The 71,731-nt window shown below is 52.6% G+C and overlaps 1 protein-coding gene and 2 pseudogenes across 1 annotated transcript; 2 read left to right on the top strand and 1 right to left on the bottom strand.

The window, feature by feature from the left end:
- Nucleotides 1-19,744: 19,744 nt before the first annotated feature.
- Nucleotides 19,745-20,415, top strand: LOC146180702 (thymidine kinase 1 pseudogene; annotated as a pseudogene).
- Nucleotides 20,416-26,559: 6,144 nt separating this feature from the next.
- LOC146180700 (uncharacterized) lies at nt 26,560-66,443 on the bottom strand. The gene is made up of 4 exons (XM_084575631.1): nt 66,078-66,443; nt 28,366-28,698; nt 27,013-28,298; nt 26,560-26,950 (listed from the first exon to the last, which is right to left on the bottom strand). Exons 2-4 carry the CDS (start codon nt 28,429-28,431, stop codon nt 26,560-26,562), a joined length of 1,743 nt encoding a protein of 580 aa, XP_084431757.1. The 5' UTR covers nt 28,432-28,698; nt 66,078-66,443.
- Nucleotides 33,390-35,977, top strand: LOC146180701 (uncharacterized; annotated as a pseudogene).
- Nucleotides 66,444-71,731: the final 5,288 nt, after the last annotated feature.

The following is a 71,731-nucleotide window of genomic DNA, read 5'->3' as shown; positions in this document are numbered from 1 at the left end:
AGCTGCCGCGATACACCGACAGCGACTGCGTCAATCGTAACGGCGTCAAAACAATGACGGCACGCAATTGTACTAGCGTGGTCGTACAGCACGCAGTTGTCGGCGGAGACGGTAAAGTGTTGGCGCGAACTACAGCCTTGTTACCCGAGTTCGACGGCAACCCCTATTTTCAGCAAGCATTAGATAATGTGTTGAAGAATCAAGCGCTACCACAAGCAGTGACTTTGGGGCCCTATTCGATCCATGCGATGGCTACTCACACGAAAGTGATACCCGTGTACGTTGTGACCAAGAATGCGGCAAATCCTCATGGGTTACGAGCAGTGGTCCTGCAATTGGCAATCATGTGTTTGCGCCCGTCCCAACACAACATAGCCAAGCACATTTTCCGAGCTGTGATGTCGATTGCACCGCTAGCGTTCTGCAAATCCAAGATATTTGAAAGGCGTTCGTTCGTCATTGGCGACTACAGAGACGGGGACAGCGGAAACGTGGTCACCACTTGCAATCTCTTCGAGGTAGCGAAATCTCAATAAATGTCGACGTGTGCCATGCGTTGTCTCTTCCTTTCAAAACTACCCCATGTATTATAGTCCCGCGTACAAGCACTGGACTAACCCGAACACGTGCGAGCACTTCTACGATGCCTTTTTTGCCGCAAATCCTCTCGTGGTGCATGGCGTGGGGCTCCTGTCGGCAATCGCCCATCACACGGGCATACCCGCCGAAGCAGTGGCCGCCGTTCTAGCGCCGTCCGGATTCAACTACTTGGACGACACTCTTGACGTTACGGGCGACTGGTACGGCGGGGCCAAATTGCAAGAGCCCCGGCGCACCAAGCTCTACAAAGACACGTTGCCGTGCCTCGTGTTTGACGACGACGCTCAGTACACGCCACTAACATTTGTCGTACTGTTCTTGGACTCTAACCGCAAGGTGTTGCGCTCTGTAGATCTTGACGTATACGCGGGGAAGGACGACCCGAACGTGTCGCGACTGGTGTACGCGGTGATCGGGTCCCAACTGAATTCGCGCAAACACACCTGCTTCTTTCCACCGCTCGCGTGCAACCCGGCCGCCGGTGTCGACGCTTTTACCGCGAGTTCCCAGTGGCGGCTCTTTGCCACGTTAACGACATACGCGAACGTCGGCGGACACTTGGCACAAGTCATGGAGGCATTGGGCAATCCCTATTTCACGTTGCTCATGCTAGACGACACGAATGTGGTGCGGCGATGCGTAGACATAGATGTGGTCGCACTGCTAACGACCGTACGCGGTGCATACCTATTGGCATTACTCGGGGAGAAAGTCACCGGCAGCGAGGACATGGTGTACCGAGACGTACCGCTTTCGTACAACGCGACGCTCGACCCGGCGCCCCAGAACCCTTCGTTGCTCATTACGTGGGTGCAGGCTTGTCCGGTAAACAAGCACATTCTTCGTTACGTGCAGGAACTAGACAATGGCATAGATGCCCGAGGACCTCATTTGCACGAGTCAACGCTGTACGAAATTTGTAGATTGTGGCCGTTCCTCTTCCGTTTACGATCGCCTTTCTGGTTAGGACTGGCATTGCAATTGTCGCTGCCGGAAATACGCAGGGACATTTGGGACTCTGTAGCCGCCGTTACGACTATGGTGTTCAAGCCGAGCCCGTTGCAAGGCAAAGAGTACGGATCCCGGCTATTACAAGGCTGCATAATGCACGCGTCAGACCCAACCACAAAATGGACCATTCCGGCGGTGGCCGTGCTAGCGTACCACATACTGCGGGACTCCGACTGCGCAAATGCCGTGGCACGCACGTTTCGCTCGCGTCTCGAGTGGACCGTATTGCTTATGGTCTTACAGCTATGTGGCGGGCTAGAATCAAAGCCCCTGTTTCAGGCCGTAATCTCAGCCGGCAGGTACACGGTAGAAGCCATTCAACAACGGATACAGGAGAACCGCGAGGCAGGAGAGACCTTCGGGGCAGCCGACGCATTTTCCGTCGCGCTGCTGCACGCCGCACTCAAAGCGTTTCCCAACCAGCCGCCAGACGAAACGGTGGGCATAGCGACATCAGCGACGTCTCCACGAACGTCGTGGAGAGCCGTAGTCTCGCTGCCTGCAACCGACAGCGCGCGCTTGCTCATGTACAATCCCTACTTTGACGACCACGTTTCCGACAACTCGCTAAAGCACGCGGATATGAAGATCAATTCCAAGGCGTTAGCAGTGTTGGGCCACAATTGCGTAAAACCTCTCATGTGTACTGCGAGAGTGCTCGCCTCTTTACACAAGGGGACCCGTAGTACAGAAAGTGCCAGAAGTTTCTAGGCCACATTTGTGTAAATGAAAAGTGGGACAAGCTCGTCAATTACATAGGGACACCGTACCGATAGGGCCAACAATTTCTGTGTCACAATGTAGAAATGAAAACTCGAGTGTGGACTGCGCGAGCGCCCGTCTCTATGGACAAGGGGACCCGTAGTACAGATAGGGCCAAAAGTTCCTAGGTCACATTTTGCGTAAATGAAAAGTGCGACGAGCTCGTCACGTTACACAAGGGGACCCGTAGTACAGATAGCGTCAAAATTTTCTGGGCCACAATTGTGGACAAGAACACTCGAGTGTGGACTGCGCGAGCGCCCATCTCTTTGGACAAGGGGACCCGTAGTACATATAGGGCCAAAAGTTCCTACGTCACATTTTGCGTAAATGAAAAGTGCGACGAGCTCGTCACTTTACACAAGGGGACCCGTAGTACAGATAGGGCCAAACGTTCCTAGGTCACATTTTGCGTAAATGAAAAGTGCGACGAGCTCGTCACGTTACACAAGGGGACCCGTAGTACAGATAGCGTCAAAATTTTCTTGGCCACAATTGTGGACAAGAACACTCGAGTGTGGACTGCGCGAGCGCCCATCTCTTTGGACAAGGGGACCCGTAGTACATATAGGGCCAAAAGTTCCTACGTCACATTTTGCGTAAATGAAAAGTGCGACGAGCTCGTCACTTTACACAAGGGGACCCGTAGTACAGATAGGGCCAAACGTTCGTAGGTCACATTTTGCGTAAATGAAAAGTGCGACGAGCTCGTCACGTTACACAAGGGGACCCGTAGTACAGATAGCGTCAAAATTTTCTGGGCCACAATTGTGGACAAGAAAACTCGAGTGTGGACTGCGCGAGCGCCCATCTCTTTGGACAAGGGGACCCGTAGTACATATAGGGCCAAAAGTTCCTACGTCACATTTTGCGTAAATGAAACGTGCGACGAGCTCGTCACTTTACACAAGGGGACCCGTAGTACAGATAGCCTCAAAATTTTCTGGGCCACAATTGTGGACAAGAAAACTCGAGTGTGGACTGCGCGAGCGCCCGCCTCTTTACACAAGGGGACCCGTGGTACAGAAATTGCCAAACGTTTCTGGGCCGCAATTGTGAAAATGAAAAATCGAGTGTGGACTGCGCGAGCGCCCGCCTCTTTACACAAGGGGACCCAAGGGGGACCCCCGATCGAGACTGTGTGAGTTTGCATATAGAAATCAATATGTCCGTGCCACATTGCTTTCGGTCGGTAATGTCTTTATTGAAACAATCTGGAAACCCTTTCTTCGACCCCTTCTAGCACGGCAGGCGACTTGTGCTTGCGTTGCAGTGCGTCCAATCCCTTGGATACGACGAGACGCGCGTCTTCTATGATAGCCCAGTTTCCGTTGTCGGCCAGGTGTTCGAGGAAAGGTGTGTACTTGCCCCAGTACTCGACGCACGTTACCAATTCACTATCCGTCACCCACGAGTGCGGCGAGGCGGAATATTCGCTGAGAGCACAGAACGCTATGCGTTCGGCTGCAGCGTACATGCGACTGCGGTTGGCGTACATGCGCCACTGCAAAAGCTTGAAGCCTTCTCGGTCCCCTTCGGCGAAGGGCACGCACACTAGCGTGTTGGAGTCCAGAAGGTTAGTCAGCGCACAGTAGACGGATCCCCGCACTTCGGCAAGGCCCCCCTTACACAGTAGCTCGTGCGGCGACGCGCTCGGGTATGCCCAACTGTAGAGGTAGGGGTTTCTGGCTGCCACCGCGTACAATTGTTGGGGATCCTGGTTAGAACGGTACGAGTCGTGCAACACGTACAGGAGGTTGGAGCGAGAGGCTAATCTGACGAGGTCGGTAGTCGCATCTTGCCACGGGGCAAACGGCGCGCTCAAAACGACAGCCGCCGAACCCCACTTGGAGTACGCGTCGACGAGATCGGCGATGGCGCCCAGAGCTCGGCCCGAGAGTTCCGTCGCTCCTCCCGCGTTTAGGGTGAGGCACACGTCGACCAGAACGCTTTCGGGGCCGCGGAGGCGCAGAGTGGCGCGCACAGACACCCCCGCTTCCGCGGACACGGACACGACGTCGACGGGCTGTCCGCAGGGCGGCGGAGGAAGGTGCCCTTGGCCTAGGAGAAACGAGCCGGATAGCTTGGCGAGCCAGGGAAGAAGCCCCTCGCCCACGTACTCGTCGTCGCCTTCCTCGGCGTCGTCGTTGGGTAGCTTGACGGGCGGCGATGCGCGCGAGGCGGCGTTCACGTAGCACAGGCGGGGCGCTCGCACGTGTCGCAGAGACGAGACGCGGTCCCACAGACACTGCAGATTGATGCGTTGGTCCAAAGGGGCGACGAGCGTGATGTCGGTGAGCGCGGGCATCTTGGGCACGTGGGTCCACAGGTCGCGCTCCTCTCTGCAGGAGTTGTGCAGCGGCAACGTGGCCTGCTTGATCTCGACGCTCATGTCCGAGAGCGAGCGCAAAGCGCGGGGCCACCACCCGGTTACGGCGAGATCGCAGTGCGGGTCTCGGCGCCGACAGCCTCGCACCCGAACCGGGTCGCTCAGCTCGATGGTGTAGCGACGCGTAGTCCTGTTGACGAGCATCAAGAGCACGTCCCGCAGCATAGGGTCGCGCAAAAGGTTCCCCCGCGTCACGCGCAACTCGAGCACGCGCCAGGTCGTTGTGACCACGCACTCTGCGAGCACGGCCAGCTCGTGTGCCGAAACGTGCAGGGCTAGCCGGTCCAGTCTCTTGGACGATTGCAGGACCGCAAACAGACCGCGCTGGCAGTCGTGCGAGGCGATGCCGTCGACAAATTCGTACTGGCGAATGCAGACGTTGCGGTTGGCCAGGATCACGTTCAGGGCGTCGTGGTTGCACTCTTCGCCGCCGCCCATCACGCGCACGATGGCGTGCAGAGGTCCTAGGTCGCTCGGGATCGTTGCAATCACCTCGGGCGACATCAGGGGCAGCGTACCGGTGGCCACACCTTCGCTGTAGCACATGCGAGCCAGGGGGCCGAGCGCCTCTCGGTCGAGCCAGCACAGGCCCGACCAAGTGACGAGGGGACAGCGCCCCTGGCAAGGCTTGAGCAGAGCCTGAGCTGCCGCCGTCGCAAAAGACATTGTTGTCGGCTGTTCCGTTTGGCCTCATACATATATATACACAGCCCCCTCCTCCGCCCACGCCCTAGCGAGGAAGCCTCTTGTGTCCGTATCGTACAATCTGGACGGCCCGCGCGGCGGGCACCCAGCCCGCGGTAGCGGCCACGTGTTTGACAAAGTCCGGGTAGGTGCCCCAGACTTTCACTGCGGCGCGAAGGTGCTCGCTCTCCGTCCACGCGTCCGACGGCAGGCCGGCGCGCTCCATCTCTCCGATGGTCTGGGCAGCTTCAAACATTCTACACCGGTTCGCGTACACCTGCCACTTGAGCTCCGCGTGATGGCAGTGCACGACCGCGCGACTGGACCAGAGAGCGCGAGGCGCGGCTGCCCCGGCGTACCGAGCGACGTTGCTGCTGAGCACGTACACGTCTTCCGGCTTGTCGGAAGGCATGTACCACGAGTGCAGGTGCGGGTTGTGAAGGCACGCTTTCACGACTATCGGGCTCACCGCCGCGTTCTTGTGCAACGCGTAGTAGAAGAGCGCTCCGCAGCGGTTGGCCAGGCGCACCAGGTCCAACGTGGCCGTCGCCGACGGTTCCACGGGGCTGTCGATCGTCACTGTGGCGGAGCCCGGGCGCGAGAGCGTGTCCACGACGTCGGCGATGGCCGTGAGCGCCGACGCGGGCAGCTCTGCGGAGGACGCCGGAGTGCGCAGGGCACACTGCACGTCCATGTCGAAGCCGTCCTTGTGACAGGGCGCGCGCAGCGTGACGTACGCCTTGCGGTTGTTGGCGTACACTTCGGTAACGTCGGCCACCGAGCCGTGAGGAACGTGCGGAAGTCGGCCGGACAGGACCACTCCCTCTAGACTCGAGATCAGAGGCGCGAGCCGGTCGGTGTAGACGGCGGTGCTGGTAAGCAGTCGCGCCACCTCGTCCGGCGAGTGGGGCACCGTCGAGACGGGCCCCAGCGACGTGGCATCGACGTGGCGCAGGGCGCCGCACATGTGCTTGTCGTACAGGTTCCAAATTCGAGCCCACACGCGCAGCACGTCCGTCGGAAGCAGACCGACGGACGGCGCAGATACGGTGAGCGTGTGCACGCGGGGCATCGTCGGTAGCAAACGCCACAGGCACGGCTCTGCGTTGGGCGACGGGTCTAGCGGAAGTCTTGCTTCCACAATTTCATCGGCCAGGTCCCACGCGTAGTGGGGCGGCCGGTCTTGCCGGCGGCGACGGCCGCGCAGCGCAACGCCTTCCCCAAAGTCCAATTCGTAATGCTTGCGCGTCTGTCCGAGCAGCAGCAGGAACAGGCTCCACACGGGGCTATCGCAATAATTGTCTACGTACGCGCCGTCCTCGAGCACGGCAAACTGCAGCACGTCCCAGGAGGCAGTGCAGTGTCTTTGCAGGTAGACGATCTCCTCCATGAATCGCGCGGCCTGCTGTTGCGACACGCACACCAAGAGGCGCTCGAGCGAAATGTTGCTCTCGAGCAGGGTGTGTAGCGCGGCTCCGTTGGCGCTGTCTAGTCCCGCGGAGGCAAATTCCACGTGTCGCACGCCGTTCGAAAAGGCGGTGAATAACGCGGCGGCGTAATCCTCGTCGCTAGCGGCACCGCCACTCGAGAACGTTACGACGGCGTGGGCCGGCTCTATGCCGGCGGGCACGGAGGAGCGAGGCAACGGTTCTACCTCGAGTCCGTCGCTGTGGCTCACCGTGGCCACCGGCCCTAGGTTGTATTGCAATTGCGCCAACGCCTCCCATTCTGTGTTCAATTTCATTTCAGCGTCGTCGCCAAGCGCGAGACGAGACGACTCGAGGTCCGGTTAAGTGCTGTAGTCGTCCCCTCCCCGTCCCTTTAGAGAGTAGCAGCATTTTTTTCTTTCAAAATCCTTTATTTGTCGCGGCCGCCCTGGCCACGGCGTCCAAATCTCGCACGCTCAGAAACGAGGTGAGGTAAGTGTAACTGTACACGTCGAGCGCACTTCGAAACAATGCCATGCCGACCAGAGCCAACCGCTTGCGCTCGTTCCGCACCAAGGTGCGCAACACATTTTTGGTCGCGTTTCGGGGGTAATGGCGCATGTAGAAAGACACCATCTCCACAAACACCGGACAGTCACAAAACGCCTCGATCAGCACCAGTGTGTTGGTCGTCACCTTGCCCTCGGCCACCGATCGAGCCGCAACGTTGAGCGACTTGAGCACGCGGACAGCGTGTTGGTGCGGCTCGCGGCCAGACGAATTGCAGTGTCCGCAGTGATCGGTCACCATCGACGTTATTGTTTTCGGGTTCCGCAACGCCGCGTTCACCCAGTCGGTGGAGTAGGCGCGCTTGCAATCCTTCACCTCCACGAGCAAAGTGTGTAGGCGACGGGCCAGGCGAACCAGCGCCTTGCACGCGGGCGCCGCTGGGTCGCTCGGCAAATCCACGGGGTACATGACGGAGAGATAGCAGAGCCGCGGGTTTCGGTCGGCCGCTTCCAGTACGTCCGTGCCGCGCCATTCGCTCCAGTCGGCATCGAAGTCGTCGGAGCCCAGCGAGAATCCCGAAACCTTGGCCGCGCACTCGGCAAACACGGGCCACAGCTCGCGATCCTGCGTACCGGTGCTGACGTGCATTTCGTGATCCCTGTTGGGGGCTCCGGGCCTCTCCATCTGGATCAGCTCGAGCGCGCGTCGCAGAAGCAAAGCGCTCGGCCGGTCGTAGTGTATCTTGCTGTGCCTGCGAATCTCGACGCGCGAGCTACTCACTACAGTCCACCACGACGAATCGCATTTCGACACGTACAACTTGTTTCGAAGCCACAGCGTCGTTGAGTACAGCCACTTTTCCAAGTCTCCTCCGTCGCCGTCCACCGTGGCCGTCACCTTGATTGTGAGCGACTTGATGGCCGGCGCCGGTCCGGCGATGAGCTTCTCCGGCAGGGCGAGCGCCTCGCTCACGCTTACGGGGGCACCGTGCGCCAGATCCAGAGTGTGTAACGCGGGCCACTGAGGCTCCCGCGGTCGCTGCAGCAACCACAGTCCTCGCGCCTCGGTCACAGCAATCTTGGTGCAAGTGCGCACCAGAGATTCTCCGTGTTCCGGCGTAGGCCAGCGCGGGTCCGCGATTCCCACGAGGACGCGTTCGTCGAAGCACAGCTCGAACCTGACGAGTAGAGTACAACAAGAACGGCAACAATGCTCAACAAACAGACAAGGGAATGGTGGTTGGGGGGGGGAGCTCACCTGTACATTGCGCGCACTGCCAGAGCATATATGATGTCCCCGTTGCGGGGATTGTAGCCACCCTGTTGGAAAATCCACAGACCCCACTCCACGCGAGGAAGCGCCTGCTTGTCCCAACTGGCCAAAAGCGAAGAAATGCCGCGCGCATCGGGGCCCAGGTCGATGTACAGGCCGTGCAGAACGCGACCGGGGCTCTGCAATAGGGCGAGCAGGAGCTGGCGTAGCACGGGGCTCTCGGGCAGAGAGTTTGTGTTCCACATTAATCGCACCTGCCGTAAGCACCCCGACACGTGATGCAACACCAGCTTGAGCAGCAGCGCCATCGCGGCCGGCGGACTGCCGTCGCACAATGACACCTCTAGCGTGGGCATGTCGAAAATGTCTGTTGCCCATGGCACCTCGTAAAGCGCCGTGCAGTACCTCGGATCCATTATACGCAGAGTGATCCGGGCACCGCACGATTCCAATAATGTATGCAAGGACTGGGGCGGCCTGTGCGCGAATGCGCACTGGCCCGTGCACGACGTGGGGACATCCATCGCAACAACACACACGCAGCCAACGACCTCTCTTATAAAGGCACGCGCCGTGGTAACAGCTGGCGAGCCAGCTGCAACGCTTACGTCATCCAGACACATAGACACAAATTATGAATACGACGTATTTATTTACGGAGGAGAAGAAACGTTGTTGCGCGATGAATGCCCATGCGAGCCAGCGCACTGACTCTCCTCTTGCGGTCTCTGGAAGCGAGATCTTGTCCCAGCGAGAGATCGGCCCTGTCGGCGCGAGTAGGCGCGGCGTCTCCTCCCAGGCGCCGCGAGTGCCTGTCCCACGCGGTGCTGTGGTCTAGCGGCGCGTCAGTGTTTGCGCGCAGCCACGCCGTGGCCACGCGGACCAATTCTTCCAGGTCCGCTTCTTTCAGGGGCTCGTCGGGCAACGGGGTACGCAGCGGCTCAAGCATGTTCAGTAGCGCGGCGTCGCTGGGCAGCAGAAATTGGCGCCGGATCAGCGCCGCGTCCCTGAGCGGCGCCGCGTTGGTCGGGTCTGCGCGCAATAGCCACTCGCGCAAGAACGTGTCGTGCGCGCGCCTGAACGCGGGAAATAATTCCGACCGCGCAGCCTCGAGCACGGGCCACAGGGCTTCGCACAATTGCCGAGCGTCAGCGGTGCTCGCCAGAGCCACGTCGAGCCCGCGCAGCAATCGGGGGGCCAGCTGCCACTCGCGCCGCTGGAGCCGGCTTGCCGCGCGGGACAGCCGAATGCGCACCGGTCGCGGGGCAAGGCACATGTCTCGGTAGAATCGCTTTAGCGAAGCGTGCAGCGCTGGCTCGGAGGCCGCGGCCGCTCGCAGCTCGTCCCGCGTCCAACTACGAGAGCCCGAGCCGTCGCTCACGGCGCTCCATCCCCGCGATTCCGGGTAAGGCGGCTGGGCGTCCTCGCGGGCGCGCCGCTCCTCTGCGCCGGCGGGGACGGTGTCCTCGAACGGCCGACCCGGCGGCAGCAGCGAGTGCTCGGCCATCGGGGTCGGCTGCGGAGACTCCTTGCAGGCGGCGGCGTTGGCGTAACGCCGGCGGAGCCAAGCCGCTCCCCCGCCGGCAAGCGCCGCCGCGTCCCGCCGGGTCCAGAGCTGCGCATCGGACAGGGCGCATTCGTTCATGGCCAGCAGCGGGCCCGATTGCAACAGGCGAGACCGCAACAGTGCCACGCGCCGACTGCGCTCTCGCTCCCCGTTCGCCAGCAGCACGTACATCATGGCGTCCAACACGCTTGCCGCCGCTTCGCCGCGCCACACGCGCAGCCGGACGTCCTGCGGCCGCAGCGCTCGCTCGAGTGGAAACAGCAGCCGCGAGATTACGTACTGGTAGTCCTCCATGCGCACCCCGTCGCGGCCCAGGTTCTCGCCCGCGTACGCGCTGGCCAGCAGCAGTTCGCGCGTGAATGCCATGCCGGCTCCGTGCGCCGTCATCGTGGTTCCCTTTCGCCACTCGGCCTCGGGATCCTTATCGAAGACCGGATCGAGCCACAGCTTGAGGCGCACTCGAGCGGGCAGTCTAGACACCCGTTCGGGATACCAGGCGGCCGTTGCCGCGACCGGGGGCAGGTCGACCTGCACGAGCCAGCCGATCTCGCCGTCCGAAGTTTCGGTGGGCACCGCCACGGCGGCCGCCAGATGCAGCACGCGCAAAAGCAGGTCGCGCACGCCAAAGTGGCTACTCGTGTAGCGGGACACAAGCAGCGCGTCCGAATAAGGGCTCTTGGCCGCGTCCTGGCCCAGGCGGCCTTCGCGCACTAGGGCCGCGAGCGGCTCGTGCGTCGTTTGCCCCGGCACGCCCACCGCCCGGACCACTTCTTGTGCCATTCCAAACACCTTGTCCGGCCGTAGCGCGACGCCGAACGCTACGTAGCCCGACGAGAACCACAGCGGCCAATCCGCCGCGTCCAGCGCCGCGTGGCCCGTGGGAAGCCAGGCGCAGTGCACGTACGTGACGAGCACCTCGGCCCCCGCGTCCGGCGGCGTGGCGGGCATGTTTGTGCGCAGCCATTTGAGCGCCGACACCGGGATGGCGGTGCGGCGTCGCTCGAGCACGCATCGCGCCAGCTCCAACTCTCCGTCGCCGTGCTGCTGCGGCGCGTCCTGCCCGGCCGTCTTAATTTTGCGGCTGCGCGGTTGGGGCTCAAAGAGGCGAAAGTAGGCCGTGCAGGTCTTGCGCGGTAGCAGCACGTCGGGCGAGTCGGACGGCAGCCAGCCCCCGTAGCGCACGGGCAGCGGCAGTCCCAAGCGGCGCTTCTTGAGAAGCTGCATCTGCTTGCGTTCGCTCTCGGTCGCGGTTACGCGCGAATTCTCAAATGTTAGCACGAGCTGTGTATTTCTGTTGTCGCCCGCGAAGGGGCCGACGACATAGCTGTGCACGGGCTTCCAATGGGGCCCAGGCGGCGGCGGCGAGTGGTTGTTGTGGTAGTGCCCCCTCCTCAAATTTTCGGGAGGCGATGCCGGCGCACGTTCGTGTGTGTTGTTGTGGTAGTGCCCCCTCGTGAAATTTTCGGGAGGCGATTCCGGCGCACCTTCGTGTGTGTTGTTGTGGTAGTGCCCCCTCGTGAAATTTTCGGGAGGCGATTCCGGCGCACGTTCGTGTGTGTTGTTGTGGTAGTGCCCCCTCCTGAAATTTTCGGGAGGCGATTCCGGCGCACGTTCGTCTGTGTTGTAAACGAGCGTGTAGTGCGATTGCGGTGGCGGTGACAAGTTCTCGAAATCGGGCAGCGGCTCCTCTTCTTCGAGATTGGGATACAACGGCGCACTGGGCTCCGCCGTCGCGATCGCAGCCGCCGCCATGGCTTCGGCGTAGGACGGTGGCAATGCTCCACCGTCAAACCACTGCTGCTCGTCGCCTATGCCACTTTGGAATTGCAACGCGTCGTCGTCAAACTCTAGCTTTGTGCGGCCGCTACGCGAGGCCGCGCGAGCGAGCCGCTTCTCTGCCCGGCGGGCCTTGGCATCGGCGCCCCCCTCGCTCTTGCTTTTGCGGCTGCCGGGCAGACGTAGCCTGCTTACTCGCTTTCTATTCTTATTTTCGCTGTTGGCCTCTTCCTCGTTGTCTTCTGGCCCCTCGCCCGGCAGCGCGATCTCCTCGTCGTTGCTGGTAGTGCTGCTATTGCTGTCCCACGACTCTTCGCTAACGCTATTTGTCCTGCTGCTGGCTATACTACTACTGGCTATGCTGCTGTCAGAGCCGCGGCGGCGGCGGCGCATCCCAAGCCGCTTGGGAACCCACGACAATGACATGATGTCACATCATTCATTTACAACCTCTCCCCAGACACAATTCTTTATTGTTGCCACGAGTAGTCATTCATTACAAGTGTTGTCAGAAGACACAATTCTTTATTGCAGGCATTCTTGTCAGAAATCTTTATTCGAAATCCCTGCATTATTGTGCGCGCCGCGATGCGAGGAATCGCCGCACGGCCTCGGCCGCGTCCGCGCGGGACGCGTAGCCCATGTACACCCCGATCAGGTCCAGGAACGGGGTCGAATAGCGCAGCCGCTTCAACATCTCCGTCACGCGCTCTCTCGGCGGCGGCTTTTCCACGGCCACGGCCGGCTGCTGGCCCACGCGAAACGAAAAGTTTGTTCGTCGGTGCGGCAGCCCGCTCGGCATAAGCATCTTGTGCAGACCGATGATGGGGGTGGCGTTACGCAGTTGCACTTGCTCCTCGCTCACCGTCGTGGAAATGTCGAACGTCAGTTTGGCCCACACGGGCTCCACGGCAAACACGGGGTCCGTGACGCGCGCCATAGCCACGGGCCAGAAGCGGCACTTGTTGCCGCGAAGGGCGTGTTCGGCCACCTTCGCAGCCACCGCGTTCATCATCTGGCGGTTGCGCATCGTGTGGGCAGCCACGCAGCGGTTCGTGTCCGCCGGGCCCAGCCCGAAAGAGTCGTCCGTCACGTACATGGAATAGGCATTGTTGTTCTTGAGGAACGCGATGCGTCGCTGCAGTCTGCTGCTGATGGCATTGTTGCCCACCAGACGCAGCGTCAGTGCAGGAATGGTTTGCACGAGCTGGGCCACCGTGGCTGCCACCTTCTGATCTCGCACCGCGTTGTGTCCCGTGGCAAGAGTCACGGGCACCTCCACCAACAGCGTGGTCAGGATCGGATTGTTGGTGGCCGCAGTGAGCATCCGCAGCGGTTGCCAAGCCAGGCAGCCGTCCTCCTGCTCTGCGCCGTCGTGTTCTCCGCGGCCCACGCGAAGGCCCGTGCATTGTGCCGCGCAATTGGCCAACACCGCATTCACGGCGGGCTCGGTCAGCTCCAACATGGACGCGGGCACGTCCAGGTTCAGCTCGTGCGGGACGTCGCCTCGGGAACTCGGCTCCAGGATGCACAGGCGCCGCAGACGATCCAGTACAACCACAGACAGCGTGGCCGGCGCAGGGTCGGCGCGCACGCCGTCCAACACTCGCAGCTGGATTCCGCGGGGGCCCCGAAACTCCATGTCCCACCAAACCTGAAACACACACACAAACAAACAAATCAGTGCTCCGTGGCAAACAGAGAGGCGATCGAGCGTACCTGCAAAGATCCGTTGCGCTTCAACTTGACGTGGACGGCAGTTACAGAAACCAGGTACTCGTTCGGAGGCTGTGGACATTTTGTCGTCTCGGCCTTGGAGAGCGCTCGCTCGCGCATCGACCGCATCCACGCCACTAGGACGCTGGGGGGCTCCTCTTTGCTCGGGCAGAGCCGTATGCCGGCCAGGGCCTCCGTGTAAACGCGACAGTCCGCGACCACGTTGCGCAGAGACGGGAGCCGCTCGGAAAGTTCGATGCAATACGACCACGCGTCGGCCAGCGTAATCTTGCCGCCATTGCCCGCGTGCACCGTGTGCACCAGGGGCCAGTCTTGACCCTCGAGTATGGCGCTCAGGCTGATGGGTGCCAGCACGCGCGCCTGGCTACGAAGCCGCTCGTCCCAGGGCAGCACCACGTCGCCGCCGCCCATGGGACGAAGGTAGGCCGCCAATCCGGTGATGTCGTCGTACGGGAGCCGTTCGCCGATCGGCATGTCGGGCTTGTAGAGAATTTCCACGCGCTCTCGGGCGCCGTTCACCAATTGCTGGATGGCGGCATAGTCCTCCATCTCCCCTTTCTTGTTTGAACTGTTTACGTGCACGCGAAGCACCCCGTACGTGACCCGGCGCCGGCACCGCAGCATGTCGCTGAGCCGAGCCACGCGGGACACGTCCACGCTGAGCGCGCGCAACTCGCGGTCGTCGCTCAAGATGGCATCGACCACCTCGCGCCTCGCCTCGTCTGCCTCTGGGCCCGCGTTGTCCGTGTACGTGTCCACGTGCACCACCTCTATGCAGTCCTTGTGCTTGAGCATCAACGCGTTGAGAACCGCGCGTTGATCCGGCGTCATGGGCTTTCCGCGCCAGCAGCGCACCATCAGGGTCGGTGCACTCCAAACGCTGGCCATTATGGGGGTGAAGCCGCACGCACGCGTCACGTACGTCGACGGCTCGATCGTGCAGGTGCCCCGCATCACGTCGTTGAAATTTGTGCGCTCCGAGGTGACGGCCACGCACAGGCCCGGGCCGCGGCATTGTTCTGAAACCAGCGTCAGCTGCAAGTTGCGGGCCGCGCGACTGTGATCCTGCTGCACGTGCTGGGACGTAAGCCCGTTGCCGTCGTCCACCAGCATTTGCACGCACTGTGGATCGCGAGCGTAGCTCTCTGGGATCGTGATGTGGGGACCCGATTCAACCAGCACCGAGGGGAGCCCCGGGTACGGCTCGTACACGTACCGGCGGCCGCGCTTGTACACTTCGTGGGGCACGGACACGCGCACCGTACCGCCAATCTTTCGCTTCACTATGGCTAGCGGGATAGTGATCTTGATGATGGGCCCTTCCTTTGCGTGCCCGATGGCGTCCATGCGCGTGTGTACATACGCGACCAAATCTTTGTCGAGATTTTCCAACCTCCTCTCAATCGACAAGTCCAATACGAGCTCGGTGTCTTCATCGACAGCCGCTGTGGCGACGACCGGACGATGAGCGTCGGGCAGGGCATTGTCATGCAGGAACGACGAGGGCTCCGTGACGACCGATTCGGAATCGACCTGCTCATGCAGAAACGCGGGCACAGGATTCTCCAGGGATTCGGGCAGGCAATCGTGCAGACACTCGGGCACAGGATTTTCCAGACGTTCGGGCAGGCATTCATGCAGACACTCGAGCACACGATCCTCCGTGGGAGTGGGTGGCGGTTCGGGCAGAGGCTCCTCCGTAACCAAAGGAGCATTCTCGGACGGGACGGGGTCGGCCGGAGGAGCTACAGCGGGAAACTCGGGCACTGGGCCACCCATGGGAGTTGGCGGAGGAGTCGGCCACTGCTTGCAGTCGCTGCGCGCGCTCAAATCCAATTTCAACCCATCCCGGCCGCGACGCACTGCCAGCGACGGTGGCTTAAACACTTCCGGCTCCGTCGACAGAGCCCGAGACAACTTTTCGTTGCGACTCTCTAAGAATAGCGTCAATTCTTGCGCTCGTTTTGCCCGCCCGCTGTGCGGCTCACGCTGCGCCGCAATCTTGAGCTGATCCGCAAGTGTGTTCAACTCGTCCAGCACGCGGTGCATCCCTCTGGTGGAATTAATGTGCCTCCACACGTTACGATCGCGAAAGTCGAGTAGCACTTGTAACACAGATGCCGGCAGTTGTGTCGCTCCTTCGTCTCCTCCTCCTGCGGCAGCCGATGACGGCAATCCCGACATTTGCAGCGGGTCGTTGTCGGAAGACAATGTGCGCTTACTCCCCGCGGCGACTGTTATATCTTCTCCGCCCACGTCAGCGAGGGAGGGAGGCGGGATGGCATGCAACAGCTTGCAGCTATCACTGTCAATGGGGGCACAGGGCCCATTGCCTCGAGCACCATTCGCCAGCGGCGTGCGCCAGCGCCCTCGCCAACCGGAGAATTTTCACAACCGCCGTCGTGTGTTAGCAGTGCCCCATGAAAACTGACTGTCGCGCAGATCACAGGGAGCCCGCCGCGCACGCGTATCGAAACCGCCGACTCTTTGTTTTCGTGGCCCGCCAGGTAGCCGGCGTTCACCAACCCGATTCCTTTGCGCTGCGTCTGTCGCCGCTGCACCACGACGAAGAAAAGCGAGCGCTCGAGGCGGCCGTTGTCGAGCCCGAATGCATGTGCTCCTCTTCGTGCCCCCGCTGCAGATACTGTAGTTCGTCGTCGGGTGCCGGCCAAGTGGAAAACGGCGATCCCTGGCCTCGCGTCGCGAGCGGCATGCACGCGCAGTGACCGCCCAGCGCACGGACCCAGCGAGTCGCGCTTTCGATCTTTGCGGAAATGCCAGAGTTTCTCCAACTGGTTGCCGCGCTCATGGGTTACGTCACCGAGGAGCAGGCGCGCCAGGCCGTGAGGCTCGCCGCCGGATGCACCCAGGAAAAGGATGGGGAGGAGGCGGACGAAGAAGCCGTGCCCACTACAACGCCCTCGTCCGCGGGAGAACTGGGGCAGGCGCAGCGACCGCTGCGACTTTTCGAATAAAGAAGTGTCTCTCCCCGTTCTCTGTGCTTTTCTGTTGAGATGCAGTGCAAGAGCGGTGCAAAGCGGAACGATACAAAGCAAAGAAAGGGCGCCTACTGCCCGGCGTTACGCTTTCGCCGCCGCATGGGATGCAGCGACTCGATTTACGAGACGCTGCGAGCGCTCAATTCCGAGCAGGTGGCCCTCGTACAGGAAATCGTGCAGCGCATAAGCGTCGACGACCCGGAGCCACTGCAAATTTTCCTGACGGGCGCCGCCGGCTCGGGCAAGACCTTTCTGCTGCACGCCATCATGGACGCGTACAACCACTTTGCGCCCAACACTGTCAACGCCGAGCTCAACTCTTTCGTGGTTTGCGCCACGACGGGAAAGGCTGCCGTGCAAGTGGGCGGCACCACGCTGCACATGGGATTTCGCCTGGCCAACGACCTGAGCGTCGGCGACTGCACCATGACGCCCGGAGATCGAGCCCTGTACGCGCAGGCTTTCAAGGGGGTGCGCTGCGTTGTCGTGGACGAGGTGAGCATGATGTCTGCCAACATGCTGCTTGTCCTGGAACGACGCCTGCGAGCCGTGGGCGCCCAATACAAGCCCTTTGGCGGCTTCGACGTGATTCTCTGCGGAGATCTGCGCCAGCTGCCGCCGGTCAATGCGACCGAAGTGTACAGGCGCTCCGCGTGGCTTCAGGACGCGGCGGCGGTGGAACCGTGGAAGACGCTGCGCAGGTACGAGCTCGAGCAAATCATGCGCCAGGGAGACGACGCAACTTTTGCGTGCCTTCTCACCAAGCTCGGAGACGGAATCGCGCTGGACGCCGACGAGGTTCGGCTGCTCAACTCGCGCTTTGTCACGGCCGCCCAGGCCGAGGCGCTGTGCCCCACGGGGATGCGCCTCTTCTTCACCAATCGCGAAGTGAACGCGTACAACGACGCCGTCATCGCCTCGTACACCGACACGCTCGTCCGCTGCCTTGCCGAGGACATCGTGCTCAAACAAATTCTGCTCGACACCAACGCGCGCGAAAAGAGCAAGGCCGCGCGCCGCTTGCGCCGCAAACTGGAGACGCTGGCCTCCACGTCGGCCGTGCGAAGTATGAGGCCCGAACTGATGCTCTGCGTGGGCCTGCCCTACATGGTGGTGCGCAACCTGATCGACAACCTGGTCAACGGAACCGTGGGCGTGCTGCGTCAAGTGGACGTGGACGACGAGCAACGCAAGCCGCGGCGCCTCTGGGTCGAGTTTGCCAAGCGCGGCATCGGAGCCAGCGTGCGCGCGTCCAGCGGCGTGCCTCAGCCGGCGCAGGGCCCGTACTGGGTGCCCCTGGTGCGGCACACCGACTCGGAAGACTACGTCGACGCGCAGTACGTCATCTCCTACCAGCGAACGCAGTTCCCCGTGGTGCAGGCCAGCGCCATGACCATTCACAAGGCGCAGGGCAGCACCTACGAGAGCGCCGTCATCGAGAACTCGGGCGTGCACGACCGCAAGCTCGTGTACGTGGCGCTGTCGCGCGTCACCGGCATCGGCGGCCTGTTCCTGACCAACTCGCGCGGCTACCACAACTTCCAGCACGGCGGCCCGGGCATCCCGCAGCCTTGCGAGGTGCGTTCGCTGCCCGCGCTCGAGACGACGACGCACCGCTGCCGAGCGATGGCCGTCCGCTACCCCGTGTGCGTCGCCTATTTGGACATGAACGGGTTGCCCCTGCGAGACGTGGCCGCTGACGTTGCGCGAGACGAGCGGCTGCGCTGCGCCGACGTCGTTTGCTTCACCCGCACGTGCATGCCTGTCAACGTGGCCGGCTTTGCGTTGGCCGGCGTGTGGGGAGCAACGCTGTGTTACGTCAAACAAGAGTGGGCCGCCGTCCAGTGTTCGGACGGAGTGCTGAGCATTTCCTCCGTGTTGCTGGGACTCGAAACCTGCGTGCCGCCATCCAACGGTTGCAAGCGCTTCGTGGCCATGGGACACGCGTTCACGGGCATCGGTGCGTGGATGTGGCGCAAGCGACTGCACGTTCTCAAAGACAGCGACGGCGCCGAGCTCGGCGTCATGCACACGGGCTGCGTCGCCGATCCGCTGTTTGTGGCGTGCTATTACGTGCCCCAGAGGGCCGTGCTGTTTGGAGTGCGCGAATAGAGACAGAGAGACTGAAAAGCGCACTGTGTCTCTTTATTGAGCATTTCGTATTTGTCCAAATCAGGGTAAGCTTCTCCCAGTCTGCTATCTCGGTCTCTAATAGCATGTCGATCATGATTCTCGTGTCTGCGCGGCCCTCGCAACAGTCGGTGACAAATGCCAGCACGGCCTCGTAATGCGTGCGCGGCTCCTTTACCAACCGAAAGTAGCGGTCGCTCAGCCCTTGATCGTCGTTGCCGAGCACCCTCTTGGGAAACGCGTACGCCAAGTTGTTCGCCAGCTCCTTGTCGCTCTGGTCCAGCAACGCCACGACCAGCGAGCGTTTGGGCTTTTCGGCAGTGGTCGCTTTGCCAATGGCGCGCGCCACGTAGCCGGGCGCTGGGAGCACCGCGTTGGTTCCCAGAATGTCGGCCCAGCGCGGGTGCGCCCAGGCGGCTGCCATCTCGTACACGCCCGGCAAATCGACGACGCGATAGCCCACCTGCTCGCCCCCGACGTTCACGCTGTGACAGGTAGCCGTGTAAGGGAAAGCGGCCCAAACGCGGGGGCAGCGCTGCCGCCAGGCCTCGGTGCAGTCCACCAGGGCCTCCGCGGCACTGCGCGGGCCGGGAGAAGAGGAACGGCCGCCGCCGGGCAACACTCGCAGGCGCCGAAACATCTTGACGGCGTACCTCGCGAAACTTGACCACCCGGAGCTGCGCCTGGCAGCGCCAAGCTGTTCCAGTTTGGCTTTCCACAACGGTTGCGTCATAGGCACCAAATACATGACTGTGCACTTTACCGAGAACAAGGCGGTGCTGCTACGTATTGCGACATAGAGAGGCGGTGCTTGGAGGCCGACATATAGACCGCGCGCGCGCGAGACAGTGTGTGTGTGTGTGTGTGTGACAACGCCGCAATGGGAGAAATCGAACTCATTATCGGCCCCATGTTTTCGGGCAAGACGACCGAACTGCAGCGGCGTCTCAAACGATACCAAATTGCCAAGTACAAGTGTTTGGTGATCAAGTACGCGGGAGACACTCGTTACGATTCGGACCATTCGGACCGGGGGGAGGAAGACGATGAAGAACGCACCGGAGAAGAGAAGCCAAGGATCGTGGACGAGCGTGAGCCGCCCGTGGTGCGACGACACCAGCGTCTGCGGACCGCCAAGCTGTACACGCACGACAAGCAGCGGATGGACGCCGTCGCCGCGCTCGAGCTGGCCCCATTGTTGGAGATGGCCTCTGCCTACCATGTCGTCGGAATTGACGAGGGCCAATTCTTCCCGGATCTGGTGCCCTTTGCCGAGCGCCTGGCCACCGACCACGGAGTCGTCGTCATCGTGGCCGCGCTCAACGCCACGTATCTGCGCCGAGGGTTCCCGTCGTGGTCGAGCTAGTCCCCAAGTCAGAGCGGGTCACCAAGCTCAGCGCCGTGTGCCAGAGCTGCTTCGGGGACGCCTCGTTTACGTGGAGGCACATCGACGAAAGCGACACGGATCTCATTGGCGGCATTGACAAGTACAAAGCCGTCTGCCGGGCGTGCCACGCCGAGGAGCGCAACAATAAAGAGCAAGCGCAGTGAAAGCAACATCTGTCTCTTTATTTCTACCTAGCGCCACAGGGGGCAATTGCATGGTCACCGTAAAGAGGAAACGCAGTGAAAACAATATCTGTCGCTGTATTTCTACCTAGCGCCACAGGGGCAATCGCACGCTCACCGTGGTGAACGCGTTCAGGCTGACGTCGAGGTCGCCTGCGCTTTCGATACGGCCGCCCGTGTACCAAAATTTCCATTCGGAGGGTTCCGTCTCGATGACGCGCTGCAGCGCCTGCTTACCGTCGAGGAGCTTGCCGCTAAATCGAACGGTGCTTGGAAGCTGCTCGCCCACCGTGAGCAAGTTTGGCACGCGCAATCCCAGCCCCTCGTTGACGGCCGCCTCGAGCTCGTCCTCGAACAGCACCGGGTGCGCCGTGAGAATCCGAGCCGCGTAAGTGATGGGCGAGAGCAGGCGAAAATCGGAGGGCTCGGGCGCTTTGCTCGGGTCGTTCCATTCGCACCACGGGTACTCGAACGGCGGCGCACAAACCTCTGCGGCGCGATTCTCGTGCGTGCCCAGCAGCAGAGTCAGGACCCAAGTGGCAAACGCTCCTTTGGGCGGCGTCCCGCGGAATCGTTTGGCCTGCGACGCGGACACGGCGTCCAGCTGCGTGCACAGGTCGAGCGCCAACTCGTCGTCGTAGGCGTGAAAGGCGCTGCCGTACTTTACCAGCGGCTCCCCCTCGTGCACGTACGCGTTGCTCTGCGCCAGGTACCACTGGCCCGGCTGCGGCGACGCCGACTCGTGGCGCCGGCGCCTCATCGTGGTCAGTATAGAGCTGAGCGCGCGCGCCTCGTTGTCGACGCCGTCGGCCTGCCGCTTTCTGCGGCGCAGCTTGAGCGGGTCGCGCGCCGCGATCCATTCTCTGCGCAGCTCGAGAATGTGCCACTCCGGGAACACGAGCGCGGCGTCCATGAGGTCGCCCCACATGTCCAGCAATTGCACGTCTCGAAAGTAGCGCAGCTCGTCCACGGGCGCGCGCCAAAAGCGCCGCGCGATGGCCGTCAGGAACGCGTGACGCTGGATCACCGCCGCCAGCGCTTCGGCCGTGTGTGACACGGTGAAGCACACGCTCGCCGAGGCCGGCACGCGCTGCTTGCGCACGGGCCAAGCACCGCGCACGGCCGCGCGGGCCCCGCGCACGTTTTCGGCGGTCAGGAATAGCGCTCGCATCAGGTCGTAGCACACCGGGTGACTGCGACTCGCCACCTCCACGGGCCAGTAGCCCATCGTGCGCATCGTGGCCAGCTGGCGATGGCGCACGCTGCTCGAGCGGCCGCTCGCCTCCATCGTCAGGATGCCCCTGCCAAAGTCCCATTGGTAGCTGGGGAGCAGTGCCTGCAGCTCGCGCGAGAGCCGCACGCGCTCTTCGTAGCGCTTCAGGTGCTGGCCGGCCTCGGGCGCGTCCCCGGCCAGAGCCACCATCACGCTGTCCACGTACACGGCGGCGCACGCCTGCGTATTGAGCGGAAACAGGCTGCTGTGGCGCATCGCGTGCAAAAGCGGGGTGAAGACGCGCGTGTGTAAGTACTGGTAAGTTTCCATGTTCTGCTCGTCGAGGGCGTTGGTCGTCACACGCACGCCTATCTGTCGTTCCACCTCGCGCAGCATTTGCTCGATGAGCGCTATGGCCGCGTCCGGCCGCAGCGCTTCGTCCAGAAACACGGCCGCGCTCTGGCTCGCCGGTGCCGGGCTCAGGCCGTCGGGCTTCCACTGCCACCTGTCGCCGGTCAGCTTTGCGTCGTAGCGGCGCACTTTGCGCCATTCGAACGAGGCGTTGCACGGAAGCCAGACCGCTGCGCCGGGCCCCGCGGAGCTGAACGACGCGAGCACAGCGTACACTTGTCTGTAGTTGTATTCGGCATGGCACGACGCCCACAGCTCTTGTTCCTTGAGCTCGGCGCGCAGCGCGGGACCGTGCCAGCCGCGGAGCTCCTTCATGAGGTAGCGCACGTTGTGCAGCTTGCCGACCATGGGCGCCGTGCGCAGGGGCTCGTACCGCTGCAGGCACGCGTACGCGTACAGGGGATAGAAGGTTAGGGTTCCTCGCGTCATGCGCAGGCCCTCGGCTTTGCTTTTGTCGGAGGCGGGCACTGCCCACACCACGTACGTGGTCAGGCGATTGCCCCAGTACAAGCGCGCCCACGACTTGCTGGCGTCGCTGGCCGGCGGCGGCCAAGCGCCCGGGTCGAGGCGCACCTTGTTTGCGCGCAGCGCTTTGTCCTGCGTCTTGGGCACGCCGCCGACGGGCAGGGCAAAGAGCACGTTAGTGATTTCCCGGGGCAAGTTGGTGCTCCATCGGAACGCCGACAGGCGAAACAGTTGGCGCCGCGGATTCAGGTTGCGTTGGCGGACGATAATGTCCATGAGGAAATACGTATCCGACATGTGGCGCCCATCGATCTTGGGGACGATCCAGTTTGGATGGGGCTCGATTTCGTTTGCGCTATAGAACGTAGCCATGCTTGCCCGCGGGGCAACTGAGAAACTTATGTGGCCGGTTAGAATAGTTAACCGCGCGCGCGAGAGAGAGAGAGATAAACGTGATGCGCACTGGCGCCCGGCGCGTTTACGCCGACCGAGCCCGTTATTGAGCCATGTCTCGATACGCATTGCTGGGAGAGAACGTGGTCCGCTTCACGTCTCGCATACAGCGGTGGGCTCAGTTGCGCGGGCGCGAAATAGATTTGTGGCTATGCTCGGGCGTCCCGTTCGCCGAAGCCAAGCACGCGCTGGCCCGACACATGGGGCTGGTGGGAGTGCGCTCGGACGGCCTCGGCACGCTGACTGTGGTCGCGCGCACTCGTCCAGTCGGTGGGAGCAACCAAGACTGGAGCACCACCGAAGCCCACAACGTGTCGGCCGCGCTGTTTGGAGCGCTGACGCGAAATTACGACGTCAAGACGCTCGCGGCCCGCTTGTTCCCCGACCGCGAGCTAAAGGCCCAAGTGCAGGCCGACGCGATGTTGCGCAGGCAGACGCGGTTGGCCGCCCAGCGCTACGGGCTCTACGAACAGGACGACGCGCTACGGGCGGCGCCCGCCGACGAAACGGAACTGTGCCTCGCGGCACTGCCGCCCACGTTTCAAAGCGACGACGAGCCGTATCGAGGAGACGCCGAACTGCTTTTCGGAGATGACCAAGAACAACACCCGCCGGGCGTCACTCCCGAAACGGTGCGTCGCATGGCTGCCGTCGTCAAGGCAGTGCGCGCCTCGGCCCACGCTGCCGAACGAGGCAGAATCGACAGGGCCTTTCTCTTGTCGGCTCTTGAACAGATACGGCGTCGCACCACCGGATGCGTGCGCTACAACCTCGTCACGGGAAGCCGCTGTCGCGTCGAGCGATACACGCGCGCCGAAATAGAATACGGCCCGGGCTCCATACCCGCCTGCTTAGTGGTCGACGAGACGCCCGTGCCCGAGGGCGAACGCCTTTTGCGCTTCGAACGGGCCCAGCACTCGGTCCTGCACCGAGACGACGACGACGCGGAAGACGACGAAGAAGCGACGGCGCTCAGGGAAGAAGACGACTATGACGACGCGGCCGAAGCCGTCGGCGAGCGCGCGTCGAAAGAGAGCCCCTGTTACTCGGTGTGCGATAACGCGTACTTTGACCGGGGAGAAGGCACTTTCGAATACAGTTGCGAAGCCCCCACCCTGCTCGACGTGTTTCGGCGCGTGGCGCACGAAACCACCGTGCTGCGTCTGGAGGATATCGTTCACTTGAGCCGAGACGCTCTGCTGCAAGTGTCCAATGCCCTGGTCGACATCACCGCCGCTACAGCGCGACCGCCGATGGGCGTGCAGCGTCCCGTCGCAACGAGACCCATTACACCCAGCGCTTTTCAGCCGCCGCAGCAGCAGCAACCGGCTCAGAACCAACCTGCGCGACCCGCGAGCTCGTTGGCCGCCGGGCCGCCCGCTTCGGTGCTCCCTCCGCGCCCCCCGTCTAGCCTGGGCACCGCCGGGCCACCCGCTTCGGTCCTCCCTGCGCGACCCCCGTCTAGCCTAGGCGCCGCTTATTCGGCCTCCGCAAAGCAGCAGCAGTCATCTTCCTCGAAGCAACCCCCCGCCGCGCCCGTACCCACCGAGCCCGAACCGGCCGCAGTAGCAGTTGCTGCTGCAACGACGCCAGTGACAACAACAACAACAGATAGCAACGAAGAGACCCCTCTTTCCATAGTCGATATTCCTTCGGCTAGCAACAACAGCAAGAAACGCAAATCTCGCAGATCTGTCGAGTAACCACATGTGGCGCGTATGCGTTAGGCAATAAAGATGTCTTTATTTCAAATCATTGTCTTCTGTCTGCAGCGCTGTACGGCGGCGGGGCCGTGCTCGGCCGCCTACTTTGGCGCCACACTCCCGGTGTTCGTCCAGTGGAGGGCTTCCTGTTTTCGTATTTGCTGCCGTAATCGTACAAGTAGTCCTCTTCCTCTGGCTCCTTGGGCTTGTGGTAAACAAAGGCCTGGGGTCCAACGGGGGGCGCGGGGTCGCTGCGGCGGCGGCCGCCGCCGATTATGTACGGGAACAGTATGGACCCCACCAGTCCCACTGCGCCCACGGCGCCGGCCGTGATGAGGCCCATTTTGAGCAGATGCATTAGTCCGTGGTCCGCTTTGCTGATGAGACCGCCGGCCATGTCGGTTAGCGAGTCTAGGTAGGTCAGATCGCGGCACTCGTACGTCGGCGCGTCCCCCGTTCCGGGCGGCAGTCCGCCGTACTGCATAACGTTCACGATTCGCTGTTTGAATAATTGTTCTCGTCGGGCGGCCAGCACGTCGGGGCGCGCGTTGTCGCCAACCCACTGCAACGTACTGGCCTGCTGCTCCACGTAACTGGCGGCCACGGTGCGCGTGACGTTGATTAGCGAATTGGAACACACTGCCATGCACGGGCTGGCCTTTACCGTCAGCGCGTTGAAGCCCTCGGGCTGGAGGGGCATTTCTAGCACGGTACAGGGCGGGGGACCCGGGTCGACCGAGCCGCCGGTGGGCCTGAAATCGGGGTGCGTGTACAGTATAGCTTTGCACTGCTTGCCCGAGGAGTCGGTGCGGACGCAGCCAGAATGCGCGCGCCTGTGCTTGGAGATTGCGTCGGCGATGAACGCCACGCCGCCCACGAGCGCGCCCACCTGTACGGTGAACCCGAGCACCGTGATCCATTTCTTTACATTAGAATCGCCCACCAGAGACTTGAGCGCGTCAATCTGTTCGAGAATGCGCGGATCTCGCACCTCGACTTCGCGTCCGCGCGCGCCCAATTTTGCGTCCTCGGCAGCAGAAAGCTGGGGCCCCTTGCGCGCCTCGGCAAGCGCGTCCCTGCGCGCGGCCGCGATGGCGTTCGACTTGGACCATTCGCGAGACTCTCGGGCAGCCGTAGCCACTTCCTTTAGTGCGTCCGCGTCGATTAGGGTGCGGGCCTCGTGACCCAGGACGTCGGCCAAGCGATCGACCGAGCCCGAACGAATGGCTGCCATAAACGCATCGACGTCCACGTCGGCAAATTTCTTTCCCTTGATCACCACCTCGCACTTGGCGCCTCGCGTAACCAATGTCTTGGTCGCGTCCGCCCCTTCCGTGCCAACCTTAAGTATGGGATTGATGGCTTCGATTTTCAGCTTGGAAAATAGATCGCTACGTTTCAACATGTTGCGCATGATCTCCAGTGTGCCCATTTGCAAGGCTCGCCCGCCGAGGCGAGACGCCTCTTCAGCAAAGTGCAATACCACGTTCACGTATGCCATTTTTGCACACGTAAGACACCAACGAGACAGCTGTGCTGTTTACCAAAGCGACATTTATTGATCGCAAGACGATGGTGACGCCAGCCTTAAATGATATTATTTGGCTGTATTTGGGCCCTTATCCAAGAATGGCCCTCTGCCGGCTAAGGGGCCAGCAGCGCTGGATGGCAGGCGCCGCCAGGAACTGTGGCTACACCGGAACAGCAGGGGCAGTCGGGCTCAGCACCGAATCAGGAGAGCCCGCCCGGTGAAGGGTTGCTGGCACTGGATCAGCAGGATCCGCTCCCCAGCCACCTGCGCCTTGCCAGCGTGGCAACATGTGTCATTTAGGTGAGCCCCTAGAAACAGCGGCAGGCAATGAAACAAATGTGGAGCATTTCTCAACCAAGACAATCTTTATTGATGACGCTATTGTTGTTGTATGCGTCTGTTTCACCGTCCAACGCTGCGCAAAATGCCAAGCACTTTGCAAAGCCGTCGCCGTCCAACTTTTCGCCCACGGCTTGCACGAAATCCGACCGTTGCAGCCTGGCCAGGGTTTCGGCAACCATGGCGGTACGCTGCCAAACGCCGTATTCGATGCACTCCGCGGGCATTTGGTCGGTGGCCACAAACTCGACGGCGCTGTGAAACAGGGCCGCATTGCGGGCCAGATAGTGGGCGCCCACCGAAGGCACGTCCGTGCGTAGAAGGTACAGGTTAACCTCCATCCAATCTTTGCCGTCCCCCCACGCCAATTCCGAGCAGCCGCCGAGCGTGTGCAGGCTGGGCCTGCGAAAAAGAAGAGAAATTAGTGTGTGTTGACGAGATACGCGCGCATCGCACAACCTCACCTAGACAGTGCCAGCAACGCATTGCTCGTTGCCAACGAGACTGAGCCGAGAAAGCCTGGAGCTGAGTCTAGATGTAGTGTCTCCATCCGAGTCAACGTGAGTAGCGTCGTGAGCAGCGCCGCGCCCTGTGCAGTTGTCAGCGTTGCAAACGAATTCTCGTAGGCCGTAAAGTTGGGACATCTTGCAGCACAGTGCAACAGTGCTGCAAGGTTGTCGTTCTCGTGCCAGGCACAGCCAGGGCCCACCGAGAGCTGCCGAGTCCTCGTCGTCGTCCTCGCTGCTGCTGCTGGTGTCCACGCCAGGCTCGGAAAAGTGGCGCTGTTGCCCGCAAAGGCCTCCACGATGTCTCCAACGTTCCAGGGATCGGGAGCGGAAACGGGCATCTCGAACGAGGCGCATATGCCCGTCGTGCGGCTTGTCCACCTCACTCGTATGGCCACCGCAGGATGCGAGCTTTCGGTACTTGCGCCAGATTGCTGCCGCCGTAACCGATAAGGCACTTGCCCTAGCGAAAGGCCCACGATCTCGACGCACTCGCCCGCGGTTTCCAGCGCTGCTCGGACTAGAGCGACCGCGTCCGCCGTTGGCTGGCGACAGTTGATTCGCAGTAGACTCAGCCAGTCCAAAGTCAGGGCGGGCGCGTCTGTTTCGTCTACGGCGGCGACGGCGCCTGCGCTTCCTGCGGCCAGGACCCGCGCGAGCCTCGGCCGAGTCTTGCGGACCGGATGCGCTAGCGTCGGGTCGTACGCGCCCATCTCCACGTGTTTCGGCCGTGCCCCTGTCTCCGCGGCGGCACCGGTCAGTATCGCGTGCAACTCCGCGTGCAGACGGGAAGGCGTAACCAGTCGCAGGCCGCTCGCTTCGAAAAGCGTCAAGCGCTCCAAGTGAGGAACAACGACGCGGGCCACCAGGCTGTGGCGCAGGGCTTGTCCAAACATCCACCCATCCAGCGCGAGCATGGACAGGCGTTCGCAAATGCCCAGCAGTTCGAGCGCCTGCACCGGAGCTCCCACCAGGTCCTCCTCTTCCTCCTCCTCTTCCTCGGCGACGTCGTCGTCTTCGTCGTCGGTGCCGATTTTGCGCTTCTTCTTCCTCCGCGTTCTGGTGTTGTGGCTCGTGCATGGCGTCCGGGTCGGCTGGTGGATCACGAGTGTCTCTAGTAGTTTCCTGGACGCCCGCAATACGGCTGTCAGCGGGCAGAGAACACACGCACTGCTCGCTCGCACTGCCACAGTCCTGAGCGGGACATTGGCGGGCCACCGATCCAGCGCTTGCAGTGTGGTTGCCTGCGAAAAGGAGGGGGGAGTCAAAATTGCAACCTCAAACAAAGCTGGCGGGGGAGGAGCCTCTCACCGATCCGTGGCGTTTCGTATACACAATCTCCAGGTTGCCCGGGCCACCATTCATGGCAGCAAACATGGATTTGAGTAGTGCGAGAGCGTACGGCCCTCGGACGTCGGTGTCGATTAGCCGCAGAGTGTCCACACCTTTGCACGCAAACGTGCACGGCTGGAGCACGTCCAGGCGCACGTTGGCAATTTTCAATGTGTGCAGGGTGCGCCGAGAATCCCCAAAGATGTGAAACAGCAGCGTCTGTTCGTCCAGCGTAATCTCGTGACAGGAATCCTTTTGCAGCGCTGTGGCGGCAGCGGCTGTCCCCCGTTGCGTACGTCGGCCGATATAGAGCTGCAAATGGCACAACAGTAAGAGAAGGAATTGGCACAACAGTAACAGCGGTTTCGCGCATCAGTAACAGAGGATTGGCATAAACGAGGCAACGTGCCACAAACATACCCTCCTCCAGCACGTATGATCAAACATAAGGCTCGCTCCCACGTATTCGTCGTCCGGCGTCTCCGCTATGCCTCCGCCGACGTGTTTTCCGGGGCAGCGACACGCGATCCCCAACACCGGCTCCGCGGGAGCGCAATCGGGGAACATTCCATCTTGGGAAAAGCACACTTCGTCGCTGCACCCTCTGGGAATGTAACCGAGCTGAAGCGGCGTTTTGCGCAATGCCCAGACCGCGCGAGCGTGGCCCTGCGGCGTTTTCAGCTGGCAATCTTCTACCTTACTCGTAGACATGATCCGTAACGACCGAGAACGAAAAGGCACTCCTATATATGAGAGAGATAGAGGAGGCGGGAGGCGGAGCTGCTCCGCCCGCCCCGTCGTCGTCCGTCACACTCGCACATCAGAGACGATGGGAGCAAAGCTTCTTTATTCATTGCTAGCAATCACATTTGCAGAGTAGGAAATGTTTACAAATGCACGGGCGACTCCGCTGGCTAGAAATTCCCACATCCACTTGAAACCAGGGAGCCTTAAAGGGACACTAAAGAGAGAAAGGAAGTGGGTTTGCATCTATAGAATGCCAGTTCCTGATTACAAAAAGACCACTCTTACTGAAAACAGAGTTGTTATAAGGTAGCAAAGAAGAATAACAGAAATACAGGTATCCTGGGGGGGGGGGGGAATCATGGGTCGAGAAAAATTTTTTTCTTCTACTTAATTTACAATAATAAATAAATCGGTAAGAAAAAGAAATAAACAAAATAAGCTAATTATAACAGTAATGTTTACCATGTCTCTCACAGCAGCATTCATCAAAGCTGCATTTTTATTATGCCTGCTCTCATTCGATCCTACCGTTGAAATTTAAACAATTCTATGTTTTTTAACTGGACAAAAACCTTTACCAGCTAGTTAAAGGTCCCCTGAAAGGGGTCACAAAGAAGAGTAAACAACGCCATAACAATGATAGTTATTGAACCAACCATCAATCTCCCGCAAAAATTTTTGATCTAGCTTCTGCAACACCAGAGATATCGGCGATTAAAAATGACCCTTCCAATTTTCCCTCTCAACTCGTACGGCGAAGGAAGCCATAAACAAAACGAAGAATACAAGCTAGTTCAAAGCTCCGCCCACGAGTTTGCAACGCTTGCAGTACGGGATGCCGCGAGCATTTCCTCGAGGAAGGCATGATATGCAGGGAAGACTTCGAGGTCATTGCAAATTCAAGTTTATTTATTATGCACATTATTTACATTGAAATGAACGCAATTTCATTACAAAGAAGAACAAAAAATGAAGCCTTGTACAGGAATTAAAAGACAGAGATTAACTATGCATGCAATACAAAATACATGAAAAACATACTCTAATTTCCATATATATAGTCTGCACTGTCAGTAAAAACCAGCTAAATAAAGGATAATCCGCACATGACATACAGTGCGTGTGACTCAGGTGTATGCATAGCAATAATGGCATAACATGGTAAACACTTATATTTTTTTGGAAATATTATGAGTGCTTTTCAATGCACACCATTGCCATCAGGTTGACCGCACCCATGGCAGGGCAAAGGCCTCTGCCATATACACCAGCTAATTAACCGTGTCTTGTGCCAGCTGCACCTGCCTAGTCCTCAGAAACTTCCTGATCTCATCTGCCCACCTTTCTGCCTCCCTCTGTGACATTTGCCTTCTTTTGAAATGCAGTCAGTTACCATATAGCAATCATCGACTAGCTTGCCTGAATATTAAATGCCCTGCCATGTCCATTTCTTCTTTGTTTAAACTAGAATAATAATACCTCACGTTTATGTCTCTTAGTATTAAACGTACCATTTTCTATATCAAAACTGTCTGCACTGTCTAAAAGTTATGTTGAAACCTTTTTTAGCCTTCACATTGCTCCCCAATAGGCAGTACCGAAAACAAACAGCTGTCACATATACTATTTATTTTTTGAGGTATACTACTGGGCAGCTGCCAGTTATGATCTGAGAGCTTGTACCTGCCAAATGTACTCCAAGTCAATTTTATTTTTATAGTTATTTGACTGCCATCGCAGAGACAGGTGGTCGCTATACCTGTACTTGTAAGTCCCGCATCGTCCCGCAATAATGTAATATTCGAGCGCATAAGACATGGCAGGCCCGCATGCATTAAAGGGACACTAAAGACAGCCAAATATGGTATGAAAATCTAATAAACTACATTTGGTTGCACTGTCGCCGCATATCCGGCAGCGAAAAATCGAATAATTGCTGAGATATTGAGCTTTTGCGCTCCTTCTTGCACTGTGTATAAGCAAACCGAGCCCTCGGTCATCCCAACGCTTCCTGACATGTTTACATATAAATAAGATTTAGTTACCAGCAAAATAGTGTCCTCGCTGCTGCGCTTGTCATTTTTGAAGCTTCGTCGCACTTTTTTCCTTCAAGGTTTGTGCTACAGCTCCGTGCTCAGCGAAAATTACGTCCACGGTAGCAGAACATGACCGAAGTGCCGGCGCCACTACGTTTGCCAGCGCTGTTAAATTCCACTTGTGAAAATGGATCCACTGCACAATATAGTGCGCATATACTCCGTTTCATACATCAGGTGCCACGCAGCGAAAGCTACGCAAATAGTCCGCAAGGAAAAAAACAGGAGGCGTATCACTACACGCTCGTTCTGTAGGCGAGTGGTTCCTGCCGAAACGGGCTCTATTCCGAGCATACACGTTTGCAATAACATGCTTCGCATGCTTAGACATCTTCACAGAGCGGATCTTATAGAAAAAATGCGTACCAAAGAACCATTTTCTCAAAAAGAGATGCGCAGCGCGGAGGGCACAGCCAGCGCCATCTGGTGGCACAGCTGGCAAGGTTGCGGGGCAGCAAAACGCGGCACGACCAAAAACTACATAAAAAAACATACAAATTAGCCAAATCCGACCCTTTCTCCCTAAAAAAGGTGCTTTTTATGAAGTTCATGGCAAATGTAAAATGTATTAAGCTTGCAGACAAAGCAACTATTATTTTCTCTCGTCAAGAGCAGGCACAATTTTTTATCGCGGATGCGGAGAGCGCAAACAAGAGCTGTAGCTTTGGTAGTGTTGCACTTGATGTATGAAACGGAGTATAGGCATCCAGAACATTAGTTGCAAGACGTGAGAGCAAGCAGCATGCGCCGATGATCAAGAAGTAATTTTTAGACCGGCAGCAGAAACACTTTACTGTAAATGGGGCCATGACATAAAAACTAAAAATATTCTCAAGCTTCTTGATGCGCGGCGTAACCGAGCGGTTAGCGCCGAGCGTTACGGAGCAAGCAGTAGCGTGTTCGAGTCTCACCACTTCTGGCATTTTTTTTTTTACAAATCGATTTTTCAACCTTTTGTAATGTATTTGTGGTGCTTCGTAATTTTTAATTTTTACTTTTTACCCTAGGCCCTTTTTTCGCCGGGCGACGAGCGCAATATATCGACGCTCTCCTTGGCATTGGCGGCATGTATGCCCCTTTTGTTTACGACGCCTGCACATAGCACGTTGAAGGTCTTGTTGACGCAGTATATGTTGGTCAGATGTGCCATGATTTAGTGAACAATTGAATGATAATGCGTTCTTCCTTCGGTACTTAGCATATGTATGCTTTTCGTGCCGTACGTAGCTGCAGTCAAGCGGTCAGGTCGCAGTCGAAGCGGCAACGGCGGCGATATGTTGGCGCAGAAGTGTGAACGAAGGAGCGTGTCGGCGGTAGCGGATTTCGCTCGCTCGTGCCTCCGAATGCTCAAATGGGAACCATCAAGGCGCATCTGCTGCTCCAAGCTCGTAATTTGGGCGCTGCAGGTTCAAAGAAATAATCTGAGTGCGCAGGAAATGCCTGAGCCGAAACATAACCAAAACTGAAGTGGGCGCCTGTGGCGCCCCCAAGTATATTTTTGTATTGGCCTTGCAACGTTTACGTTGTATTTTCGCCGTCGTTTACGTATGATAAAAGCGTGTTATCATGTTTGAGAAAAAACGTACTACCGCATTCAAACATTCAACGTAATTCGAATTTTTCAGCCTCCGGGATCCCTAGCGCGTCACGTGATTTATAGTTGCGAGCCTCGGCCGTTTGGCTGTGGTGGCGATACCTGTATTTCTGTTATTCTTCTTTGCTACCTTATAACAGCTCTGTTTTCAGTAAGAGTGGTCTTTTTGTAATCAGGAACTGGCATTCTATCGATGCAAACCTACTTGCTTTCTCTCTTTAGTGTCCCTTTAAAGCTCTTGATCATCCGCTACAACTTGCCTTTGCTTTTTAAGCTAGTGATCACCCAATACCAGTTGCACTTGCTTACCTAGCTACTTCCTGAGGTTTTCGAGGAACATCATGACGACCCGAATGAATAGGCTAACTTGGGCCGTATATAAAGAAGCTAAAAAGCAATAACATTACGGATATGAGGAGTCTTAGTTATTCCGAAAACCGCTTCAGGCATGTCGCCGTGCCGGTGTGGCGACGCGATGCTGGCGACACACCATGCACATGATGAGCAGGTTTTTGCGGATACCAATTCCACGTTTGCCTACAGTAGGCAGAAGCATTTGGAGGGACATGTTGGTGCAGGTAACATCATTCAACGTTAACATGGACTTGAGCCACGATGTTGACACAAACAGCGATCATTTTGAAGCGTGATGCCGACGATGTTGGATATAATAGAGTCTAAAGAAGGAAAGTGAAAACAAAATAGAATTATATCACGCTGCTAAATTAAATGTGTCCTGTTTGCCAACGCCATTGCAAGCGGGATGTCAATTCTTCTCCAGTGATAACTCCTTCATATCTCTCTTGTGAAGTTTCATTTTTTTAGGATACTTGTAGTTTTATTTAATATTTAGTTTTTTGTGTGCTTTTTTAGCGACAGAGCACGATAAGAATGGCTGTGGAAGATAAGTGTTTGACAGGTGATATTGCCAGCACATAGCTAACAGCCCGAGTATCTGTTTTCTGGTGGAAGGGTTCAATTTTAACTGAAACCTTCGAGAGCCTTGTAAAGAACTGTGAAAACATTTATGACGGCGCATCTAGTCCAGCACTTATACGTTATTTTGTTATTTCATAGTAAAGCTATGTAAATGGCTGCCGCAGTGAGCAAGGAAATATTACTATTTCACCCAGTGCTACTGCTCGCTACCCGCATATCCGCTTTTTTTCGGAGGGGCGGAGTAAATTAGCAATACATTTTATACCGGCCTAACTATATCGCTTCCTTTCTTGCTTGGCGGTGTTTTCTCTACGGAGAAAATTGTCTTGACAGCCACAAGAATACAACGCAAATTCATTATCGTTCTGGACGTTTTATACCCGGCACCGCTATTGCAAATATTACTAAAATGTTGTGCTTAAACTTGAGTCGGTTATCAATAAACAGAGTGGTTAAAGAAGCCTTTTTTGGTAAAGAAGCCTTACTCGAAGATACCAGCGTTTATGGGTAGATATTTCTAGTATCTCCACAACGGCTGATTTGTACATTGTACTTCAACAACAATTGAAGAAGGTCTTCACCTCTGCATAACATGTCGTTAACAGTGTCAAATTTAGTGACATTTTCAAAAATGATTTATAAGCAAGCTGTTGCGCACAGCACATCTGCCAAGCTGAACCCCCTTACCCCTGTTTACGTTTGTCGATGGCTCGAGCGATAACCATTCTACTCTGCTCTTCCCCCTGAACCCCCTTCCCACCTTTCGCTCTACATTGGCCTGTGCTTCGACAAGAAATGGTTCATTCCCCGCCAGCCGTGACTGCGTCTGCTTGCCTCCGGTTGGGCGCTGACGGTACAACAGTGGCCACGTGTCCGCTTTACCCACGCCAGCAAGACTGATACCGAAGGTATCTTCAAGCTGACCCCGGGGCGCAACGATGGCCTACCTGATTTCCTCGACACAAAAAATAAGTGGAAGCTTTACCTAGTGAGAGCTGAAGCATATTTCTAAGCGAACAGTGTAACGAACCAGACTAAGAAGATAGCACTGTTGGTTTCGGCGTTATCTAACAAGACGGTTGAAGTACTACCTGGCAGAGTAGCCCCACGTGCGCCAAACGAATTGACATACAAGGAAGTCTTTCAAAGCTTGGATGAGTATTATGATCCGAAGAAGCCCGAGATAACCGAGAGCTACAAATTCTTCAATCCCTCAAAACTTCCGAGCGAAGACGTTAGCATGTTTCTTGTTTATATTCGCCGCATAGCATACAACAGTAACTTCGGCACATATCTTGACCGCATGCTAAGGGATCGCATTGTATGGGGCGTATACGCTGTATTTCCCTTCGGAACCAAATGATAGCAAGGAAAGATCTAACATTGGAAAGGGCCGAACAATTGACGCTCTCTGCCGAAGTCACAGAAAACGACGCTGAAAGTACGACGCCATAATCGGCGCCTTTGGTTAAGCTACAAGCCTCTCAGCCGCAGTCGATTCAAACTTCAGATCATTTTGTGGTCGATGCGGTAGCAGAAAGCATGACGACAGCAGCTGTAGTTTGATCAGATCAAGATCGGTGCAGTCGCCGGGGTCATCTTTCAAAGATGTGTAGCCGCACCAGCGATAAAGGCCGCGTCACGCAAGTAATGGAAGGAAAAGTTTTGACTGAAAACAATAGTGAAATCAATGAAAGGGCGAATTTACAAGCATTAATTTCTGCGCAAAAAGTCTTCTCGATCCTCCGATACGCCGCACTTTCATTTGGGATGGTGTGCAACTTCCCATGGAAAAAGATAAAAGGTCGCCTGTCTGCATCATTTCTCGGGATGTTTTTGACAAGCATCGCGAAAAGTGGCCGGCGCTTAAGCCTTCACGTGTGAAGCTATCATGTTACGTTGGACCACTGCCAGTTCTATAATTGCATCTGTGTTTGCAATACAAGACGGTCTCCGTGAGCTGCCCGCTCATTGTGCTCAACTGTTCCGGACCAAACCTTTGTGGCTGTGATCTGATTTCCTGACTTAATAGAGCGGGGGTTCCAGTTCTCTAGTCATCAGCACAGCTCTTTTCAGACGCAGCGCAAGAATCTGCAGGAACGATGATCAACATAGCCGGCGACTACCGGGACGTGTTCTCTGGGGATCTCGGCCTTATCAAGGGTCCTCCTGCTTACCTCCAGCTGCAGTCTGGAGCAGTGGCCAAACTCCGTAAGGCAAGATCTATTCCTTACGATCTGAGAGACAAAGTATCGCCATAAATAGATCGGCTGCTCGCTATTGGCACGCGTTCTCCCATGAAATATTCGGACTGGGCAACCCCTGTTGCGCCAGTACTTAAAAAAGGATGGAACAATCAGAATTTGGGGCGACTTCAAAGCAACCCTGAATCCAGCCTGTGCAGTTGAGCAGTACCCACTGCCTGTTATTGAGGATATGTTCGAATTATTGAGTGATTTGCGAGATGCATACAATTACGTACCTATGGATGACACATTGAGAAAGCTTTGCGTCGTTAACACACACACAGAGGACTGTTTTGTTACAATAGGCTCCCCTTCGGAATGTTTTCTTCTCCAGCTTTTTTTCAAGGGAAAATAATGAGGTACTCTCGGGCTTATCAGGCGTTAAAGCATACCTCGATGACGTAGCAGTTTCGGAGAAACGTGGAAATGAAAACGAATGCCTGAAAATGGGGCTAAACCGCTTCCGAGAACACGGAGTTAAGCGGAGGTATGGCAAATGCAAGTTTCGGCAACCAGCCGTTAATTGCTTATTCCATCCGATAGAGACATAGGGCCTCCACCCCACCGAGAATTTAAAGGCTATTATTGAAGTACCTCGCCCAAACAACGTCAGGGAGCTGCGCTAATTTTTAGGGATGCTGACATTTAATTTTAAAAATTTGCCAAACCGTTCTTGCTCTAGAGCATTTCGACGACGGTGTGGTAACAGTACTACTGCAGTAACTTTCGGCCTCTGACCCTACGCTCGTTACCGTCAAGCAATATATCAAATATGGGCAGCAAAAAGCGTAAAATAGCTGGAGGTAACAGTGAGACCGTAATTTGACCGCAAGTTAGAGCTTTCTGTATTGGGGACATCCCGTAATCATACCCGAAAGATCTCGGAGAAGGTTTTTGAAGCTGTTGCATGAGACTCATCTAGTCTCGTCGGGAATGAAGGCAGTGGCAAGGTCAAAGGCTTGGTGGCCGCGATCAGTCTGCGATATTGAAATATTAACCAACGTTTTATTAACGCGATAGCGTTAAGGAGCTCGTGTCGCAGAAAAGCCGGTGTCGTCGGCGTCGGCGGCGTTGGCCGTGGGCGGTAAATCCCGGCATGCACTTCAATAATAAAAAGCAACTTCCAAGATGGGCTGGGTGGGAATCGAACCAGGGTCTCCGGAGTGTGAGTCGGAGACGCTACCACTCAGCCACGAGTTTTTTTTTCTTTATTGCCTGTTTTGAGTTCACATCAATTCAAAAAAGATCCACAATAATGGTAAAACTCGCAACAACCAGACTTCGGCTGTCACGAAAGGTTTAAAATTTCTTGAGGACAGCCAGTTCATCGAGCACACTGATCCAGTCAGGTGGATTAGAAAGCACCCGGTACGTTTCTCAAAGGAGCAGCACACTCTCGATAAAGTTCTCGCGTACAGAACGCGTGTTGACATCTGCATGTTGCACTTGCATCCATGTTTTCCACAGGCTGTGGAGGCCCAAGACCATGATTAAATCCTAAGGAATACCCTCACTCTCGACTGGAAGGAACCGTATGTCATACGGATCTAACGGAAGGTCTTTCTTTAGTGTTCTCTGGACAACATCCCAGTGAAAGACTGGGTCCCAGCAATCCAGAAAGACGTGCTCGATTGTCTCTGGTTTTTTGCAAAGGAGGCAGTCTGTTGTCCAGGGAACGAATAAGCCTCTTTCATGTAATCAGGTTTTAACAGGTAATGTGTTGGAATGTAGCTTAAAGAAGAACGTTTTAACTGAAGGCCTAACTGGCATCTTTTTCACACGCTTTAAGACATCCTGTCCGGGGCCTCCACGGTGTGGTGCACGGTAAATCGGTAACGGTATCATCACATCCAGAAGATCTTTGTACAGCTTCTTCTTACACACTTTGCTCAAGTATTCCATTGAAAAACGCGCATGCAACATTCTGAAAGACAAGACAACTTCGCGCATGTACCCTTTTAAAGCGCCACTCATATCCTGACCAGAACAGACAACGTATTCTGGAAGCATTTTACGCAGTCGTACTTGCATGACCGTCCTCAAGAATTTGTCGTTTTGATCACGAAGGAAAAAAAAAACGCGAGACAACCTGTCGCAAAAAGAGATGCACAAGGCCCAAGCCCCCCGCCTTAACATGAAGAGGTTGGTTCTGCTGCACTTTTCCCATGTTAATGCCCACATGAAAACGGCAAAGACACGATGAATTTTTTGAATGCAAACACGCGTCGCCGAAAGCACATTCATTACGTACCATATCTTTGCCACAAGGAACACATTGCACACATAAGCGCGTGAAAACGTTGACAACGGCTTGCCCTGCCATGAATCTGCTTTCTCTCTCGCCCTCTCTGCTTGGCCAGCCCAGAAAGGGGTGGGATCTTGGTACGATTCAAGCGGCAGGCCTAAATACTGGGTCGGCAATTTTGACCATTGCAAACAAGAAAAGTATTCAGGCGTAACATCCCAGTCTCCATGCCAGAAACCGGCACTTTTTTCCCAAATTACTTCACAGCCTGTCTGTCGGCAGAATTTTTCAACAAGGACAGTAACTTCTTGAATGATTTCTCTGCTTGAACAGAATACAGCGATGTCATCTGCATATGCCAGCATTTTGACCTGTGCTGACTGTAGCATAAAACTAGTTATACGTTCATTGTTTATGATAGACCGGCAGAGAGGCTCGAGGTAGGCCGCAAACAGCAGGGGTGACAGGGGGCAGCCTTGCCTCACTGACGACAGCACACGAATGCTGTCAGTGAGCTCTCCATTCCCAATTAACCGTGTCATGCAGTTCGCATACACCATTCGAACACCTTCCTCAATCATTCGCCCTATGTTTGAGTGTGCCAATACTTCGAACAAGGCATCGTGCGAAACGCGATCGAATGCTTTGGCGAGATCCAGTTGCCACTCGAGATCCAATCGCGTCACAACACTCCAAAGCAGTTCGTACCACGTGCACATTAGTTGCGATGCTTCGACCTTTAATGCCGCACATCTGGTGTGGCCCAACCCGACTCGGTATTACACTTTGAAGCCTTTTCGCCAGCACTTTCATGTATATTTTGTAATCCACGTTGGTGAGGCTTATCGGCCGATAAGAACCCACCAACAGGCGTTTTCCTGGCTCATCATACTTCGGAATCAAAACAATGTGCGAGGTAGAAAACGAAGGTGGCACCTGCTTACGCTCGTATGACTCGTCTAGCACTTTAAGCAAAATCTGGGCTGTGTAATCTTTAAATGCTTTGTAGAAAGCAGCGCCAAGCCCGTAAGGTCCTGGCGACTTTCCCATTGGAAGCTCGTCTATCGCACTTTCTATTTCTGTCAAACTTATGGGTCGTTCTAGACGCGTTTTAACATCATCATGGAGTTTTGGCATTTGGCGCAAAAATTCGGCCTGAAAGCCATTTTTGACTTCGCGTTTACGGCCAAGACATTTATTGTAGTGTTTTATAAAGGCATTTTTGATAGTAGCAGGGTCACTAGTTACAGCACCTTGGTTGTCAATTTGCCGTATTTCCTTTTGATACGCGTGCCGTTTCTCACGAGTTCGATGCTTGAAAGCGGTACAAAAGCGCTTCTAGTGAATGCGGTGTTGCCTTAGAAACGTGCCGTAGAACGTTATACTACGGTGTATATCGGTAATTATGAGCATGTTACTTACAGAAGTCGCAGTTACACGAGTAGCGAAGTACGTTTCCGCTACATTTCTTCTGCGCTCTGCGCACATGCAGAGCCATCTTGCGGCAAACACAGAAGAACCCCTCTTCGCAATGTGCGGCGCTGCCCCGACACGTGGCGCGCCACTCACCCCTGACGTTTCGCCGTGCACCCTCACGGGTTGTAGAATCAAGCGTCTTTCCTTTCTTTAGATCACTATCTTCGCTCACCCGCTTCTCCCCTTCGGGCCGCGCGGGTACCGGTGCTAGGATGCCCCAATACCCTAGCGTTTAATAAGTTTTCTCGCTCTCTCCCCTTCCAACATCCAGCGTGCGTCACTCGAACAGTGGTGTTTAGGCGATGCGGCTCCTCTTTCCGCTCACAGCGTGATTGCTAGGTGCAGCGTCTGATGCCGGACGCCTCTGACGTGATGGCTGCGCCGTAGCGCTTCTGCTGAGAAAGCGTACCCTGCGATGTGTGCCGAGCTGCTTCCGAGGAATCATGCTTCTGCGTGGTGCTCCCAAGCGAGATAGAGGACGATCCCATCAAGGCGTCAGCCCCATGATCGCGTCCGCCTTCATGGCGCGTCGCTGCCCGGCTTTCTCCCTCCGAGACACCGAGTTCTTTGGTTCGTTCCGCTTGCTCAGGCGCACGTTTCGTTGCCGCGCCGAACGCTGCGTTGCTCGGCGCTCACCGCGTGATTCGTGAGTGCAAAGTCCGACGCGGGGCGCCTCATCAGCGATTGCTGCGCCGTAGCGCATTGTCTTACACTCCTTGGCAGGTCGACGGGTGTTGTATTGCAGGGCCTTGCGCGCTCGCTCTTGAGACGCGTGTGATGGAAGCGGCGCCGTGATCTTTGTGTGACTCAAGAGCATGCCGAGCGAATGAGTGGGCGGTGCGAACGAGGTGCAATAACGCTATCGCGTTCCACTCTTGAAGGCGAAGCTTAAGCATCCTCCAAATTTTTAATAGCCCAATGCCCTAACTGCGTTGAAAACATGTCTATGCCGCCTACAGCACCACCCGTCAACTGGCCCCAAACACAGGAAAAACGGTCGCGGCTTCATGTCGATCTTGAACTTATAGTAGAAAAGATGATTTTAGTAGCCGTGGATGCACACACGAAGTGGATTGAAGCCCTGCCAGTAACACAGGTCACGACGTCTCGCACGATCGGCTGCCTGCGCGTCATAATGAGCAGATTCGCGTCATAATGAGAACACAGGAAAAACGGTCGCGGCTTCATGTCGATCCTGAACTTATAGTAGAAAAGATGATTTTAGTAGCCGTGGATGCACACACGAAGTGGATTGAAGCCCTGCCAGTAACACAGGTCACGACGTCTCGCACGATCGGCTGCCTGCGCGTCATAATGAGCAGATTTGGCGTCCTGCAAACCATCATATCCGATAACGGCACGCAGTTTTTTAGCAAAGAGTTCAGCAATTTCGCAGCAAAGAATAGTATAATGAACCTGCGAGCCGCCCCTTTTCACCCACAGTCTAATCGAGCGGCAGAAAGAGCAGTCCGTACGATTAAGGCTGGATTTCGAAAAATGGCGGAATGAAATTTGGAAGTCAACATTGTCAGGTTGTTTTTCAACTACAGGCGGGCACCCCAGAAGACGGGGAAATCAACATCAGAGGAACTGCTGGGTTACAGTTGTGATCTCGCTTAGACACGTTTACCTTCAGCTGTTGCACAGTCGCGGAAGGAGTCGGGTGACTAGATGGTTCCCTCGGAAACCAGCGTGTACGTACGGAACTACGGTGTGGGAGGAAAATGGATGCCGGTGCACGTTAACTCGACATCAGAATATCGAATGTTGACTGTTGAAACTCCTACTTCTTTGGTCAGGCGCCATGTTGACAAAGTATGCCGTCGATACCAATCGCCCTCGCCAACGTCGCCTAGCTTAAAAACTTCACGGGAGACTAATTAATCCGTGCATCCCAACAATCATCACTCCGTCAGCCACAGGTTCCGAAGTTCAAGAGGTCGCTACCGCAAGTCCCCACGAAAGTCTGATGGCAACAGGGTCCCAGTCTTCACCAGCAAAATTGACAACTACGCAGCATGTGCTGCGATGCTCTACCAGGCAACGCAAACCAGTGCAGCGGTTCCATTTTTAAGAGCAGAGAAGTGTTGCGCACAGCGCATATCTGCCAAGCTGAAACCCCTTTTCCCTGTCAGCGTTTTGTCGATGGCTTGAGCGATAGCCATACTACTCTGCTCACCTCCCTGAATGCCCCTTCCCACCTTTCGCTATATTGGCCTGTGCTTCAACAATAAATGGTCCATTCTCCGCCAGCCGTGTCTGCGTCTACTTGCCTCCGGCTGGGCGCTGGTCGTACAACATAAGCAAAGTGGCTTGTTGGGCGAGTTGGTTAGACATTATTTTAAAGCAGCGCTAGAAACACAGACAAATATAAAGACGATGTGTGTTTGTCTTTCTGTCTGTAGATGTTTCTAGCGCTGTTTTAACGCAACGTGTTACATTAATAATTTACAATTTATGACTACATTCACACACAGACAATTCTCATTTGCTTTACTCTGGTTTGAGGAGTGTTGACATTCGTCACACACGCGTATAGGGTTTATCGACATTGGCCTCAAAAAGCACGCACCTCATTATGAGTTACAGGCACGGCAGTTTTCATGCTACAGATGAACACAGTTTTTTTTTGTGCGGCGAGAATTCCTTACAATGGTAGCGAGGCGAGAGAACGTTCGGAGCTTTGCCGGCGTGGTCCAGCCAGAGCCAGGGTTCATTTACTTGTCATTGTGACACTGACACACGCAGACTGCTGAAGACGTGCACAAATAAAATTTAGGGGCAGATTGCACTCCAGTGTAAGGGTAATGACACAGCGATGATGTTGGCGTTTGGTTCGGCAAAGTTGTCCGTGATTACACTTCGAGACACGTGATTTCCATCAACTGTTGTCGATAGCCTCGACCCCACGATTAATGAACAATCATTCATCGGTAAGTGCAAGTGTATTTCTAATACCATCTCTCCTTTGCGTTGAAGTTAGCCGTGGACATTTACAACCGCTTCAAACCTGCTCCCCCTATAAAGCCTACGTGATTTGCGCCATCTGGCGCAAGGCTGCACAGGTAGTGGGCGGAACCATAGAGCAAGCCGCCTTCAAGCTCTGTCGAAACAAGTTCAACTCAGGACGGAGAGCTCCTTCAAGACCGTGTTCAAGAAAGTAAAGTGCTTCATCGTCGATGAAATCAGAATTATGTCACGCGGGCTAGATTGATGCTATTGACATGCACCTCCTATTATACCAATCGGTTACGTTACACCCCCCAGGGCGTCAACGGTTGAATTAATTGTCGTCCGCCCTGAAAGGAAGTGTCAGGCATCCGTGGGTGACGTCATTACTGCAACTAAATGCGGCTGCGCACGATCTCCGGAACAACCGCCTGATTAAACAGCAGCGCTGTTAAAAATGGCAGTGGCTTAAATTCGTTATACCTGTTGGGAACAGCTTAAGCTGTAGTTATGCAAGGTTACACACTGTTCTGCCTGATTTCTATGTCGAATTGTTGTCTCACTAGAGTCGGCCATCATGGCTTTAGAGAGCGACTACTGTAAGTAGCAGCCGCGCTTATATATCGTATGGGCGGATGGTTGACGACTGCGAAAAGGCAAATGCGGCGGTGCGTCGAGGGGTTAGACACGTGCTTAGTGACGTGAGCAGGGGACTGGGGGAGCCCGGCGCGGCAGTGACGAGGCATGTGGTCATCAGCCCTATTGCAAAAACCAGTGCCACTGGGCCCAGCGCGCCAGCGCCATACCTGATTATGGTCCCAGCATGACACTGGAAACTGGGCGCACTGGGACCGGCATACTGGGGCGCTTCGCACTGGCGGCACTGTTCGCCCGGAGAAAAAAAAGGCGTGGGATAGAAATTAAAAAGTAAAAAGTAACAAAACAAGTACATAAAAAAACTCAGTCCCTAGGTACGTTTCAATCACTAGCTCAGCACGCTAACCAATCGGCCACGCCGAGAACTGAGATTGTTTTGAAATATTGTCGTATTTTATGTCATGACCCATATTTATAAGGTTGGGACTTCATGTTTTGCAGTCTACAGGCCATTGCTACCGCTATAACATTTACAACGTCTTGATCATTGGAGCTTGCTGTCTGCTCTCATGACTTGCAACTAATGATCTGGGAGCCTATGCGCGCTATTTTGTGCACTGGAATCATTTTCCCATGTGGAGTTTGACATCGCTGGCAAATTTACCAACGCCGGCTCTTCGGTGGTGCTCTGCTACCGTGGGCGTAATTTTCGCTGAACACGGAGCTTTAGTACAAACCTTCAAGGAAAAAAGTGCGACCAAGCTTCAATACCGGCAAGCGCCGCAGCGATGACCCTATATTGCGTGTAACTAAACCTTATTTGTATGTAAACATTTCGTGTAGCGTTGCGATGACCGAGGGCTCGGCTGCTTCATACGCAGAGTAAGTAGGAGTGCAAAAGCTTGAGAAACACACCAAATATTATGCATTACAAGCGCTGTATGTTGTTTTTTCTCTCATGGGCCCATCGCTCGGTAAACTACTCTCTTCCTCGTTTTAGTTTTTCTTTCTGCTGTTTATACTGGGCCGTGGTGTAGGCTGCGCTCGCCTGCGATTGAGCCCGCATTGAACATTTTGGCAGTAATAATTGTGTTTGAGTGCCCTTAAGATCAGCTGTGAAGTTGGTTATGCATGGTAGCCCACATTATTCAATTCCAGCTTTAGTTGTGCGTTAATCGTCAGTGTGTCATGAGATAGAGGCACGGAGGTGGTGGTCTCTCTCGAAACGCTCGAAATGACCTATCGAAACATGGAAACTCTAGAAAAAAAGATACTGCCTTTGTTTTCTTACAAATGCGCATGACTTCGCAGCAAAAAGCGCTTGCTTGAACCATATTTTTCATATGCCCCCGATGGTCGATTGAAAGTACGCTGTTGCCCTGTTGGCCCCTGAGGGATGCTACTCCGGCTGACGCCGCAGGCCGCACCGGCTATACTGGGGCACTGGGACCAGTGCGGCCCCAGCGCACACACAGCGCTTCTCCCAGTGCATCGCGGATGCCAGCGACACACGAAGCGTCAAAAGTCTAATCCCAGCGTTTTTCTCCCATCGCACCAGTGCAGCCAGTGTCTTCCCGTTACTGCTCCAGTGAATATCGCAGACCTCCAGCGTGCCCAGCAGATCCAGTGCAAAACCAGCGCGAAAATCTTACTGGTTTCGCACTGGAGACGCTGGTTTTTGCAATAGGGAGGTCTTCTGAATTAGAACTCAAATGGAAACTTTTGTGACCATCTAAGTTGCAGCTCGAAGAATAAGTGCTCTGCTTTTTAAAAAAATACTATACTGCACTTAGGTCCGCTTAAGAGTGAAAATGGCGAAAGCTAATTTACAGGACCGCTTTCAAGAACTGAATCGTCATTGTCATTGCTATCATCACTATCGTTACTATCATTATTATAATTGATACCATCATTATTTTTAATACTACTACCATCTGTATTCACTATCGCCGGATGCAGACAAAGAAAAAGCGGCATCCAGCTATCAAAGGGCCCTCCTCAAACCCATAGCTGTCAAGCTATACCATGGTGTCATGGCCGACCGCCTTGCACCTATGAGTAGTACTTGGAACGTGGTTTGTTCGAGTGAGTCTGTGCTGGCAAATGGTTCCTAAATGATTTGTGAGTTCCAGCAGAAGTACATACCTCTACTAAATTCGATCGATAGTGATTTGCTTATCTGAGTACAGCCGGTAAAGTGACTATTCTGATGGTGAATTTCAGCACTCTCGAGGTTTCACGAAACCGCTTCGTTATTCTGCGCTTTACTGCACCAGTGGTGTCGGCTCGATGACATCCGCAATGGAGCCCTACGAGATTACACCTCTGGGCGACACCGACAGAAAGATGGACAACCGGAGGAGGCTATTTTGATAAAAGTCCGTGAGACCGTAAGCTCGAAAGAACACGTTTTTCTGTATTTTTTCCTTTTGCCATGTGTACCACGACGTCACACATTTGGAGCTATGCCACTGGCTTTGAGATCTGTTTGTCGCTTTGTTCTTGATCTGTATCCAACTATAACTGCATCGTCATTGTCAGCGTCACGCTAGACAAGGAATACCGATCGGATTCTCACGAGCCCTGCCCGGAACAGTGGTTGCCGCTCTCAGCAGGTGATTGGAAGAATAGTGGCTCAGTACTGGTGGAGGCAGATTTAAAGACTATCTTCTTAAAATAACCCTCATATTGCCCCTGCTAGGCCGCAGAAATTCTAGGCCAGAGAGCATAGTGCTGCTCAAACCGAGTGCTAAACCGGATCACTAAATGACAGGTTTCCTATGTCTTGAATGTATTGGAAATATAAGAGCAGTAAATCACTCATTTAATGTAGAGGGCACGTTTGCTTCTACAGCAGAGAACCTGCCATAATCTTGGCAGGTAATCTAAGTCACGTGCTTTTCTGCGAACTCCGCCTGTTGCTTTGACACAACAGTTGAGCGACAGTGGTGCCACCTTTAGGACAATCTCGTGAAAACAGCTTCTGCATAAACTACGTAGTTGACGAACAATTTAGAATTTACAGATGGTTGAACTTGAGGCTACAAATAAATTATCGTGCCATAGCATGGCTACTCCTCTCTTTTCATTCGATTGATTTAAACTGACTTCCCTCTATTGACATCTTTTATGACCCATACTATCTAAGATGCCTGGAGCCACACAGATAAACAGCCTGCTTTTGCTGTAATATGTGTTACTCTGCCAACGCCGTCTAGAAATAGCGCATCTGAGGTTGGGTTCAGGTGGGTTCTATATTCGTTCCTAAAGTGGTACCTAAGTTGTCCCCTTCAGCGAATAAGTCTATGGTATGCCTTCTCATGACGTCACACAACCCGTTGGAAAATAAGTGCTCGGTCTTATGACCTACCTTCCAGGCATGCTAGTGAGAAGGATTCGAGAGGAAGACAAAAGCTTTTCGTAGAGCGGAAAGCCTGGTGCTAGCTCTCTAAATTCAGTCGTCCACCGACGTTTGAATCCAGTACCGCGCCAATTGCTCTAATAACGCAGCTAAGTAAGCACCCTTTCCTGTCATCAAGAGTACACTGCACTCAATCGAGAATTTACAAGCCGGGCATCAAACCAAGAGCAGTCACAACTCAACGATGCACTACTAGCAGAGCCACTGTCATTCACACAACGTTTATATACTACAGACACTTAGCATTTCCATTTTCTCACCAACCGCTCCTTAAAATAAACGCCTGGAGTTGCGCCAGCCACCTAACACCTCTCGAACCTCCGCCAATTAGGAACACTGTCTTTCTTTATGAATGCACTTGGGGCTTCCGTAAAATAGGCCGGGCCTTCTCCTCCGGGAACCACATATGCCCTCTCCACCACCATGATGGTCATGAAAAGCTGCTTTGTTGAGAGCCATGCACTCCATCAGCAACGGCTGACCTGGTGGGCTCGCAGGATGGCAGAAGCTATTGAAGTCCTCGACTGTAGGCTCCACGCACGTCGTCTACGCCGCAAGTAAATTTTCTTTTTCTTTATAATAAAACGTTTTCACTAGCACCATACAACCAGGCTATGGTAAGGCCTGGACAAAAAATGAAAATTCGACACATTACCGGGTTTGGTCCAGGTTTAGTATTCCACAATTTGCTCATCAATCTTTGGTCGCTTATTTCAAATTCACTAATTTAGGGTGGTAGATAGGAAGAGACCGTTAACTTAGGTACGCATAGACTTCTGTGATGAGGAGGGCTCGCATGAGAAAGTCATATGATATGCAGTGACCACTAGATCCCAGCCAAATAAAACAACGAGGACAGGAATATTAATTAACACGGGTCTGGGTAAAGACGCGTCAGCTTTAGAAGCCGAATAGCTGCGGTTGCGCTACTTATCCTGAAAAAATCGACGGGCGCAGTCTTGAGTGATTTTGTGAGGTTTCACTTCACAATACACAACAATTATTAGAATTCGTATGTGTCCCAGTTCACTCGAGGAATCCGGGAACGAGGCTACATATTTCATAGCCCGAGGTCTGACAAACCAGGAATTCGCCTCCTCACACTCGGACCATTCGCAACAACACTCCAAAAGAAAAAATGCTAGTGCTTTAGCTAAGGTTAAACCTAGAGTCTACGCGACACATGGTTAGACGTGCTAAAGCTCTTTGTTAAGCCGAAAGGATTTCCTTGGCTATGCTAATGAAGAGGCTTCAGTGATTCGTGCAGAAACGCCTTCGTTTCAGCTTGGTGCACCTGCAGTGATGAATGCACGGCCTATTTCGAAGACTGCCTATGCAACATCCCTACTCTGTGGTAAACTTGGTATGAAACTTTTCTCCGACCATGTTGAATCTGGGGGCCACACAGGACCCACCTACCCTAATGTACGACATCTGGGGCAAATAAAGTTGCTTCTCTCTCTCTCTCTCATTCTGATAAAGTTAAGTTTTGGGGACAGGAAGATACCTTACACATTTGAAAGGACACCACGGAATCATATAAACACCTACGCATAACCAGGTCAATGTAATATTTTCGTTATTTCTCATGGAAATTTTAAAATGGTTTATAGAAGCGGAAAGGCGCAGTATCTGCCAGACGTCTCGCGGACACGTTGTTCACTCCGAGAGGGAAAACAGGAAGGGGGGAGTGAAAACCTAAAGAGCGGAAGAGGTCGCGTAGTGGAGGCCAACGGAGTACTTTCGGTCAGCTTGTGGCATTTAACGTGCGCTGGTGTCACACAACTCGGGGATCGGTTAGATTGTCAGAAAGGGAAGGCGTGGTATATATTTGGGGGGACACCATGGAATCATGGAAAGCCTACTGAAATAAGTCAACGTCGCTTGAAGGTAAAATGTTTGTGCACGGAGACCTTGGCTCTACATTGCGTGTGAATGTATCGCTTCAAATAGCGACTGTCTGAGTCCACCGCGACAAGTTGTACTCTAAAGAATGCTTGAAGATAGTAACGAACATATGGACATCACACTATCAGATTTGCATGCTTCCCTAAAAGCATTTTGCTAACTAAGGTTCGACATGAGATAATTACAGAGAAGCCGAAGTGGACTCCTATCGGCACTTTCTGCAAATACTGTTCAAAGGTGAAAGTAAGCAGCGGCAGTGTGTCTCCACGACAAGGCTCGATTGAATGGGTACTAAGAGTTGAAAGACGGCAATAGCATTTGTAAGGTGCATCCCGGTTGCATGGAGGAGCGTTAAGGATATCGATTCTACACGGTCGTTACAAGTATATCACATCCTATTGCTTATTGCACGAACCAGATGCAATTTGAAGTAGGGGTGATTTGCGACCTGCTTCTCGGCCTTTTGGCTAAGGCATTTTTTGCGCATTTGATGTGGAGCTCGATAGTAGATACTTTCACCCGGTGCCAATCTTTGCTGAGAAGGCTGCTGCGCACCGAATTGTTCCTTCACTCCCCCCGGAGGATCCACCTGTTTCCTATCATCGCTTTTGTTTCCTATCACGGCTGCTCGGGCCCTGGATCGAGTCATGGAACGACCAAACCCGGCACTGCGCCCATCCAAGGCGCAGTGCTCTACATTTACGGTGCCGGAACCTGTTCCGGCGGATAGCCTCATCGACACTATTGAGGAGGTTGTCGGAGTAGGGGGGCTGCAGTACCTGCAGCACCTTGGAGGTCTTCGTTTCCTGGCCGCCATGTCCTCTGGCGCAAGCGACCAAAATCGTGGCGAGAGGTGTCCTGCGTCTCGACGGAAAAGAAGTGCCGCTGGAGCAGATGGGAGCTCCGGTGGTTTATGTGAAGGTTTACCATCTTCCACCGTGCGTCAGCGACGAGGCTCTCGCTGCGGCGCTTTCCCGGTATGGAAAAGTCCGATCCGTCTCAGAAGTAGCATTCCAGTCTAGGAGCCACGTCCGGAACGGGACGCGGCTGGTCAAGTTGGAAATGACGCGTTCACCCCCCCCCCCCCAACTTCCTGATGGTAACTGGGACCCGCGTGTGATGCTGGAGTATCGAGGAATGAAGCGCGTGTGTTCCAGGTGCGGCGCTGCGTGATTCCGTTCTCTCAACGGTAGGGTCCTTTGAGCAGCGTCACCTGCCGACAGATAGCGGAAATGTTGTAAAGTATAACAGCGCATTTAAAGCCTGCCGTACGCGTTGCCTCAACGTTCTACCGCGCTCTTATGCAGCGGCTGCCAAGTCGTCCTCGGAGCCTGGCGTACAACCCGAAAAGGCCGCGAATCTGGAGCTGTCCGGTGACACCCAGGAGCCCAGCAGGGACACAGAGAGGGACGACGACGAGGCCTTGACGATCACGTCTCAGGCCTTCTCTGACGGGGCAACCACGGAGCCCTCCCCCAATAGCGAGCCAGTGACGGAGGTGACAACCTCTCAGAGCGACTCCGAGACTTCCTCAGACGTACCTGGCTCTGAGTCTCGAGCATTGAAGTCGCAACCTGTGGCGGGTCAGCACACGCACGGCGACAAGCTGCAGACGACGCCCGCTCCACATGTGAAGTCGGCAAATCTGGATGCTCTGCTGAACGCCCCGCGCCTCCTGCACTCGCGGCTTCCGCCCCTGTCCTCCCGATTAAGGAGGCCACCCTGCCTGGCGTTACGGTAGCAAGACGCTCTGGCTCCGCGAAGTGGCAACGCCTGAGTGCGGGCCGCGCTATGAAAGCGCCTTTGGCGGACGACGGCAAGCGTCACTTTTCCGGCACAGAGAGCTGTGCATCTTCTTCGAACGCATCAGCGCCGGGTGCGGAAGGTGCGGAAGGAGAAAGACGGCTCCGAGATGGACTTTTCGGACGCCGAGTCGTAATCGCCATGGCGCCGCCTGTCAGGCTCAACGGCCGCTGCGGCCGCACCCTCCCCCTCCTTTTCGCCTGTCTGGCAGTTGCTTCGATGCGGCTCAGTCGGTGCCAACCAGCGGCCACCGCTTCTCGCTCCCGGCTAATACTCGCCTCGGCTGTGTCGCTGCGGCCTGCGACGGGTGAACAGTGTGCATTTCGTGCAGTGTGTGTGTGTGTGTGTGTGTGTGTGTGTGTGTGTGTGTGTGTGTGTGTGTGTGTGTGTGTGTGTGTGTGTGTGTGTGTGTTTGACTGTGGGTTTGTTTGTATAGACACGTGGGCCACACGGACCATGTCGCGGCACGGGCCCGCAGGAATCAGCACTTCGTCGCACCCTTGCCGCCTATGCACAGCTATCAGCAGAGGCTTCAACACCGAGCATCAACTTCCCGAGTGCCTCCCTAGTGCTGATTAGCGGACACGTTCATAGACTTTGCCCGACGAACATTTCCGTGAGTCTGTTATGTTCTCCCCCGTTTCTTTGTTTCTGTGATATGTATAGTCGTCTTTGTTCCTCCTCCTTTTTATGATGGCTCTTTTTCGTTTTGCTTCCTTAAACACGCAAGGCGTTCGCCACCGTGACAAGCAAAGGGAGGTGCTTCATCTTGCGCGTTCGCATCGAGTAGATGTTTTATTTTTGCAGGAGTGCGACTTCCGCACCCCAGCCGATGTCCTTTCCTTTTATTCTCGTTTTAATGTTGAGGCCTTGTTTTCGTTAACGGAATCACGGTGTTTTGGCGTTGGCGTGATCTTTCTTTCACCAGCATACAGGGCATGTGCTCATTGTACATATGGCATTGATGGGCGCGAGATTGTCGTTGATGTTTTTCTGGATGGCCGCAGTTCTCGTTTTGTCAACGTGTACGCGCCAGTTACGCGTAGTCTGATAAACGAGTTCCTTCGATTCATCATGACATACTTTCTCGACGACGTGCCCCGCTTTCTGCTCGGGGATTTCAATTGTGTTTTAGACACAATGCGCGACATCAGGGGTTCTGGTCAGGGCGCCTCCTATTACCACGCGAAAGAACTTGGAAAATAGTGCGATCATTTTGCTTAGAGGACGCGTGGGTAACTCTTCACAGAGACCATTTCGAAGCAACACGAGTTTGGGGCCAGAGCGCGAGCCGAACAGATCGAGTTTATATCCCCTCCGCCATGGCACCTGACTTGCTACAGTGCGAGGTATTGCCTCTCCCACCAGGCCTTAAACTAAGTGATCACTTCCCGGTCACGGATACTCTGCGAGCAGTCCCGGGCCGTGCAAACAGCCCCCTGATGTGGCGCATGGATGCAGCGATACTACGCGATGAACAGTGCTTCACTGATATACGCCCAGAGTTGTGCTTGCCTGTGGCCGCAGTTAGTGACATAACACCTGCTATCTGGGATGCGCCGAAAACACGCTGGTGCGATGTTCTTGTCTGTGCGGGGAAGGCGCGGCGTGTGGTGGTGGTGGTAGTGGTTATTTATTGTATGCACAAAAGGAAAGAAAACATGTTTGCCAGCCCCGGTATCTGCTATCTGTTATCTGAAGCACCTGAATTGGGGCGGCGGAAATAAAGGGATAGCGAGGAGAAGGTTGAGGAAATCAAAGAGGTGAGTGATAGGGAGAAAGAAAAGGGTAGGTAAAAATAAAAGAAATATATACACTACTGTACAGTATACAGTAGTTTGCTTGAGGCCCACCCACATTAATGTCTTAGGTAGAGGAAATCAAAGAGGTGAGTGATAGGGAGAAAGAAAAGGGCAGGCAAAAATAAAAGAAATATATACACTATGGTACAGTATACAGTAGTTTGCTTGAAGCCCACCCACAAATGTCTTAGGTCACTGAGAACTTGGCACATCGGGCGCGGCGTGTCCGCATTACGACCATGTTGAATGACGTTCTGCGCAGTATGCGCATCGTACGGGGCGGCGAAACGCTTATGTTCGCGATGCGCGAATATCCCGAGACGCTGCACGAGCGTTATCACCGCATCCTCGAAGACAGTTCACGTGCATCACTCTTAGCGGCACCATCAAACGTGCCGCTTGAGGATGCCGCGGACGTCGGACACGCTCGAGCCGTTGGCCAGCGCTGTAACAGGCGAACTCGCGTGGAGAGAGTCACGTTTGCGGATGGTACGACGTCATCGGAACCCGCGGACATCCGAAACTTGTTTACCGAGCATTTAGCGGCCCTCTTTTTGTCGCAAGGCCTCAACCAGGAGGAGAATTTTCAAGAAGCTGTCGGCTCCTTGTGTGGGTCTCTTCCTCAACTTCCAGAAGACGCATGTTCGGCAATAAGGAGCCGGCAACATTGGAGGAGGTGCGTTGTGCCTTAGGCGCCATGAACCAGTCGACCGCTCCCGGTCCTGACGGACTTGTAACCGGTTTTTAATCTACTTCGTTTGACATCCTCGGTCCTTCTTTACTTAAGCTCGTAAATTGTTTCCTCTAGAGCGGCACCAAGCCACCCTCGTTCAGTGTCGGCCGTAATGTTCTAATACTAAGGGAGGGTATTACGCCGTCAAGTGACTCATCATTACCCTCCTTAAGGGAACAGGGCAGGTCCTACCCTTGCCATGCATTTTAGGCTATGTTCGTGACCCTTTTTCTCATGATCTGCTGGGGTTAGAACATTAACAATGGTGGCATTGTAATCAGCAATGTCAGGTAGTGTTACTGAACTAGGATAATTTCTTTTTAAAGGTTAGTTTTTTTGTTATCGTTTTTTTACTGGACCCACCGCATTTTAGAGCCATAATCTGCAGTAAATAGCCTGTAAATAAAAATCGTCTGCAATAATATTTATAATCCTAGTTCAGTAGACTATTTGTAATGTTTGCTCAATGTCTGGAAAATTTTATCTCCCTTGCGCCTGTAGTTTCTTAAAAAAAGGGTCAAATGCAGCAAAAAAAAAAAAAGGGGGCGGCAGCAGCGCAGTGACCATGTGGCCTGAGCATGCTTGGCTTGCTTTGCAGGTCCGTTACTATTCTTATACGCGAACTTTTCGTTCAAATTATTTTTGCCTGATTGTGCTGCCGCTCCCAATGAAGTTGCGTGAATGCTTGCTTATCATGTGGTGTCGTATTATGCTTATGGCGTGTGGTGATATTGAAACTAATCCGGGACCAACAAATCAGGAATTGCTTCAACTCATTTTAGAAAAACAAGCTCAGATTGAAACTCGTCTGGCTGATATTGAAAACAAACTAGAATTATTCACAGACCAGTGCGCTAAACTGCTAAAACTTGAAAGTGCCGTTTGTGACCTTGAGCACACTGTGCAGCAGCAGCAACAAAAATTAAATGATATGGAAGACAGATCCAGACGCAATAATGTTATTGTATTTGGTGTCTTAGAAGATCCTAAAGAAACAAAAGCAGACATTGAAACCAAAGTGATAAAGGAAATTTTTTCCGATAAGCTTGGCATCTCTTTGACGTCAGTGGAAAGGGTACACAGACTCGGGCGAAGAAAGACTGGACACAACAGGCCAGTTATTATGCGACTATATGATTTCAGTGAAAAAGTAGCCATTTTTAAGAATTGCGGCAAACTGAAAGATACCGGCGTAACTATTTCTGACGATTATTCACAGGCAACTCTGCGGAAAAGGAAACTTCTTTGGGAATCAGCTCAGAGTGATAAGCGCGAGGTGGCGAAAGTGAAGCTTGTGCACGATAAACTGATTATCAACAACACTGCGTACATCTGGGACTTGGAAACAAACTCTCGTATGAAGCTGCCGGCTACCAACGGGAACCCACCTAGTCCTCAGGAATGACACAAGAAAAAGCATGAACTAAGATTACTAAACGTAAATTGCGCGAAGCATTTTAAATAAATCAGAATCCCTCGAGTACCTAACGCTACTGCACAATCCTCACGTTGTTGCTGTGACAGAAACATGGCTGCACGGCGATATTAGGAGTGAAGAGGTTTTTCCTAGCTCATACAATGTCCTCCGCAAGGATAGATCAAACAGAGGAGGAGGTGTGGCGCTACTCATTAAAGACAAATATCAATATGAACCACTCCCCTTCATTAGTGACCACGAAAGCGTGTGGTGTAAACTAGTTATACCTGATATGACACTAGTAATCGGGGTCATTTATAGGCCTCCAGCAAGCCCTGTCGAATACCTCCAAAAGATTGATGAGCATCTAAGCATAATAACCAATGATAGAATCAGAATCATACTCGTAGGGGACTTTAATTTACCTGGTGTAGGCTGGGATATACGTGTTCCACGGGCTATCGACCGGTCTCATTGTGACACCATGTTAGAGATTATGACTAAGTACGGCCTCATTCAGACCGTCCAGAAACCCACCCGAACTCAAGGAAACTCTCATTCGTGGTTGGATCTAATATTTTTGTCAGGAGAAGCTTTTGATTATAAAATAGATATTTACGATGGAATTTCAGACCATAAATATGTACTTAATATTAACAAGAAATGCGCCTCTAAAAACAAGATGGTAAACATTTACAATTTCAACGCGGCTGATGACACTACAGTTATTGACTACTTGAAATCTGCTTTTGATGTAATGCCACAAGATAATAGTGTCGAGAGCATGTGGCAATATTTCATCTCAACAGTGAGGCATTGTTTGAAGCAGTTTATTCCACTGAAAAGAAAACGGTTACGAAAACAAAATCCGTGGATCACGAGAAGTATTATTCACTTAAGACGCCGTCTACAACGTGCTCGCAAAAAGAAACCCAGACGTGACAGTGTAGTTGCAGCTCTCAGTGCGCAAGTGCGAAGGGAATTGAAGAACGCCAAATCGCATTTCCTTTCTACCACGCTGGCGGAGTACATACAGAGCGCGCCGCAGAAATTTTGGAGATATCTCTCTGGCTCCAACCAAGGCATAAATGGAGTACTAATAAATGGAACTTTAAGCTGTGAACCGAAGTCAATCGCTGAAGCCTTTAATAGCTTCTTTGTATCTGTATTTACTCCAAAAAGAGACGAACCTTTGATGAAAGCGTCAGACCGGCATTACAGTGATGGTATTGTCATATCACTAGAAGGTATAGTCTCCTTGCTCTTAAAGCTGTATTCTAAGAAATCACCTGGTCCTGATAAGATTCCTAATGAATTTTTGAAACGTTACTGTGAATGGGTTTCCTATTTTTTTGAAAAGATATTCGTAGCATCGTTACGTGACTGCACTGTACCGAGTGACTGGCTGTTAGCAAGAGTTGTTCTGGTTTTCAAATCTGGCGACAAATTTGTTGTTTCCAATTATCGTCCAATATCTATCACATGTTGTGCATGCAAAATGCTTGAGCATATAATATGTAAATATCTTGTAGAATACATTGAAAGTAATAGACTTTTTTACAGTAAGCAGCATGGCTTCCGGAGTCGTCTATCGACAATAACACAGCTTTTTGAAATTACTCATGCTTTTGCGACAGCCATAAACTCGAGAGAACAAATTGATGTGATTACAGTGGATCTGTCGAAGGCATTTGACAGAGTGTGTCATACGAAACTTTTGCACAAGCTGCAAGAGTTCGGTATCGACGTGCAAATTATCAGTTGGATTCAGGCTTACTTGTTGAACAGAGAACAGTTTGTGGTTATTGATAATGTTTACTCATCAGCATCACCAGTGTCATCCGGTGTACCGCAGGGGTCCGTTCTTGGTCCCATATTATTTTTGTTGTACATAAATGACATTGTAAAGGACATACACCCTCTCGTTGAAGCTCGATTATTTGCTGATGACATCGTATTATTCTGCCGCATAAAAAGCCTGCAAGACCAAGTCCTTTTGAATGACTCTTTAAAAGTTGTGTATGAATGGTGTGTTAAGTGGGACATGGAAATCAATTTTGAAAAGTCAATTAATATGATTGTGTCGAACAAGAAAACCCCGTTAGTGTTTCCGTATACAATTAATAACATTGAAATAAAACGTTCCAATAGATTAAAATATTTAGGTGTTACGATTTCTCATGATTTGAACTGAAGTGATCATGTACAGAATATTTGTGGGGCTGCCCAACGAAAGCTTGGATTCCTACGGAGAAAATTAAGAGATGCGCCACCGGCTGTAAAACTAAAAGCTTATAAATCATTGGTACGGCCAAGTCTGGAATACGCGAGCATAATTTGGGATCCAAACCAGATATATCTCATAGATAAGCTTGAACGGATTCAGAGATTAGCAGTGAGGTTCGTGTTTTCTCGCTATCGAAGAACACAGTCCGCAACCGAACTTATTTCACTTGCTGAACTACAAACCTTGGCTATTCGTAGAAATATTGCTAGGCTCAAGTTCCTTTATCAACTTTATAACAATAAACTCAATTTGGATTCCGGCTTGTACTTGCGGCTGCCAGGGAGACTGTCATCTCGCACTAATCATTCCTTTGCAGTGATGTCGTATGTGCCGAGAGCTGACGTATTTAAATTTTCGTTTCTGCCTAAACAATCATTGAATGGAACAACCTTCACCGAAGCATATTTGAAAAAACATTTTCTTTAGAAACTTGAGAAAGAGTTGGAAATTTGTTGTGCTGCTTGAATGTACAGTGGTTTTCAAAATTACACGGCCCACGGCTTCAGTCCGCGGAGCGGCTGCTGGGCCGCACCGCGGCGCTGCTATCTCTGCCCGGCGCTCGGTACGAGGGTGCCCTATGTGACGACAGCTTTCTCCCTAACTCTCGCGCTGTAAAGTAACACGCCTTCTGAACTCTATGTGCGGCGTTCGCCCGTTTCGCCTTTCTTCCTCTGGTTTCGCCGCTGCCGCTCGCTACGAAAGAGGGCGTCTGGACTCTGGATATTCGCATCACCGGTCTCTGCGCGCGTTTGCAAATACTGGCGCCCTGCAACCTTCCTCCAACATACGTTCATCGCCGTACGTGCATCGAGACGCGAAAAACGAGTGACGTGCCTCTCCCTCGCCGCGCTGTTATTGGACCTATGTCCCCGGAGCGTTGAGATGCCGCGCCCTGCAGTGGCGAGACCTTGCTACTGAGTCCGCTTCTCTTGTGCAGTTGTGGCGAAACTCAGTATGACTTTTTTAGAAAAGTTTGCTCTCCTCAATACAAACTCTTCGAAAGAAGAAATACCAAGTTTAATGGGAACAAGTGTTCTACCATTGGCCATTTTGTCTAGTATAGTTGCACTTGACAAATCTGAGACCTCAAACGTCTATTGTGAATTATGTCAGTGGAAATGAATTTAAACATTATGCTACATTTAATGATGTCTCACTGGATAGCTTGTCAAGTATAATAACACTGTACTAATTGTGGACATTAATGAGTTGTCACTAATTTGTAATTTGCGATTAAATATTTCGCTATACCTTAGAGCCATAGATTGTTGGATAGCTATGCACAGTATAACTGCGCTGGAGTAGCTAACTGTACTTTTCAATTAATCATCGCTCTTTTGTTAATTGCGACTAAGTATGAAATCTGCTACACCATGAAGTCATGCATGGTTGGAAAACTTGCATTATTATAGCAAATAATGATTGGAAGGAGCTAAACTATTATCGCTAATTTGTTAATTGCGAATAAATATATATATATGTATATATTACACTACGACCTCAGCTTATATATCACTGGATAGCATATGTTGAGTACCATTGCGCAGATCTACTAGTAGGTGTTAATTATTATTTCTTATTATTTAATTCGATTAAATATATATGTTACGCTACAGCCTGAATTTATATATCATTGAATAGCTTAAGCCTAGTATTATTGCACAGAACTGATAATGGGTGTTAATTATTTATCGCTTAATTGTTAATTGCAATTAAACATTGAGTGCCATGCTAAATGTTCAAGTTATATATCTTTGAATAGCTTATGTTGTGTATAATTGTACCCCACTATCAAGAAAGATCAGTACGGATTACAGTATCTTGCTCTGAAGTTAGGCTAAATCTGGTGCATTGTGGCGAACTGTGTCTATGACGATAACAAATTAGCAATAATTAATTAACCCATAATATTAGTTCTGTGCAATAATACTCGACGTAAGCTATCCAGTGATACGTAACTTGAGGTTGTAGTGCAATATATATATTCGCAATTAACAAATTAGGGATAATTAATTAACGCCTCCCATTATTTACTTCATATAATACTTTATATAAGTTTTCCTACCATGCATATTGCATATCTAGTTACAATTAAAAAGAGGGCGATAAATATTTGAAAAGTACTATTAGCTAGTCAAGTGCAATTACTATCCAACAATTTATGACTTGAAGGTGTAGCAAAATATTTATTCGCAATTTACGAATTAGTGACAACTCATTAATACCAACAGTTAGAACAGTGTAATCGTACTTGACGTAAGCTATCCAGTGATATATCATTAAATGTAGCATAATGTTACAATTTATTGGCACTGAAATAATTCACAGAAGATGTTTAAGATCTCCGATTTTTCCAGTGCAAGTATACTAATGGTAGAACACTTGTTCCCATTAAACTTGGTATTTCTTCTTTCGAAGAGTTTGCAGTGAGGAGAGCAAACTTTTCTAGAGAAGTCATACTGAGTTTCGCCACAACTGCACAAGAGAAGCGAACTGAGAAGCAAGATCGCGCCACTGCAGAGCGCGGCATCTCAACGCTTCGTGGACATAGGTCCGTATAACGGCGCGGCGAGAGAGCCACGGAACTCGTTTTTGCGTCCCGATGCACGCCCGCCTATGAATTACGTATATTGAAGCAAGGTAGCAAGGCGCCAGTATTTGCAAATGCGCGCCAATCACCCACATGGTGAGCGCCGAGACCGGCGATGCGAACACATGAGTGAAAAACTTTATTGAGTAGAGATAAAAGAGGGGATGTGTAGGTGGGGTCCCTAATCCAGGACTCCAGCGGCTGCCGCTGCTATCCGCGCCCGTGTCATGAGGGCTCGTTGGGCCTCTAGTCCAGAGCTGAATAGGGCAGCCTCCCACCCGTCAATTGCTGGCACTGTATTTGTGTCATATGGAGGCCCCAAATGCAAATAATGCGGGGAGAAGGCAGACCTGCATCGCAAGGTGTGGACCTGCCCACACAACCCTCCAGATGACCCGAACATCCTACGAACATCCAGTGTCCAGACGCCCTCTTTCGTAGCGAGCGGCAGCGGCGAAACAAACGGACGAACGCCGCACGTAGTTTTCAGAAGGCGTGTTACCTGACAGCGCGAGAGGGAGGGAGATAGCTGTCGTCACATAGGGCACCCTCGCACCGAGCGCCAGGCAAAGATAGCAGCGCCGCGGTGCGGCCAGGCACCTGCTCCGCGTACCGAAGCCGTGGGCCGTGTATTTTTGAAAACCACTGTACATTGCCCACCCTGTAACAGCCCGGAAGGGCTAACAGTACTTGCAAATAAATAAATAAATAAATAAATAAATAAATAAATAAATAAATAAATAAATAAATAAATAAATAAAAAATAAAATAAATAAAATAAAAAAGAAACAGAGTGTAGAATTATACCGAAAGTGGAAAATGCAGATCAGGAAGGAAGATTTGTTTGATAACTCAAGAGGCAGTGCGCTACTCTTTGAAGCTAGATCAGGGTGCCTTAGAACACGCAGCTGCAAAAAAAAATTAACAATGGAGATGACGCATGCGCTGCATGCGGTACCTCCAGTGAATCAACTGACCATATTATAATCGAATATAATGGTATCCATCCGGAAGTTGATGCAGGCGCAATCACTGTTCCTGAAGCTGTTCCTGATGCCGGGTGAATAAACCGGCGGTGGAAACTAGCAAAAAACGACTGGAAGATTGGTGGCTTAAAAGCAGAGAAGTGACATAATGTTAGTAATGTAGAAACAAAAATTTAATAAATAGAATGATGGTTTAGTTAACCAGTCTAAATCAATAATTAAGATATAGGGAGAAAAATTAGCATCATAGCTACTGCTACCACCCCGTTTCATAGGGGACGCTCCTATATTCCATCCATCCATCCATCCATCCATCCATCCATCCATCCATCCATCCATCCATCCATCCATCCATCCATCCATCCATCCATCCATCCATCCATCCATCCATCCATCCATCCATTCATCCATCCATACATACATACATGCATGCATGCATACATGCATACATGCATACATGCATACATGCATACATACATACATACATACATACATACATACATACATACATACATACATACATACATACATACATACATACATACATACATACATCCGTGAGTAAGAAAAGGCTTGAGAAGGTTACTTTGACTTACAGCTAACATTTACAAAATATTAAGCAACCAGCGCTTTAAACCACGCAACATTTTCAGAATCACATAATGGCAGGATCATACTATATATACCTGTATATATATGTGTGTGTGTGTGTGTGTGTGTGTGTGTGTGTGTGTGTGATGTATGCATGTATGTATGTATGTATGTATGTATGAATGTATGAATGTATGTATGAATGTATGTATGTATGTATGTATGTATGTATGTATGTATGTATGTATGTATGTATGTATGTATGTATGTATGTATGTATGTATGTATGTATGTATGTATGTATGTATGTATGTATGTATGTATGTATGTATGTATGTATGTATGTATGTATGTAGCAGACACTTGTAGGGGAAATTAGAATCTTAGTATTATAAAAATAAAAGAAGAAAAAAAATTATATATATAATATATATATTGTCACGTACAAGGTGATTGGGGATATAAAGAATAGCAAAGGGGTTAGCTCCGATACAACAGCGGTGAGCAGCACAGACGCAAAACCCGCAAGCGACACTTCGTCGTTCTTCACTCAGTCATGCGCCACCTGGCAACGCTAGGTGGCATTACTCCCCCTTCCGAAAAAAAAAAGAAAAAAGAAGTGAACACAGGCGGTGAGAACGGTGTGCAAAGTAAGAGAGTCGTTACAGGAGGTGGCCGTGTGTTATCGTCGGTAGTACGGCTTCAGCCGCACAATGTGCATAATGTCCGAGCTGGGCTTTCGACGTTTTGAAAGTGCGGCGCCGTCTGGAATAACTTCATAACTGACATCACTCACACGACGCAACACTTTGTACGGCCCGAAGTAGCGGGAAAGGAGTTTCTCTGACAAGCCTGGACGGCGAACTGGTGTCCACACTCAGACTTGGTCCCCAGGTTTGTAGTGAACCTGGCGGTGCCGGAGGTTGTAGCTGCCCGCGTCAGAGGTCTGCTGCCACCCGATGTGCACACGGGCATGCTGGCGGGCTTCCTCAGCGCGGATGGCATACTGCTGGGCATCTGGCTGAAGCTGGTCATCATCTGGGCATGGGAGCATGGAATCGAGCATGCTCTGAACTTCATGCCCGTACACAAGTCGAAATGGTGTGAAGCGCGTTGTTTCCTGTTGGGCTGTATTATACGCAAATGTAACGTACGGCAGCACCTCGTCCCAGGTCTTGTGCTGCACATCGACGTACATTGATAACATGTCCGCAATCGTCTTATTTAATCTTTCGGTAAGACCATTGCTCTGCGGATGGTACGCTGTGGTCTTGCGATGCGTCGTGTAACTCAACTCAAATATGTGGTCGATGAGCTGCGAAGTGAAAGCTGTCCCTCTGTCGGTAATGACATACGAAGGGGCGGCATGCCGCAAGACTATGTTATGCATGAAAAACTCGGCTACTTCGGAAGCTGTGGCATGAGGGATTGCCTTTGTCTCAGCGTATCGAATCAGGTAGTCAGTAGCGACAACTATCCATTTGTTTCCCGCCTGCGACAAAGGGAAAGGACCAAGGAGGTCCATGCCGATTTGGTCGAACGGAATACGTGGTGCTCTAACGGGCTTGAGAAATCCGGCAGGCTTCAGGGGCGGTGTTTTACGGCGCTGGCATTCGCGACAGTTTCTTACATAGCGTTTCACAGTTGCGGAGAGTCCTGGCCAGTAATACATGTTGCGGACTCGAGCAAGCGTCCGTGAGTAACCCAAATGACCAGACGTCGGTTCGTCGTGGCAAGCAAGTAGAATATCCGCACGGAGCTCGCATGGTACTACCAGAAGGAAAGCTCTTTCTTGGCCTTGGGAGTTTCTTTTATACAAGACGCCTTGCTGCATACAGAATGAACCAATGTGCCGAGATAGGCGTCGAGGGAGCGTCGTATCACGCCCTTCCAGATAATCGATGAATGAAAGAATGTCTGGGTCAGCTCTTTGTCGATCCCTGAGCTCAGATGCACTGAGAGCTCTTAGAAAGCCGTTGTCGCCATCGGTTGCAGCATCGTCAGTGTCAACGGGGGCTCGTGACAGCGCGTCAGCGTCTTCGTGTTTGCGGCCTGACTTATAAACAATAGTTATGTCAAATTCCTGAAGTCGTAAACTCCAGCGTGCAAGTCGTCCCGATGGATCTCGCAGATTTGCCAACCAGCATAAACAATGATGGTCCGTGACGACTTTAAATGGTCGGCCGTAAAGATAGGGGCGAAACTTCATAGTGGCCCACACGACCGCCAGGCATTCCTTTTCCGAGGTGGAGTAGTTCGTTTCGGCGCGGGAGATGCAAATGACTCCGCAGTTGTGCCAGTATGGAGAGGTCGGTTATAAGCCGCGGCACGTTGTTGGAGCACCCTTTCCATTGTGGCGGCCTCCGCAAGAAATTCATTTACAGTCGACGGTGGGTTGCGCAGAAGTCCTGCGAACAGTTGCTCTTTCAAACCCTGCATCAAGTGCCTGACCTTTTTGTCCTCGGACATGGCGGGATCGGCTCGCCTGAAGAGGCGCGTCATGTCCTCGACGTATGCTTGGACACTCTCATTCGGCATCTGGATGCGGGAGTGAATGGCACGTTCTGCATGTTCGCGACGATCCGCGCTAGTGTAGGCCTCGAGCAGTTGACGACGGAATTCCTGCCACGATGTTAACATTTGCTCTCGGTTCTCGAACCAGATCCGGGCGCCATCCTCAAGGCTGAAGTAGACATTCCTTAGTTTGGCAGTATCGTCCCACTGGTTAAAAGCAGCGACACGCTCAAACTGAAGGAACCAGTCCTCCACATCCTCAAAAAGGTCACCATGGAAAGGCTTCGGTACTCGAGGGGCCTGCAAGGTGTAGTTACAGGCCGGTGCGACGCCCGTTACCTGCTGAGCAGAAGCACTTGATGTCATGGCGGCGGGTGATGGCTGAAACTCCGGAGACAGTCCCTGGAGCCGTCGACTGCAGCGATGCACGGGGGTGTCCAATGGCACAGGGCTGGCGCGACGTCTTTCAGATGGAGACTCTTGCATAGGTGATCTTACCCAACACCTCCACCAGAATGTCACGTACAAGGTGATTGAGGATATAAAGAATAGCAAAGGGGTTAGCTCCGATACAACAGCGGTGAGCAGCACAGACGCAAAACCCGCAAGCGACACTTCGTCGTTCTTCACTCAGTCATGCGCCACCTGGCAACGCTAGGTGGCATTATATATATATATATATATATATATATATATATATATATATATATATATATATATATATATATATATATATATATATATATATATATATATATATGGTCGGTGTACGAGGTTACGTTTTCAATGGTTTAAATATTTATTGTTTGGTTGAGGCCAGGGAAACCAGTTGAACACAGCTGCCAGCTGTCTTGCGCAGCACAGGCAATTTTTGTTATAGAAATAATAATTCATAAGGCCAATTTTTCTAATTTACCTAATATTAATTTAGACTATAAGTTTCATTACCAAAGTTACAGAGCATGTTCAGAAACCCGATTTCAGATATTTGCGATATAGAAAGTCGCTTCTGTATCTTTTTCCAAGCTACAAAGAAAGCCAGCAAGTTGTAAATAAAAATCACGCCAATAGCGCATTCGCGGGCCGCGATTGCACTGGTCTCGACCATGACCTGACTCAACTAAATCAGGTGTGGCCGTGGCTGCATTAAGCTATTAGCAGCGGCTGGCAATATTTTTGCGGTGACTTCTTGGCACATGTGAGCCAGTCTGCGCATGTGGCGATGCAAGTTGCGACGAGCGCTTCTTAGCGCTCGTCGCAAGCAGCAATAGCGGGCTGCAGTAATACAATACCTTCTAAAAGCTTCAAGCCTGCTCCCTATGAGAGCGACGTCACGTCCGGTAGGCGGACGGCTGCTTCGCCCAGCCAGACCGTCGTTTCCGCCGTGCTAGGTGCCGGCACGAGATTGCGGTCGCATACGAGCACGAAAAAAATTGCTCCAGCGCTCTTTCATAAAGGGAAGCGCCGGTAAACTGCTCTGCAAGGGATATTGAGCTAGGTTTTTCAGCGAATTACGGGTTTATTACTGCGCTACAAAAAGACGACGAGAGCTCTGCAGCTACTACGTCGGATTCGGCTCCTCCGGCATGCATCAGATGAATCAATTCACAGCGATCAAAGCCATAACAGTCGGTCGTCACCATCATGCTAAATTTATAGCAAATTCTGCTGGAGAGTTCAAAGGCTGCCTTTCCCACGTGGAAAAAAAAACAGTGCACCAGGAAAACGAACTGCACTGCATCGGTTACCCCTTTATTAACCACAGCAAAATAAAGAGTACAGTAACCTTTCTTGCAATTAAATCACTTCAGTAAGTTTCAATGTTACGATTCCTGTCTGTTTCGACGGATCAGTAGAGTAATGTATTTGGCGAACTCGGGATCGGTTTGATGAGTACCTCGTCATCACGGATATTAGTCCATATGTTTGTCAATAATGTTCAACGCGACAAATTTATAAGGTCTACTTTACATGCTTCACATGCGGCAAAATAAAGGCTGCCTAAATAGGAGTTTATAGATCATGAATATTGAACGACTCAAAAACATACAAAGTTGAAACTTCAAAAATACAAAACTTGAATGTAGCGTGAAAAAAATTTTTTCAACAAGAAGACAAGCACAGCCCTTCAATGTAAAAAAAAAAGTTCGACACATGAACGTTAGTACAGCGTACGTTAGTACCGCTGAGTACATCTGCACAGTTAATAAATTATTAGTGCTATACAAGCTTCTCGTGGTAAAAAACATTTTAAATTATTTTTCGTTGTTATATTAATTTTGCTGTCGATGACGCAAACCGTTGACTCGTGGCACTACCTCGGTCGCATTCGCACGGATCGTCGCATAGAACATAGCTTTTAGTGGCCAGTCTTCTTTAGTAATAAGGTTTGAGAGCATACTTGGATAGTGCCGCAGATATTGGGAATCCACGCCGTCCGCAGCGGCGTCATACAAAGAAAAGGTGCTCGCAGCAGCTTAACCGGCAACGCTCCTTCTTCCTAGCTACAGGACCGAATCAGGCAAATATACGGCAAAAGCGCAATAACAAACAAAACTGACTTTCCTGAAACACGAGCGCGAACGATCTAGACATTCAGCCATTGAAAGCATTGTATGATTCCCTCCCAGCGAAACAACTGCTCTTACTTTTGCGCGAAAGTAGGCTTTAGGCTCAACGTATTCATACGAAAGCAAAATTTGCACAAAGCGCGCGGCAAAGGGGCAACACGCAATGAAAATAATCCTCACCTTTCAAGAAGTTATCTTGTAATCTTTTCGTGGTATGGCTCGCAGTCACTTGCGCCGTTGGGCGCCGTCTCTCGTGAACGAAAAAACTTGAAAATTCGTCGCTTCATCGTAGTTAACTCGGCACACAGTACTTGTAATGCATTCCGGCAGGGACAACGAACGGCTAAGCACACCATACACGTTGCAGAAACGCACACCAAGTAGACACAAAACGCCGAAGCCCCACTGTCATCAGTCCGCCATCGCCGGCAGTGAGTGACGAGCCTACTGGAAATGTTGTTGCTCACGTGACAACAGCGAGCGCGCCGGCATGTAGTTTTGGCTACAGCCGTCACCAACTTATCAAACTAGCGCTGGAACTGCGCGTTTGAGTCGCGACTGCAGGTGATTTTGGTTCACTCAGTTCATAGTTGGGAGCCGCACAAATGGGGACGCGCGAATGCACTTATCACGTGGTTGTTCTGTATTTCGCGAGCTTGCTTGAGACCTCGGAAAAAAGATTTACTTGCGACTTTCCTCATCGGAAAGATGTGTAACTGCTGTCTCCAAAGGTGCTCTCCAACTTTTCAAATCAAATGTACTGTCTAAAGAGAATAATAAGTTATCTAGAAAATTATCTGAAATAATGTGTAAATAATTGGGAAACAAAAATGGCCAGTGATGTGCAAGACGACTGGCAGTGTATATATATATATATATATATATATACTGTAATGCGAAGTGTACGCTTCATTTAAAGAAACATTTACTCGACTTTGCTACCAGAAGATGGCCTTCATCAGAAGTGCAAATGTAGTTGACGCGGGTAGGTTATAAAGGCGAACAGGGGAAAAGACACAGGTGGCAGAGAGACAAAGAGGGAAAGAGGGCTCGGCAGGGGGGAAGTACAATGGTATTGTAGTGGTGGTTGGGGTAATAAGCAAAACATAAAAAGCAAGTGCAGGTGGGGAGTGCCAAAATGCGCAGGTAAAGTGCAGGTGAGGAGTAAAAAAATAAAAAAATATAGAGAACGAAATACGACACATGGAAGGAAGCATGGTAATAGGTATGACCACAGGCGACGAAAGCAGGAGTTGTGTGGCCTTCATTGTGTGTATGGTGGGGGAGGCTCACATGTTTGAGTGAGTTTGAGGAAGGAATTTAGGGGGTAACTGAACTTTGAAGTGTAGAAAGAATACCAGGGCTGTCATATATACCGGCTTGTAGGGCATTAAAGTTAAAAATAAGGTACGATTCTCGTTGCTTTCGTTCGCGGTTGCTATGGAAGCCGCTCTGTGCAGGATAACTTTGAGTTTGTCGAATTCGTGACTTTTCTGTTGAAGGTTTTTGGACAGGCGAAGGTGCGGGAGAGCTTTAGTGTGCACGCGATGGTTATTGAATCGAATTCGGAAGGGATTCTCGGTCTGCCCTATGTATTGCATTTGAAACTCGCAACACTCGAGCATGTATACCACGTTCTTGGAGTCACAATTCAAGTTTCTGCGAATGGAGTGTTCAAATTCAAAGTGTGTGTTCTTTGCCGTGGTCGTTGTTTGCATGTGTTTGCAAACTTGGCATCTATTTTTTCCGCACGGCAAGCAATCCACAGGATCTGCTTTATCGACAGTAGAGTAGACTACATAATTTTGTAAATTGGTTGTACCAGTGTCACCGACTACTATATGTCGATGATGCTGCTCGGGAGGCTACATTATCTTCCTTGTGATTAAGTCACTTCAGTAAGTTTCAATGTTACGATACCGGTCTGTTTCGACCGATCAGTAGAGTTGTGTATTTGACAACTCGGGACCGATTCGTGAGTACCTCGTCATCACGGATATTAGTCCATATGTTTGTCAATAATGTTAAACGCGGCAAATATGTAAGGTGTACTTTACATGGTGCTTCACATGCGGGCAACACGTTTCGAGTAAAGCTTCACTCAGAAGATATCGACAAGCTTGAGCTGAGACAGCATCGCTTTAGCTTTGAAGTTCTGGATCGGCAAAAACGATGACAGCTTTCATCGTTTTCTGTAGTGATGCTGTTCTTCACCTTTGAAAAGTACTGAGTAACATGTTTGAGTTCATGACTGCGCTGATAAACGGTGGAGATGCTGCGCATTTGTTTTATCTCTATCATGTTCAGCCGAAATCTCCTACATTAAAACATACACCTTCTCAACGCGTTGCATAGCAAAATCCATGCTCAACGTCACACTAATGCATACTGCAAGCTTTTTCCAGCAGTGGCTTTTTCACATAGATCAAGTACCTCCAGACATTAAACCACGGGCGTACCTACCCGCAATGTTTGCAACGATATACCATTCTGATCGACACTCATGCACTTTTAAGCTCTTTCTTTCCTTTTTGAATATACGTATGCAAGACTATGCAGCCATTAAGTTAAACCTTTTCTCTGGTCATCTTAAGGTTTATTATATGGCAGCGCTATTATATCTCGTATATAGAATTATTTATAGCCTTGTTTTCAGCCAGTACAACACCCAATGTCGCCGTCTATAAGGCGAGCTACCGGCGAGCCCGTTGAGACCGACGGGACGCAATCGAAGCGCTCGCCGTGCGCCCTGGAGTGCGTGCGAAGCTCGCTGTCGACGCTCCTATATATTGCAATGAGCGTCCGTGGACTACGAAGGTATACAAAGCAATTTTCTAGGTCCGCGAAATCCACGCGCGCAAATCAGGTAGGTCGCAAGATAGCTTTGTCCTGCCTAGGCACATTTTTCCGGATTAAATGCAATGAGGTTCAAATAAACGCGAGACGAGTGTGGAAGCGGAGATCACGAGCGCAAGAAAGTTGTGAGCGACAGCAGCAAACCCAGAGCTCTCGCTGCATTGTTGAATGGGACTGCAATGTAAAATGTAGCGGGCGTCCAGGATCGAAGGACGCGGAGTTGGGAGGCGTAGGATCCCTTCTAGCTGCATGAATACAGACACCGACACGTCGCCTCGTCCTCTGTATGCCGCAGCGAGCAGGCTTAACAAGTACGCATTTTCTAGAGGCACAGACAAAGCCTTGACGCAATCTCTAATGCGCGACCTGCTCGCTCTTGCAAAAACAGCAGTATTTCGCACAAAATCGCACTCTCAACCCCCACCCCCAAATCTCTAGGGATCCTCCATCACTTCCGCTGCTGCACAAGAAGTCCACGACACATCCCCGACTGAGCAACACTGAGGCAAAGCATGAATAGACTTGTGTCAAACCCAGCGCATCACTGTGACCTTTCTTAAACCCACTTTATATCAGCACGAACGTTTAAATCAGTCTTACAAGGCAATGACAGGCTCTTGACTGCAGAGTCGATTGATGCAAAATTGATGCATGATTGATGCACAAACCGCACAATGCCAGGTGCCGGTTTTGCTGCCCAATCTCATGCCACCTAAAATAGTAATCGAATTTATCGAAGCCCACCTATACAGAGCCCCCCATAGCCGATGTAGATTTGGGAAGTTGAACCTCATAAAAGGCTAAATACAGAGATAGCAATTGCCCTATACTATCTCTTCCAGGCATGCTGTAATAGTTGGTGAAGCAAGGAATTAATACTACCTCTAAGCAAAGGTCATAAATCCTTAAAATGCGTTTTGAAAAGTCTCGTTTCTTTTTTTTACTTTTTTCCTACCATGAACAAAAACAAATAAAGGTTTTGTTTTCAGTGTTCTTTCAGGCTTTCATATCGGTGCTCAGTAAATGTTTACGAATGCTACCTTCTCGCGCAATGACCTTCACACAGCTGTTCAAGCGTGTTACTACTCGCTTACGTCAGTGCCCAAGGGCATCATGAACTTCTTGACTATCAAAAAAGTTAGATTTGGACGGTGATATCCACCTTCCTTCCTTCTTAGCGTGAATGCTGTCTCTTGGGGATGTCTCCACTTAAGCTGAGCTCACATAGGGGAATCGCTTTAGAAATTTGAGATAAAAAGAACGATTCTAAAGCGCTTTTTCTGGTACTTAGAGCGTCTTATCATCTACTTGCCGCTTTTCGATGGAGGCGAAAAGCAAGGCGCTCGTGTGTTGTGCGATGTCAGTGCACGTTAAAGAACCCCAGGTGGTCGAAATTTCCGGAGTCCTCCACTACGGCATCTTTCATATCCTGAGTTGCTTTGCGACGTTAAACCTCACAAATCAAATTAAATCAAGTGTAAAAGGGGGTCCTTGGCACGGCGCTCCTCCATACGTAAAGTTCCTGAGTTCCCCACAGTTCACAAGTAATGACATCTGAAATGCATATCCAGGGACTTTTTTCCTTGATGCCAAGCTGCCTGCGACGACATCATTAGTAAAGTCATCCTTCAAATTTAGGAGCATGTTTAAAAAGTGGCATAGTGTTCACAATGATTAAGTATTTGTTGGCCAAGATGTGCTTTGCCATCCTGTTGGAAGGTGGTCCGACGACACAGCATCACGCTATCTGAACGTTCAGAAGGGTAAAGTTCGCAATTCTACTTGCTTTAGTCTGATGCCTATGATCATGCCAGGTATTTCGCCTTATCCAACGTATGTCTCTATATATTGTTACGACGTTTATTTAGTCAGATCTTAGGCTGCGCTAGAGAATAGCACACAAGAGCGGGGCAGATCCAGCTTCCTCTTCTTCTGCTTATCCCGCCAAACCTCATCTTCCCTCAATAAGGACCGCGGGAAGTGCGTGACACTGCCCCCTTCGCAGACGATGCCCGCCGGGCGAGTCAAGGTTCGTCACGTTGATAGAAGGGCTTCATGCGGGCCACGTGGACTACTTGAGTCTTCCGAGAACGACGCCCTTGGGTGGTCACGCGAGAGACTACAAAGTTTACTGCGCTGAGGCGTTCCAATACAACGAAAGGGCCAGTATAGTGGTGCAACAGTTTCTGGCACAAGCCGCGCTTACGCAACGGCGTCCAAAGCCACACCAAATCATCAGGGACATAATTAACATCTTGACGACGCTTGTCGTAGCGTTGCTTGTAGCGTTCCTGGGAGGCTAGAGTGCGAAGTCTAGCGAGTCGACGAGCTTCTTCAGCCAAAGAGGGAGTATGCGCTAGTGAAGTTTCAGCAGGGAGTGAGAAAGGCAGAAACGTGTCCAAAGTGCTTCGTGGAGGTCGTGCATAGAGAAGAAAAAACGGACTGTAGCCTGTCGTTTCGTGCTTAGCAGTGTTAAATGCGTATGTTATAAACGGAAGGACTTCATCCCAGTTTTTGTGGCGGGAGTCGACATACATTGCGAGCATATTGCTAAGCGTCCGATTGGTGCGTTCGGTAAGACCGTTTGTTTGTGGGTGGTAAGGAGTTGAATGGCGAAAATGGGATGAGCAGAGGCGAAGAAGTTCTTCTACAACTTCTGCCGTAAACTGTCGGCCACGATCGCTTATTAACACACGAGGAGGCCCATGTCGAAGAATGATGGACCGTAGGAGGAACGCCGAGACATCAGAAGCAGTGGCTGACGGTATAGCAGCAGTTTCACAGTACCGCGTGAGGTAGTCTACGCACACTATGACCCAGCGGTTTCCGTTGGAAGAACGGGGAAACGGTCCTAGAAGATCAATTCCCGCCTGTTCGAATGGGGTTCGTGGTGGCGTTATAGGCTGAAGATGACCCGGCGGTGAGCAGGTTGGGTGCTTGAAACGCTGGCACTGGAGGCAGCTGGCCACATAACGTTG

The sequence above is a fragment of the Amblyomma maculatum genome, chromosome 8 (assembly GCF_055883805.1).
Source record: "Amblyomma maculatum isolate TAMU_Amacu chromosome 8, ASM5588380v1, whole genome shotgun sequence".
NCBI lineage: Eukaryota > Metazoa > Arthropoda > Arachnida > Ixodida > Ixodidae > Amblyomma > Amblyomma maculatum.
The sequence above is the reverse complement of the archived record's forward strand: the minus strand, read 5'-3'. Positions and strand labels throughout refer to the sequence as shown.

What these genes read in the sequence shown, in the direction of transcription:
- LOC146180700 (XM_084575631.1), bottom strand. Translation starts at nt 28,431, where the DNA reads ATGTTTGCTGCCATGAATGGTGGCCCGGGCAACCTGGAGATTGTGTAT. An exon ending in ATACGAAACGCCACGGATCG is followed by an intron (nt 28,299 to 28,365) that starts GTGAGAGGCTCC and finishes TCCTTTTCGCAG; the next exon opens with GCAACCACACTGCAAGCGCT. An exon ending in GCGTTGCTGGCACTGTCTAG is followed by an intron (nt 26,951 to 27,012) that starts GTGAGGTTGTGC and finishes TCTTTTTCGCAG; the next exon opens with GCCCAGCCTGCACACGCTCG.